At 39.2% G+C, this 72,089-nt stretch overlaps 1 protein-coding gene across 1 annotated transcript; it reads right to left on the bottom strand.

Moving 5' to 3' along the window:
• Positions 1-30,785: 30,785 nt before the first annotated feature.
• Positions 30,786-64,002, bottom strand: LOC106085962 (serine-rich adhesin for platelets). The gene is made up of 14 exons (XM_013250451.2): positions 63,602-64,002; positions 62,997-63,529; positions 49,226-49,298; positions 48,641-48,681; positions 47,957-48,172; positions 46,175-47,791; positions 45,998-46,102; positions 45,680-45,911; positions 44,612-44,806; positions 44,492-44,554; positions 44,306-44,418; positions 44,159-44,236; positions 42,906-43,315; positions 30,786-32,388 (listed from the first exon to the last, which is right to left on the bottom strand). The coding sequence occupies exons 1-14, from the start codon at positions 64,000-64,002 to the stop codon at positions 31,534-31,536; spliced, it is 4,932 nt and encodes a 1,643-aa protein (XP_013105905.2). The 3' UTR covers positions 30,786-31,533.
• Positions 64,003-72,089: the final 8,087 nt, after the last annotated feature.

The raw sequence follows: 72,089 nt of genomic DNA, 5'->3' as shown, positions 1-72,089 counted from the left end.
CAAGTAAAACAGGATTAAGTTAGGCCAGACCGAACTTTGCATACCCACCACCACGGATATATATATCAATCACCTTTCGTCCGATTTGCATCATACTCTGGAAGACTATAAAAGGGTCTTACACATTTCATTGTACCAAATTCATCGATTTGAAAATGCATATAATGGACCTATGAGCTAAAAAACGGGAGGTCCATATATGCATATGATAGCTATATCTGGTTTCGAACCCAGGCATTCAGTGCCATAGACGGACATGCTAACCTCTGCGCTACTGTGCCCTCCATATTGAACACGAACCATATTGAACACGAATATCGAAGAGCCTAACGCGGCCACTGGGTCAGCAAAATCGAGTAACGTGTTTGTTTTTGTACCAAGAACCGGTACATATGACAGCTATATCCAAATATAGCCCGATCTTAACCATACTCGGTACGAATGTAGAAGGGCCTAAGAGAACTCATTGTATTAAAGCGACTAATAAATTAACCTTTTATGGGCCTACAAATTTTGATCGGGTTATCGGTATATATGGCAACTACAACCAAATCTGATCCGGGCCGTTTTGAACAGGGATGTCGAGGAGCCTAGCACAACTCGCTAAATCAAATTTCTGCGAAATCGCACAATAAATCGCAATATAGACTGATCTTGTGATGAATGTCGAGGGTATGAGTGTCGAGAGTATGAGTGTTGAGGGCCTAACGCAACTCACTAGGCCTTTTCCAGCAAATTCTGTTAATAAATTTTACTTTTAACTTTAAATCGGGATATCGGTATATACGTGGCAGCTGTACCTAAATCTGGACCGAATGTCGAAGAAGCTAGCACAACCAACACTACACCAATTTTTTTGCTTTTGGTAGTTATAGTAAATTTTAATTATACCCTACACCACCACTGTGGTACAGGGTTATTTAGATTAGTGCAATTGTTTGTATCGCTAAGAAGGAGAAGAGCTAGACCCTTCGATAAGTATACCGATCGACTCAGAATCACATTCTGATTCGATGTAGCCGTGTCTGTCTATGAGTCCGTATATTCTCCTAATCAAAGTGCAGGTCGTATTTGTTATTGTCACAAAATTTTGCACATGTCACTTGATTGGCCCAAGGACAAACGCTATTGAGTTTGAAAAAAATCGGTTCACATTTAGATATAGGTCACATATATATCTTTCATCCGATATGGCTTCTTAAGGCTGTAGAAGCCACAGTTTTCGTCCGATCTTCACAAAATTTGGCATTGGGTATTTTATTTAAGGACTACAAATGTGTGCAAAATTTTATAAAAATCGGTTCAGATTTAGATACAGCTTCCATATATATCTTTCATCCGATATGGACTTTTAGGGCGGTAGAAGCCACAGTTTTAGTCCGATCTTAAAAATATTTACGCGAGGTGTTTTATTTGATGTCTTAATATGTGTAAAAAAAATTTCATGAAAATTGGTCCAGATTTAGATATGGCTCCCTTATATATCATTCATCCGATATGGACTTTTAAAGCGGTAGAAGTCACAATTTTCGTCCGATCTTTACAAAACTTGGCGCTATGTATTTTATTTAAAGTCTACATATGTGTGCAAAATTTCATAAAAATCGGTCCAGATTTAGATATAGCTCCCATATATATGTATAACCCGATTTGCACTTAAACGGCTACAATTTTCAACCGATCTGCACAAAATTTTGCACGGACTGATCTTTGTTACTGATCTTAAAATGTCTGGAAAATTTCATAAAAATCGGTTCAGATTTAGACATAGCTCGCATATGTATCTTTCATCCGATTTGATTCGATTTATTCAAAAAGAAACGGTTTTTTTCATTATTCTTCAGAAGAATTTGGAAGTAACATACCCCACAACTAACAATTTGCATAAAATCCATATTAAAATTCACGAATTCTTCATGCCTTTTATATCGTGTTTAGAACGTTATCACATGGCAATGAATATATTATTAATAAATTTCCAATATTCTCCTCGAATATGGTAAAATTTTGCGATATATAAGTTATGAAAACCTATTTAAACTCTTGAACACAAACAAGTAAAAAGGCGTTAAGTTCGGCCGGGCAGAACTTTGGATATGAAATATCGGTCTATATGGCAGTTACATCCAAATCTAGACCGATATAGGACAAATTGACGAAGAATCTCGAAGGACCCAACAAAACTCACTACACCAAAATTGTACCATCGGACACTAAATGCGCCTCTTATATGCCCAAAACTTTAAATATAGAGATCGGTCTATATGGCAGCTATATTCAGATCTGGACCGATCTGGGCCTAATTGAAGAAGGATGTCGAAGGTCTCAACACAAGTCACTCTCCCAAATTTCCACAAACTCGGACAATAAATGCGCCTTTTACGGGACCAAAACCTTAAATCGAGGGATCGGTCTATATGGCAGCTATATCGAAATCTGAACCGATCTAAGTCAAATTAAAGAAAGATGTCGAAGGGACTAACACAACTCACTGCCTTAAATTTCGGCGAAATCGGACAATAAATGGGCCTTTTATGGGCCCAAAACCTTAAATCGAGAGATCGGTCTTTAAGACAGCTATATCCAAATTTTAACCGATCTATGCCATATTGCAGAAGTATGTCGAGGGACTTAACTGAACTCACGATCCCAAATTTCGACGACATCGGACAATAAGTGCGCCTCTTATAGGCCGAAAACCTTAAATCGAGAGATCGGTCTATATGGCAGCTATATCCAAATCTGGAACGATCTGGGCCAAATTTAAAAAAGATGTCGAAGGATCTAACAGAACTCACTGTCGCAAATTTCAACAAAATCGGATAATAATTGTGGCTTTTATGGGCCTAAGACCCTAAATCGGCGGATCGGTTTATATGGCAACTATATCCAAATCTGGACCGATCTATGCCATATTCTAGAAGTATATCGAGGGGCTTAACTTCACTCATTGTCCCAAATTTCGGTGACATCGGACAATAAATGTGCCTTTTATGGACCCAAAACTTTAAATCGAGAGATTGGTCTATATGGCAGCTATATCCAAATCTGCACCGATCTGGGCCAAATGAAAGTAGGGTGTCAAAGGGCTTAACCCAACTCACTCTCCCAAATTTCAGCAAAATCGGACAATTAATGCTCCTTTTATGGGCGCAAGACCTTAAATCCGATGTAGCCCATCTTCGAACTTAACCTGCTTATGGACAAAAAAAGTTTTTGTGCAAAAGACTCTAGCATAATTTCAACAGACAGACGGGGACGTGGCTAGATCTTCCTAGATTTTTACGCTGATGGGAGCTATTGTGAGCTATTTCTAAATCTGAATCGATTTTAATAAAATTATGCACACATATTAAGACACCAAATGAAACATCTCGCCAAAATTGTTCTAAAGATCGTACCAAAATAGTGTCTACTTCAGCCTTAAAAGGCAATATCGGCTGAAAGATATGTATGGCAAGCTGAAAGATATGAATGTTCAAAATCCAAAGCGTTCGTACTTGGACTAAAAAAGTGACTTGTGAAAAAATTTTATGACAATCGGACATCAAATCAATCACAAGAACACATAGACAGACAGACGGACACAATTAAATCGAATCAGGAATTGATTATAAGCCGAGCGGTACACATATCGATGGGTCTAGCTCTTCTCATTCTTAGCGTTGTAAACAAACCCATAAAATATAATACCCTTTACCACAGTGGCGGTGTTTGGTATATCAAGTATTACGCAAACAAAAAATTTTTTTTCAGTGTACATGCGAATATTACTTCTACGATATCGACATATTTAACATATTTAAACATTTTATATACTATACATTTCTTGCAGATATATTAAAGACAGAAACCATCCTTTTGGGTTTTTGCACCCCCTGGTGATGATTTATTAAAATTCTCTATTTCAACCACCATGTTGTTGTTGTGTTTCTGTCTGGGAAAATATCTTCAAACGTCTGAGCTTTCGGATAAAATGTCTATAACCACATTCAGTACGTAGTACTCTCCTTAATCACTAGATGGAGCCGAACGTAGTTCAATGCTTAGCAAGCTTTGTTATAAGTATTGTTGGTTCGTGGCGAGGAAAGTAGCAAAGCTCTATGGCACAAAAGCTCATAAAGATGGAGCCGACATATTTTTGTTCGAATGATGGTGAATAAACACATGACTGAAATAAAAATATGTAATGTGCTGACACAGAACGTGTAGAAAGTATATTAACTGGTGTTTTTCATTTATTAACCTTTCCTTAGCTTTGTTTAAAACCATCGGTTAAGTGTTAGACGTCGTTAAATAGAAAATTAATGTCAATAATAACGAAGAAAATTTAAGATTAGTTTCAGATAATAATTTGAATTTGCACATTCCATCCTGCAGCAAACGATGAGGCGGGCAATTTTCGTAATTCCCCTATTACAAAAATATATGCCGAATTTTTGATTTTTGGGAGTATTCGATTTTCGATAGTTTTGTTGGGCTATGTTGGTACTAATTTGTATACCCTTCACCATAGGATGGGGGTATACTAATTTCGTCATTCTGTTTGTAACTACTCAAAATATTCGTCTGAGACCCCATAAAGTATATATATTCTTGATCGTCATGACATTTTAAGTCGAACTAGCCATGTCCGTCCATCTGTCCGTCCGTCTGTCTGTCGAAAGCACGCTAACATTTGAAGGAATACAGCTAGCCGATTGAAATTTTGCACAAATACTTCTTATTAGTGTAGGTCGGTTGGGATTATGAATGGGCCATATCGGTCCATGTTTTGATATAGCTTCCATATAAACCGATCTTGGGTCTTGACTTCTTGAGCCTCTAGGCGGCGCAATTCTTATCCGATTTGGCTGAAATTTTGTCCGAGGTGTTTTACTATGACTTCAATCAACTGTGTTGAGTGTGGTTCAAATCGGTCAATAACCTTATACAGCTGTCATATAAACCGATATTGGGTCTTGACTTCTTGAGCCTATGGAGGGCGCAATTCTCGTCCGGTTGGAATGAAATTTTGCACGACGTGTTTTGTTATGATATCCAACAACTGTGCCAAGTATGGTTCAAATCGGTTGGTAACCTAATATAGCTGCCATATAAATCGATCTGGGATCTTGACTTCGTGAGCCTCTAGATGGCGCAATACTTATCCGATTGGAATGAAATTTTGCATGACGTATTTTATTACGACTTTCAACAAATGTGCCAAATAAGGTTCAAATCGGTTCATAACCTAATATAGCTGCCATATAAAACGATCTGGGAGCTTGACTTCTTGAGCCTCTAGAGGTCGCAATTATTATCCGATTTGCCTGAAATTTTGTACGACGGATCCTCTCATGACTATTAACATACGTGTTTATTATGGTCTGAATCAGTCTATAGCCTGATACAACTCACATATTAATCGATCTCTCTATTGGTTTGCCCAAAAAGTAATTGCGTATTTTTTAAAAGAAAGTAAATGCATTTTTCATAAAACTTAGAATGAACTTTAATCAAATATACTTTTTTTACACTTTTTATTTAAGCAAGCTAAAAGTAACAGCTGATAACTGATAGAAGAAAGAATGCAATTACAGAGTCATAAGCTGTAAAAAAATTTGTCAACGCCGACTATATGATAAATCCGCAATTACTTTTTGGGCAAGCCAATATTTTACTTCTTGAGCCCCCAAAGGGCTTAATTCTTATTCGAATTGGCTGATATTGTACACAGGTCTCCAACATATAATTTAAGATAATTCCGAACGGGACCATATCATGATATCTTGATATAGCTACATTAAAAAATGGACTGGGATGAGTATATTAGTTTAATTGGCCATTGTAGAAAATTTATTCCTCTGGGCGAACGTAGAATAGATGCCCAAGCACGTCGATCTTCTTCGCTTCTTCTCCAATTACTGACACCCAGTTTCGAGATGTCGCTCTCCACTTGATGACTTCGTTGGAGTTTTGATCTTTCCCTTTTGCATTGTCTATTGTGGTCGCCTTCAAAAGACTTCTTAAATCACACATTAAATATGCCTTTTAGGAGCTGAAGATTGAAATATGAAAATGAAATGATGAAAATATATAGTCCTATACAGCACATGCTCGAACATAATGCATAAAAAAGTAAATTTGTGCTTTCATAAACATGGCGTAATCCCAAAATTTCGATTGGCTATGCACAAACTTTGGCACGAGTTATTTATGGCAACAAGAGTAAATCAAAGAGCAATGAATCGTAAAATCGGAAACAGTTCTTACCAAGCAGCAACATTAGCAAAGCCAAATTTTTCGAATTTTCGACTTTTCGACCATCGACATCAAAATCGATTATTCGATAATCATTGAAAGTCGACACCGACTTTTCGACTTTTTACCCTTAAAGTCGATAAACCGATTAGCCGAAAGTCGACTTTGGGATCCCTAGTGGGGAAAGGCGCGAAAATTTTTGAGTCAAAATAGTTATTTTTTAGCAACATTCAACTTTAATAATGTGTCATCATTATTTTTCGACAACTAAATCTGTACCAATTTTTTCGATTTTCAATAGACTTCGTCTCTGGACTATAAGAATTTCCTGTGCCATATTTATAGATGATTGGATGTAAATTGCGCTGTACTAAATAACAAAATTGAATCAGAAAGTGATTCTGAGTCAATCGGTACACTTATCAATGGGTCTACCTCTCTTCCTTGTGGGTATTACAAACAAATGCACTTAGATACCCTGTACCACAGTACAGGTTAAGGGTATGGAAATATATACTTCTTATTTGCTATCCACAAACCCGAGGAATAATGTGGAGCATTATTTTAAATTATGAAATAATAACAGCCATCACTACAACTTTCAACAGATGCTCTAAATCATTTGCTACTTTGGTAGTAGTGTAAATGTTGCAGACAAAAAATATGTCATTACACGAAAACATGCATTGAGAAAAGTACAGCTAATTGACAGGGTTGTCGAGCGTGGTTAATGGGATATTTGTATCATAGATGTGTTTTCGCAATTAATACGTTACAAATGTAACATATCAATGTACGGCCCTTGAAGCCAACACACCTAATATGGTTGAAAATTCTTCTAGCCAAAGATGAAACGCTTCCCATACTGGTTGGTGTATGTTGCGATCTCTGGCTTTTCTTTTCCATTTGCAAAGAAAATCTCCAATCATTGAGCTCGTTGCGAAAGAGAAACAAACAAAAAATTATGTTGCCGGTTCGAGATTCAAACTCGGAACCTTTGTATTGAAAAGCAGAATCACATGCCCCGTGCCACAAAGCTTCTTTTAATTTTATGCAAAAATGTTATTTTAAGTTAATCACTACCACTGGTGAGATATTCTGTCTATAAATAGAACATGTCAAACGTAAACAAAAAGCATGAACATCTTTGATGGAAAAAGTTTGAAAATATTTTACTCTTGTGTTCTTCACACAATAGTGATGTAGAAGAATGCGTAGAACGTCTGCTTTGTAAACAGAAGATTCGTGGTTCAACTCTCGGCTGCGACAAAAGGCAAAGTGTTATTTTATTTATAACAAGCTGGACAGGGCCCGCTCCGCTGCGCCTTTTTTAACTCTCTAATATCTATTTAGGGTGGAGACACTTCACCCTGAATGTGGATATCGTGCTACTTTAGCCTATGTCCGCCTATGACGCTGAACGCCTGCGTTCGAATCCTGGCAGAACTTCAGAACTGGCGACATTTGCGAGGTACCATACTATGCATGGTCATGTAAGAAATTCTCCCCTGCTTGGTTCCTGGGCAAATTTTTACTCTACTCCCAAATGTCTTTCTTTTGAGCCCCATATTACTGTATTGGTAAATATTTCACTTGGATATCAAAGCAAATATTAAATTCGTGCTATGCTTTCAGATCCATTTCGTATGAGTCCGGGGAGGCCATCGGCACTTTGCCCTGAAAATAGATATCAAATTCATTCTTTACTCCCAAATACCGTTGATTTGAGCTCCATATTGCTATAGTCGGAAGTAAAGTTCAGTTTAAGGGGTGATTTAGGGCGTACCCCAAAAATTGGATATCAAATTCGTTTTCTTCTCTCCAATACCTTTCATTTGAGTCCCATATTGCCATAATGGGTCAATTAATCTATTCGACGTATTTTTATGAGAAAAAGAGCCACCTTGACCTGAACGCAAATGTTAATGTCATATTTTTAATCTACTCCCAAATATCTTTCATTTGAATCCTATATAGCCATGGTCGGCTGATATGCCCATTTGGGGGTATTTGTGGGTGAGGCGACCTCCCATTACTTGGACCAAATTTTTAATGCCATATTTTTAATCTACTGCCGGATACTTTTCATTCGAGTCCCATATTGAAAGGAACGTCGAATATTTCTGTGTAGAGGAGTTTTTGGGTTGGGGCGGTCCGCTGGGTGCTTTGACCAAAAATTTAATCATGTGATACCCATATTGTGCCCATCAGTCCTATTTTGGTTTTGGGTGGCGTTTTTGGTGTAAGGAGGAGGGTCAGCCACCATCCGATATCTAAAAATAATATAGCCTATGTATGTTTCCTTTTTTTGATTCTACGGAACAAACAAACAAACCCAGTCTCATATAGTCATGATGGGTCATATGCCCATTTTGGGGAGTTTTTAGGGGGTGGGGTGACCCCCTACACTTCGATATGACTTTGTATGCCAGATTCGAAATCTACTCCCAAATACCTTTCATTTAAGCCCAATATTGATATGGACGAATAATTTGCCTGTTTTTAGACATTTGAGGGCGATTTCCTGTGTACTTGGACCTAATTTTTAATTTCATATTCGTATTGGTTCAAAACCTAACATAGCTCCTATATGGAACGATCTACCGAATATACTTCATGAGCCACTAGAGGGCGCAAATCTTATCCAAGCATATACACAAGGATTTATTGTTATGACCTCCCATTATTCATTTTTAGTTTTTGTCTGTAAAGAGAAACCGTCCAAAGAACTTGACAAATGCGATCCTTGGTGGAGGGTATATAAGATTCGGCGCTGTCGAACTTAACTCACGTTTACTTAATACCGGCTATATATATTTTCACTTATTAGATAAAACCTTTAAATCTACGGTATTTGCTAGGCACAAGTAAATACTTCAACAACTTGGCGAGAGATGATTTCACCTTGTTTTTTGGCACTATGTCAGATGCATGACATCTGCAACACCACGCCAACGCAAAATAATTAATTGAGAATTTACGTCACAACATTGTGGGAAAAATAATTACTTCTGGTAAATGCCCATAAACACACCAAGAAGGACACTTCGATGATGACTCCACAAACACACGAAGCCAACTAGCAGAGTCATTGCTATTTACACACTCCATCGACCGGCTGACTAAGGCTGCGCAGCAGGGTAGTGAGGTGCCGTTTTCGAGACCAAAGTGATGGTGCAACTGACAAGCAAAAGTAATTAACGTCCCATAGCTGGTTAGATTATCCATAAATAATTGCTGTTTACAACACAGTCGACAGAGACCAGGCTGTAAACCATTGCCCGATGAAAGACATTCCGCAACATAGGGCATTGAATGTAGGATCCAAGGAGAATTCATACTCGGCCAGCTGTACCCCTTGCCGAATATGGCAACATGACCAACCAAACGACCACAAGTAGTGGGAGTGTCATCTTGGTGTGGTAATTGTTCTTGTGCTAGACGCCTTCTTGTAGAAACACTTGCAAAGGCAGCACCACTCTGTACTTGCGTTCAGTGCCTGATTCGTCGTATGAGTAGTTGTGCTAATTGCTTAAGCTGTCATTGATGTTGAACAAAAACATTCTTAAGTAGTGTCCTGTCGAGTCAGCAATTACACAATTCATTGGGAAGGCGGTAGCGTTTTTCTTTTCACCAGCCCCTTCTTTACCCAAGGAAATTCAAACATTTATTGCATATTTGCTTAAACTAATATCGGAGATTTCATGGACTGTTTTCAGGATCATTTAACAAAACAAAGTTAAAGTCACTACACCTTGGTGATGTCAAATTCACCAGCAAGTGTTTGATAGAGTTGAAAGACACCCTTTAAAGACTCAGAATAGAGTAAAATTTTTATGAAATTCCCTCGATAATTTTTGGAAAAACTTAAAAACCTGTGTAAAATGTCAGCCAATTCGAATAAAAATTGCGACCTCTAGAGGCTCAAGAAGTAAAATAGAGAGATCGATTTATATGGGAGCTGTATCGGGCTATAGACCAATTCAGTGCATAATAAACATGTATATTGATGGTCATGAGAGAATCCGTCGTACAAAATTTCAGGCAAATCGGATAATAATTGCGATAGCGGATAATAATAGAGGCTCAAGAAGTCAAGATCCCAGATCGGTATATATGGCAGATATAACAGATTATGAACCGATTTGAATCATACTTGGCACAGTTGTTGAATATCATAACAAAACACGTCGTGCAAACTTTCAAAAATTTCCAATCGGATAAGAATTGCGCCCGACCGTCGGTTGGTATTGTAAATGGGCCATATCGGTCCATGTTTTGATATTGCTGCCATATAAACCGATCTTGGGTCTTGACTTCTTGAGCCTCTAGAGTGCGCAATTCTTATCCGATTGGAATGAAATTTTGCACGACGTGTTTTGTTATGATATCCAACAACTGTGCAAAGTATGGTTCAAATCGGTTCACAACCTGATATAGCTGCCATATAAACCGATCTTGGGTCTTGACTTCTTGAGCCTCTAGAGTGCGCAATTCTTATCCGATTGGAATGAAATTTTGCACAACGTGTTTCGTTATTATATCCAACAACTGTATCAAGTATGGTTAAAATCGGTCCATAACCTGATATAGCTGCCATATAAATCGATCTGGGGTCTTGAATTCTTGAGTCTCTAGAGTGCGCAATTCTTATCCGATGTGACTGAATTTTGGCACGACGTGTTTTGTTATGATATCCAACAACTGTGCCAAGTATGGTTCAAATCGGTCCATAACCTCATATAGCTGTCATATAAACCGATCTTGGGACTTAACTTCTTGAGCCTCTAGAGGGCGCAATTCTTATCCAATTTGGCTGAAATTTCGCAAGATGTTTTTTATTGTTACTTTCAACAACTATGTCAAATAAAGTACAAGTCGGTTCATAACCTGATATAGCTGCCATATAAACCGATCTGGGATTTTGACTTCTTGAGCCTCTAGAGGTCGCAATTATTATCCGATTTGACTGAAATTTTGTACGACGGATGCTTTCATGACCATCAACATATGTGTTTATTATGGTCTGAATCGGTCCATAGCCCGATACAGCTCCCATATAAATCGATCCCTCTATTTTACTTTTTGAGCTCACGAAGAGCGCAATTCTTATTCGAATTGGCTGACATTTTACACAGGTCTCCAACATTTAATTTAATTGTGGTCCAAACTGAACCATATCTTGATATCGGTCTAATAGCAGAGCAAATCTTTTCTTATATCCTTTTTTTTGCCTAAGAAGAGATGCCGGGAAAAGAACTCGACAAATGCGATCCATGGTGGAGGGTATATAAGATTTGGCCCGGCCGAACTTAGCTCGCTTTTACTTGTTTGTTATCCGATTTCGCTGAAATTTGAAACACTAAGCAGTTTAAGGCTACCTGACATCTGGCCTTAATATAAGATGTCGGGAACTTAATAGCTCCCAAAATCAGGTATAACAAGTAAAAAGATGTTATATTCGGCCAGGCCGAACTTTGGATACCCACCACCTCTGGTATATATTGGTTTGCCTAAAAAGTAATTGCGGATTTTTTTAAAAGAAAGTAAATGCATTTTTAATAAAGCTTAGAATGAACTTTAATCAAATATATAATTGCCATTTTGTTCGATAACCTTTTGCCATCTTCCTGGCAAATTTCCATTCCACGCTCATAGAACTTCTGGCCTTTATCTGCAAAAAACTGAACCAAGTGCGATTTTATAGCCTCATCATTGCCGAAAGTTTTACCATTTAAGGAGTTCTGCAAAGATCGAAATAAATGGTAGTCTGATGGTGCGAAGTCAGGGCTATATGGTGGATGCATCAAAAATTCCCAGTCAAGCTCACTCAGTTTTTGGCGAGTGACCAAAGATGTGTTCGGTCTAGCGTTGTCCTGGTGGAATATGACACCTTTACGATTGACCAATTCTGGTCGCTTCTCCTAGATGGCTGTATTCAATTTGTCCAATTGTTGACAGTAAACATTCGAATTAATCGTTTGGTTCCTTGGAAGCAGCTCAAAATATACCACACCCTTCCAATCCCACCAAACAGACAGCATAACCTTCTTTTGGTGGATATCAGCCTTTAAAGTGGTTTGAGCTGGTTCACCATGCTTGGACCATGATCGTTTTCGACTAACGTTGTTGTAAACAATCCATTTTTCATCTCCAGTTATGATTCGTTTTAAAAACGGATCGAATTCATTGCTTTTAAGGTGCATATCACAAGCGTTGATTCGGTTTGTTAAATGAATTTCTTTCAATACATGTGGTACCCATATTAAAATTGACGCCAAACAAACAAATGTAAACAAAATTTCGCGCACTTTTTTTCTAAAGCAATCTAAAAGTAACAGCTGATAACTGACAGAAGAAAGAATGCAATTACAGAGTCACAAGCCGTTGAAAAAAATTTGTCAACGCCGACTATATTACTACTATATTACCGACAATTACTTTTTGGGCAACCCAATATGTAAACCATCTCTCATCAAAATCCGGCAAAAATTTTACTTATGCCCCGTAGCAGTTATATCGAAATATGATCCGATTTGGACCAAATACTAATAAGTAAAAGTCATTGTTCAATTGTGTACAAAAAATATTGGTCATTTTAGTAGTTATATCTAAAAATAAACCGATCTGAAACATATACAACATGAATGTTGAAAAGCCTAACATAAGCCAATGTGTCAAATTTAAGTTAAATCGGATTATAAATGAGCCTTTTTTTGGGCGTAGACTTTAAATCGAGATATTGGTCTATATGGCAGCTATATGCAAATCTTGATCGATCTAGACCAAATTGCAGCAATATGTGGAGGGATTTAACTTAACTCTCTGTCCCAAATTTCGGCAACATCGGACAATAAATGCGCCTTTTATGGACCCAAAACCTAAAACCTAGAGATCGGTCTATATGGCCTAACACAACTCACTGTCCATAATTTCAGCAAAATCGGATAATAAATGTGGCTTTTATGGGTCTGAGACCCAAAATCGGAGGTTTGGTCTATATGGCAGCTATACCCAAATCTGGACCGATCTGGACCAAATTAAAGAACAATGTCAAAGGGCCTAACACAACTTACTGCCCCAAATTTCAGCAAAATCGGATAATAAGCGTGGCTTTTATTGACCTAAGACCCTAAATCGGCGGATCGGTCTATATGGGGGCAATATCAAAATATAGTCCGATATAGCCCATCTTCGAACTTGACCTGCTTATGAACAAAAAAATGATCTTTGCAAAGTTTCAGCTCAATATCTCAATCTTGGAAGACAGTAGCGAGATATCAACAGACAGACGGACGGACATGTCTAGATGGTCTTAGATTTTTACGCTGATCAAGAATAAATATACTTTATAGGGTCGGAATTGGATATTTCGATGAATATACCCCCATCCTTCGGTGGAGGGTATAAAAATGTAGCTTTTGTGGGCTTCATACACTTAATCGGCACATCGGTCTATATGGCAACTATATCTAAATATAGTCCGATCAGAACCATATTTGGTGCGGATGTCGGAAGGCTTAAAACAACGCACTGTTTCAAATTTAAGCGAAATAGGGCCATAAATTCAGCTTTTTGTCCTCAGACCTGTAATCGGCAGATCGGTCTATATGGAGGCCAAATCTAAATATGGTCCGATTGGGCCCGTTCAAGAACTTAACCTGCTTGCAGCATAAAGACATAGCATCTTCGCTGCATGCCCTTCATATTCTATCACTTTCCCCACCGATTTTGCATAAGTGAGCTCGGGTGCCAAATAAAGTTAAAATCGGTCAATAACATGATAAATCTGCCATATAAACCGATCTGGGTTCTTGACTTCTTGAGCCTCTAGAGGTCGCAATTATTATGCGATTTGCCTAAAATTTTGTACGACGGATACTCTCATAACTATTAACATACGTGTTGTTATGGTTTGAATTGGTCTGTAGCCCGATATATCTCCCATATCAATCGAGATCTCTATTTTACTTCTTGAGTTCCCAAAGGGCGCAATTCTTATTCGAATTGGCTGAAATTTTACATAGGTCTCCAACATATAATTTAATTGTGATCCGAATCGGACCATAACTTGATATCTCTCTAATAGCAGAGCAAATCTGTTCTTTTATCCTTTTTTTATTCCTAAGAAGAGATGCCGGGAAAAGTACTTGACAAATGCGATCCATGGTGGAGGGTATATAAGATTCGGCCTGGCCGAACTTAGCACGCTTTTACTTGGTCTTTCTTTTTTCTCTCAGTAATAGCCACGTCTTCTCACGATCTGTATCTCCCTGTTTCACAGGGTTACAAGCCCATTCGTCACCCACGCCCTTAACTCGGACTGCTTCGGGTTAACCATGTTTATTGACTCTATTTCTCTGGCCTTCACTGTCAAACCGTCTGCTTTCTCATTCCAAGTTACTCCGCTATGGTCCGGCACCCAAACGATGCGGATCATGCCGTCCTCAGAGAAGGCGTTAATCTACTTCTTACACAGTAAGACTGTTTGTGATGTTACCATGCTGGTTGTTATTGCCCTTATGGCCTGTTTACTGTCCATAAAGACGTTCATACTAGACGTCCTCGCATTAACCGCCTTAGATCGGAAACCTTTTCCATTCCTTCCAGGTTTCCCATCGTCGTCTCGATTATACCGCGATGGTTTGAGCTGCTCCTATCCTCAATCCATTCTCTCATCGCTTTAAGTCTCATTACCGTAGTAGTTGCCCCCCACTTAATTTCTATGTCTTTGGTCTGATATCTAGAAGAGTTTTGAGTGCACTAGTGGGCGTGGTCCTCATCGCTCCGCCTATGCCAAGACAACATGTTACCTGAACCTGTTGTATCGTCCTTACTTTGTACTTTTTCTCCATCGCTGTCCACCAAACTACTGAGGTGTAAGTAAGTTGCAGTCTGATCACGCTCTTATATGGCCAGTTGACTATCCTCGAATTCAGGCCCAACTTCGAGCCTACGACCCGTCTACATAGTGCCCAACATTTGTGAGCCTTCTAAGTACGCTCCTGAATATGACACTTCCAATTCAGTTTCCTGTCTAAGATTACTCCTAAGTATTTGACCTTTTCAGATATCGAAATCGTTCAATTAAGTGAACGTGGTGCGTCAAATTTGCCCATCTTCGTCTGCCTTTTGAACAGGCAGATTTCAATCTTCACTGGGTTGACATTGAGACCGCTAGGTCTAGCCCAGACGTATGCCCACACTTTCGGCCCATCTGCATAGCTGGTTCGAATCCTTACCCCATAAAAGTATTATAATCCCTCCTCAGTCAGCATCCGTAATAGGTCATTTATATTGGTCACCCATAGGATGGCGAACAAAAACTCATATGCCAAATTATGTCCATACAATTGTTGGTTTTTTAGCAAATATGTTTAGGGATTATGGTCAATTTTTTTCCTTCAAATGGACAAGGTAAACCATCTGCCATTAAGAATTCCCCCAAAGCTGCTGGAAAGATGGTTGTCCGATTCAAAATGAATATGAGATAGCTAATGTCAGTAACTCCATCGCTCATTCTTCAACTCCCCACCAAGACCTCCTCCAATCAATTTGTTAAACTCAAATATTTCACGAAATGGAAACAAAAACATCTATCATAAGATTATGTAGGACACATCGAGCTTTCTGCTGTGACAAGTTGTGCATTCTTTTTTGCCCCCAAGGCAAATGTCATTTTTGTGGTCATTTGAATGAATAAACGAAATTAAATGTAAAGTTAAGTGAGAGCAAACCCACAAAAAGAAAAGGATCACTTTTTCTACATACATAACGAAATGTTCAATACCTAGATTGAATGAATAGATAAATTGAAGCAGAAAATCCATAAGGCAACGAATAAGAAGACTAACCACATGGGACTTCCTGTCACGAACACACATGCCAACCCACACATTCACTTGGTCATCATCAGCATCATCATCAATAGGTCACATAACCCCGGCCGAAGTAAGGAGCACACCCACATGCTGGCAAATTACAAATGATGCTCTCCTATGTTGATGGTGTCCTCACAGGACGACTGTCACCCGGCTGGTACTCACACTCATGTGTTTATGTATGCTCTGGCATTTTTCCTTCTTCGATACATATGCATTGATTAGGGTTCATGTGTGTGGGAGTGTGGGTGCTTAGGGTTGTGTTAGTGGAATTCACCATCAATGGTCAACAAATGGGAAGTGCACAATTAGAACACTGCTGCTTATGGCTTAGACTTTATCCGTTTCGCAAACAGGACAAAGGATGAAGAAAGCACGTTTACTTCACATGCCATGCAATGCCATTAAAGGTTATTGTCTTTCAAAAGTTCTTTTGCAATCTCAACTCCATCGTACAGTGGTTGCAATCATGGTACCCTCAACTCTTTGCGTGCAAAATCTTACCAGCAGCCACATGAAATGATGAAAAGAAACCTGGCCATACATAAAAATATTAAAAAAGATAAAATCCTTCCGCTTTTCAAGTTTTAACATTTCTTATCGGATAACATGAAAAGTGACCACTGTGCGGCTGCCCACATGCACGCATACACATCAATACATGTCCTTCGTTTGGACATGGCCACATAGTCACACAAGGATGGAGTGAAAGGCACACAATGCAAGATGTGATGAGTTTTATTAGTGAATAATGGCAAATCATTTGGCAGTTGACACTCTCTTCCTATGGCCTTTGTGCGGCTGCTAATGAGCAACATTAATGAGGGGCCATTTCTCAGTGGCCTCCAAGGAAAGTATTCGGCACGGCAGCACATGAAATTCTCCAAGGAATAAACGGCACAATTAGCTTATTAAATTCGATAAATGGCACATCATTTCTGAGATGAATAAGGCTTGGACTTGGCGTCTCCTTCAGCCTTAGACATTTTCTTTCCTTGGCTTAAATTTCAGTCACCAATTACCTAACGCTTTAATCATGAATGAGGATGTAACAAAACACAGAGCCACAATAAACAACGGCACACAGCCAGCCTGAATTCTCGTTTTTTTTTTTCCGCGGACCAACAACTTCCGGCTTCTTGTCAGTTGCCTTTTTATAATGCTAATAGGTGTACTCAGTTGGGTGGTGCTTCAAGGAAGGGGAGGATGTGGGCGCAACTGCAGCTTGTTTCCATGCCAAATGACGCCGGTTAATTTATGAGCTCATATGTAATTACATTTTTCATCTTTTCGCTGTGTGGTGTTTTGCTCCCAAGAATGTTACACTGCTAACCCCTTTGACATGTCATGTGTGTTTTTACATACTTTTCGAACCAAAGGATATTTTGTCCCTGGGTTTTGTTGCTGTTTTGGGTATTTTTCATAATTTATGACGCTGGTGGAGCGGAGCAATTATTCAAAAATTAACATTTTGTAATTAATAAATTTGCTGCAGGAAATATTTTCCTCAGTGCCTTTTATTGAGATTATAAAGAACTATCTGTGAGTGAAAGTATTCTCCTTTTTCTACTTTCACCACTACTGTGGTATAGGGTATTCCATTGTTGTGCCAGCTTTAGAGTGACTTTGTGATTAGATTAAGCCATGTTCATTTGTTTATCTTCCACTCCAAGTCACGGTCCCTCTGCCATACTACGAATTTTTCCATACAATGTACCGACTGCAGGCACTTTTAGTCGGATTTAAGCGTAATTTAAGACTGGTCGTTTGGAATAAATGCTTTGGGGTCAACCTAGCCGCAAAAATAGCCCAAAAGGGTCATGATGTCTTAAATAAACAACAATTAAAAGCGTGCAGAAAACGAGGAACAATTAGGTTGATCTAAGGCTTATTATAACAGACTTTATGGAAAAGCAAACCTTGAGGGTCTTCCAACCATTTAAGTCACCCGGACCTGATGGAATATTTCCACCGTTACGGCAGAAGGAGGCGTCCTGGTGTCCCATCTGGCCGCTATATTCACAGCGTGTCAACGAGTTACTTATACTCCGAAAGCCTGTCGGGAGTATTCAAGGGTGGTATTGATACCCGATCCCGTCAAGGCAAGTTATGGGACACCAAATGCCTATAGACCAAAAAGCCTTGTGTCTTTTCTACTTAAAGTTATGAAGCGTATAGTGGATACCGTGATAAAGGATAAGACATCCAGCTTATTTTTATACCCTCCACCATAGGATGCGTCTGAGACCCCATAAAGTATTGTATATATTCTTGATCGTTATGTCATTATACCCACCACCGAAGGATGGGGGTATATCCATTTTGTCATTCCGTTTGCAACACATCGAAATATCCATTTTCGACCCTATATTCTTGATCAGCGTAAAAATCTAAGACGATCTAGACATGTCCGTCCGTCTGTCTGTTGACATCATGCTACAGTCTATCAAAATAGATATATTGAGCTGAAACTTTGCACAGATTCTTTTTTTGTCCATAAGCAGGATAAGTTCGAAGATGGGCTATATCGGACTATATCTTGATTTAGCCCCATATAGACCGATCGGCCGATTTAGGGTCTTAGGCCCATAAAAGCCACATTTATTATCCGATTTTGCTGAAATTTGGGACAGTAAGTGTGTTAGGTCCTTCGACATCCCAGATCGGTCAAGATTTGGATATAGCTGCTATATTGACCGATTCTCCGGTTTAGGTTTTAGACCCATAAAAGCCACATTTATTATCCGATTTTGCTGAAATTTGGGACAGTAAGTTGTGTTAGGCCCTTCGATATCCTTCGTTAATTTGGCCCAAATCGGTCCAGATTTGGATATAGCTGCCATATAGACCGATCCTCCGATTTAATATCTTGGGCCCATAAAAGCCATATTTATTATCCGATTTTGAGATAGGCCCCTCAACATAGTTTTTAAATTTAGCCCTGATCGGTTCAGATTTGGATATAGCTGCCATATAGACCGATCTCTAGATTTAAGGCTTTGGGCAAATACATTTTTTTTTAATAAACAAATAAACAAAATAAACAAATAAACAAAAAAAAAAAAAAAAAAAAAAATAAGAGGCGCATTTATTGTCCGATTTTGCCAAAATTTGGGACAGTGCTTTGTGTTAGGCTCTTCGACATTTTTCTGCAATTTGGCCCAGATCAGTTCAGATTTGTATATAGCTGCCATGTAGACCGATATCTCGATTTAAAGTCGTGGCCCCATAAAAGGCGCATTTATAATCCGATTTCACTGAAATTTGACCCAGTGACTTATCTTAGGCTTTTCGATATCCGCGTCGTATTTAGTTCAGATCGGTTTTTTTTAGATATAGCTACTGTACTTAATAGTATTTGGTGTAAATCGGAAAATATTTTGATATAACTGCTATGGGACATAAGGTATGAAACTTTTACCGAATTTTGATGAAAGGTGGTTACAATATATACCCGAGGTGGTGGGTATCCAAAGTTCGGCCCCGCCGAGCTTAACGCCTTTTTACTTGTTAAGATAAAAGCAGTACGCCTATGTCAAGGCAAGGTCAGTGAAGACCGCCCTGCACAAGGTTATACATGAACCAGTAAGGCAAGGCAAAAGTCGGTCGGTGTCGACTTTATAATACCCTACAAAGTGGAAGCTATATCTAATTCCGAACCAATTTTGATGGACCTCGGCGGATGTTTCCAGATGAGCTATTAAATAATCTGTATCAAATTTCGATCAAATATGTTGAAACTGTAATAACTACGTTTGACAAATGACAACATAATTGCAAAATAAGAAAAAAATCATGAAGTTCGGCCGAGCCGAACTTTGGATACTCACCATCTCGGGTAACATAAATGACTGTGTCAACTTTCAGCGAAATCGGATAATAAATGCGCCTCTTATGGGGCCAAGACTTTAAATCGAGAGATCGGTCTATATGGCAGCTATATCCAAATCTGAACCGATCTGGGCCAAATTGAAGAGGGCTATCGAAGGGGCTAACACAATTTACTGTCCCAAATTTCGGCAAAATCGAATAATAAATGCGCCTTTTATGGGCCCAAAACCTTAAATCGAGCGAACGGTCTATATGGCAGCTATATCCAAATCTAGACCGATCTGGGCCAAATTGCAGATAGTTATCGATAGAGATAGTCCAAAATTTTAAATCGAGAGATCGGTCTGTATGGCAGCTATATCCAAATTTGGACCGATCTTGGTCTAATTGTAGAGGGCTGTCGAAGGGGCTAACACAACTCACTGTCCCAAATTTCGATGAAATCGGACAATAAATGCGCCTTTTATGGGCCCAAAACCTTTAATCGAGAGATCGGTCTATTGGCAGCTACATCCAAATCTGGACCAATCTGTACCATATTGCAGAAAAATGTCCGGGGGACATCAGACAATAAATGCGTCTTTCGTGGGCCCAAAACCTTAAATCGAGAGATCGGTCGATATGGCAGCTATATCCAAATTTGGACCGATCTGGAACAAATTGATGATGGATGTCGAAGGGCATCACACAACTCACTGTCACAAATTTCAACAAAACCGGATAAAAAATGTGGCTTTTATGGGCCTTAGACCCTAAATCGGCTGATCTGTCTATATGTCAACTATATCTAAATCTGGACCGATCTGGGCCAAATTAAAGAAAGATATTGAGTGATCTAACACAACTCACTGTCCAAAATTTCAGCAAAATAGGAAAATAAATGTGTCTTTTATGGGCCTTAATAGCCTGATCGGTCTATATGGGGGCCACATCAAGATATACTCCGATAAAGCCCATCTTCGAACTTAAGTTTCAGCTCAATATCTCAATTTTTGAAGACTGTAGCGTGATTTCAACAGTCAGACGGACGGACATGTTTAGATCGTCTTAGATTTTTACGCTGATAAAGAATATACATACTTTATAGGTTCGGAAATGGATATTTCGATGTGTGGCTAACGGAATGACAAAATTAATATACCATCCTTCCTTCGGTGGTGGGTATAATCAACCAAAACCTGACGAACATATATATGGGAGCTACATCTCAATCTGAACCGATTTTGACTACACTTCTTAGTTAATGTGGTAGTCATCGATCGATAAATGGGCTTGCAGTAGCTCTAGAAGTGGAAATCGGGCGATATACATGTATGGCAGATATATATAAATCTATACCGGTTTCTATCAAATTCACCAGTAATATTAAGAGTCATAAGAAAATTCGCACTGCTAAATTTCGTGAGAATCGGTTAGCAAATGAACACTTTATTGCAATATTTCTCAAAATCTGATGAACACATATATGGGAACTATATCTAAATCTGAACCGATTTCTATGAAATTCAATGTTGAGAGTCAAGACAAAGCCATTTGTTCCAAATTTCGAGAGACTCGGTTTACAAGTGACCATTTTATTGCATTACTACTGTAAATCGGACGAACACATATATTGGAGATATATCTAAATCTGAACCGATTTTTTCCAATTACAATAGGCTTTGTCTCTAGGCCGAAAAACATGCCTTTTACCAAATTTGAAGATGATCGGATGCATACTGCGAACTGTAGTTTGTACTCAAATTAACATGGACAGACGGACAGACAGACAACGGACATTACTAAATCGAATCAGAAAGTGATTCTGAGTCGATCGGTATACATTTCAATGGGTCTATCTCTCTTCTTTCTGGGTGTTACAAACAAATGCACTAAGTTATAATACCCTGTACTACAGTAATGGTGTAGGGTATAGATAGAAGAATCCTTCGACGCCAAAGGGGTATGAATTGACATCGAGAGGTATTTCAACATTGTGAGGACCAACAAACTGATCCAATCCTTACACCAGTACCGGGTGGTTCAGGTCCTTAGTGACTGGATAAATCATATGCTAAGGAACAGGTGGATAAATTGTGGGTCCAATGAGGAAAGATAAGAGAGAAATTGTCATAGCAACCGCCACAGGGGGACATTTTATCGCTTCTCCTATAAGTAACCACCATGAATAACCTATTTCGGATCTTGACTGAAGAGGAAGTAAAGATTTTTGTATAGCCCCGACCCATAAACACACAGATTAAGTGTGAGGTATTAAGTGCGGCTGTGACCGAAACCTTTTGAGGCGACGCAGTCCGATTTAAGAAAGTGAGCCACTAAGACGACGAAATTCCTATGGGCAGACTCGGCTCGTGAGTAGACAAGGTCATTACTAAAAGGACGTAAGAAGGTAATCAGTATAGCTTTCGGTATCATAACGGGAGACATAGGACTACTACTTCACTTAATCAAAACGGTGCGGCAAGTGATAGCATGTGTAGTACAGACAGTATTTGCTGATATCAGGAGACTAATTTCTTTGGGTGTACAATTTTTAAAAAAGCGAGATCTCCAGGTGTTTGAATCAATTAAAGCAATTATTTTGAAGCCTTGATATAACAATTTATGGTTGAAATTCGTTTAAGAAATCGATTAGCTCTTTAGTGCTGTTGTATTTTATATTTTTTCTCCGCCATCGAAATGAAAATTTTAAGAGAAAATATAAAGTATAAGACATTTGAAAAATTTGCTCTAACCTTCTTCTCAAAAAAATATATCAAAATATCAAGGCAGTCTGATTAAAATGGACGTAATTAACAAAAGACAAATGCAAAGTGTTGCCACAATGTCCCTTTCATGTCCGTTCCAATATGGCTAGAAAGGGGTTGGAGGCTCTTCTCATTTGCATAACACATCTCGTGTATAATAAATCTTGGCAGCATTGTTCTTTCGTATGTGTGAAATAGCAATGGGACCAATTTCCCATTTTTTGTATGGTTCCTGCAAAGGGGGTTGAGCAAGCCGGTTTTCATTAGACAACGGTATATCGTCACAACCTCTTTGGCATGGAAAAAGGAAAACTCGTTTTTGGTTTTTCGAAAAATTCAAATCAATGTTTGTTTGTGTCGTCCCCCGCCCCCCATCATCACAAACAACAATTTTAGAAATTTCAATAAAAATTTCAACATTTTAGTTTGCATTTTGGCAGTTGGTCAGCGCCCCTTCCGCTCCCAAAGTGCCCTGAGTATGTGCGGACCACTGCTGGAAAATGTCCCACCACATTAAAGGTAACTATACAAATATTTGTGGCAACAACACAAACATAAACGAACTGCCAGGGTCCACTTATCTTTGACCCGGAATCCACACACTGTGTAGTTGGTCAAGAGCAAGCTGCCATTGCTTCTAATGGTAACCACCAAACATGGAGGAGTGGAGTGCTGCAAAACCATGGTGACCATGTTATTGAAAGATGGCTTTCGTTTGCTCCACATTGAATGTTGCCATTTATGAAGTGAGAGCAAATGCCAACTATGACTGCTCCAAATAGTGGCTGCACCCATGGACCAATGGATTTGCACAGCCCGCATTTTTATTCCTAAGCAATTATCTTTTACTAAAACTCACACATTCACAATCATAAAGCCCACTCGTGGCTGCCCTGTTTAATGGTCAGTGGCAAAGTATTAAGTACTTCTGGCATTAGTAAAATGTTTGGAATGTTTAATGAAGCCACTATAAATCAAGTTAAGTACTTTGTTGGGTAGTTCAAATTGCCATATGAAAGCTCCGACTGAGCGATTTCGTTTAGTTCCAAAAATAACAATAACAGCTATCAGGACACTCTGGGATATGTTGTCATGGCATTTAATCACTGTCAGCTAAATCTGGTAGTAGTGAGTTTTATGCAATTCCCTTTGATTCTTTCAGATCGGAAAGCAGCATGTAGGCTAATGTGATACAAATTTCATTTAACTATTGCTCTAATGCATTTTACTTGGCTTGAGAATGCTTAGCTTTATTTTACATACTATCAAGACAAGCTGTCAGATGGATTTGGAGGCAAAGGCTCAAGAAGAGACACTGAAAATTTATATGTATTTTAGTGTTATACTCGTATCAATATATACCCCAAACAAGACTATCTTCGAACTTAACCAATCTTCATATCCAAAACCTTAAATCTAGAGATTGGTCTATATGGCAGCTACATTGAAATCAGTACCTATCTGGGCCAAATTGAAGAAGTATGTCTAGGGTCTTAACTTAACTCACGGTCCCAAACTTCGACGACATCAGTCAATAAATGCGCCTTTTATGGGCCCAAAACCTAAATCCGAGAGATCGGTCTATATGGCAGCTATATACAAATCTGAACCGATCAGGGCCGAATTGACGAAGGATGTCGAAGAGCCTAACACAACTGACTGTCCCAATTTTCAGCAAAATCGGATAATATATGTGGTTTTTATGGGCCTAAGACCTTAAATCGGAGGATCGGTCTATATGGCAGCTATATCCAAATCTGGACTGATCTGTGCCAAATTGAAGAAAGATGTCGAAGGGCCTAACACAACTCACTGGCCCAAATTTCAACACAATCGTAAAATAAATGTGGCTTTAATGGGCCTTTGACCCTAGATCGGAGGATCGGTCTATATGGCAGCTATATCCAAATCTGGACCGATCTGGATCAAATTGACGAATGACGCCGAAGGGCCTAACACAACTCACTGTCCCAAATTTCAGCAAAATCGGATAATAAATGTGGCCTTTATGGGCCTAAGACCCTAAATCGGCGGATCGGTCTATATGGCAGCTATATCCAAATCTGGACTGATCTGTGCCAAATTGAAGAAGGATGTCGAAGGGTCTAACACAACTCACTGTCCCAAATTTCAGCAAAATCGAGTAATAAATGTGGCCTAAGATCCTAAATCGGAGGATCGGTCTATATGGCAGCTATATCCAAATCTGAACCGATCAGTACCAAATTTAAAAAAGATGTCGATAGGCCTAAGACAACTCACTGTCCCAAATTTCAACACAATCGGAAAATAAATGTGGCTTTAATGGGCCTTTGACCCTGGATCGGAGGATCGGTCTATATGCCAGCTATATCCAAATCTAGACCGATCTGGATCAAATTGACGAATGACGCCGAAGGGCCTAACACAACTCACTGTCCCAAATTTCAGCAAAATCGGATAATAAATGTGGCCTTTATGGGCCTAAGACCCTAAATCGGAGGATCGGTCTATATGGCAGCTATATCCAAATCTGGACTGATCTGTGCCAAATTGAAGAAGGATGTCGAAGAGCCTAACACAACTCACTGTCCCAAATTTCAGCAAAATCGGGTAAAAAATGTGGCCTTAGATCCTAAATCGGAGTATCGGTCTATACAAATCTGAACCGATCAGTGCCAAATTTAAGAAAGGTGTCGATAGGCCTAAGACAACTCACTGTCCCAAATTTCAGCTAAATCGGAAAATAAATGTGGGTTTTATGGGCCTAAGACCCTAAAACCCACATTTATATTATTTTATTCTACACACCAAACTTCCGTCAAACCAGCAAATTTAAAGCTTCTATTAACCGAACAAGGATAATCGAGCGATCGGTTTATATGGGAACTAACCGGGACAGCTCCGCAGGGCCTTCTTTAACGCTCTTATGCCTTTTATTTGAGCCCTATATTGCAATTGTTGATATATAAGTCCTCTTTTGGTAGAGTTTTAACATGAGGACATTTCGCCCTAAATGTAAGCAAGTCCACCAATGATGCTAAACGCGTGGGTTCAAATACTGGCGAGAACATGGGGAAAAATTAAAGCGGTTGTTATATCCTCCAAATGTTGGCGACATTTGTGAGGTACTATGCCATGTATAAAAGTCATGTAAAAACTTCTCCTCATATAGGTGTCGCACTCCTCATATAGGTGTCGCACTTCATTGGGACTCGGCTATAAAAAGGAGGTCCTTTATCATTGAACTTAAAGTTGAATCGAACGGCACTCATTGATATGTGAGAAGTTTGTCCCTGTAGAGAGACAATTGTTTCTCCCCTAAAACTTTCTTTGGTCTCCTATATTGTAGTGGGTAAATATATTTGTTTTTGGGATATTGTGGGAATGAGGTGGGCACTCAGACACTTGGTCCTTAAAGTAAATATATGCTTGCTGCTATACTCTCAAATACTTTTTATATGAGCCTCATATTGCCATAGGCGGTAAATAAGTCCTGTTTCATTTGAGCCCTATATTGTCGCGATTGGTCTAGATATCCATTTGACGGGTAGTGCTTTTTGGGGGTGGGATGGTACCTCAGACATTTTTCTTAAATTCTTGCTTTACATTTGCGAGTAAAGCATAAATTTAACATCCGTATTTAGGTGAAATGTCTGAGCCCAAAATGTCATTTAAGCTCAAAATTGCCATGGTCGAGAAATATGTACGGGTTGGGGCTGCGACTGGCACTCCGTCGCTTTGCCCTAAAAATAGGTATCCAATTCGTTCCTTACTCACTAAAACCTTTCATTTGATCCCCATATTGATATGTTCGGAAAATAATTGCTGTTTAGGGGGTGCTTAAGGGCTTAACCACAAACACTTGGCCCCAGAACTGTTATACTTTTCTTCTCTCAAATACCTTTCATTTGGGTAGCATATTGTCATGATGGGTCAAATAACCTATCGGAGGCGATTTAAGGAGGTTAAGCGCCACCTAGATAACTCAACACAAATTTAAACGTAATTTTCTTAATCTACTCCCAAATTGCTTTTATTTGAGTCCCATATAGCCCCGCAAATGGTCTTTGAGTCCCATATAGCCATGGCCTGCTAATATGCCCATTTGGGGGATTTTCGGGGATAAGGACATCTCCGAATACATGGACTTTATTTTTGTTTGCCTTATTCGTAATCTACTCCCGAATACCTTTCATTTGAGTCCCATATTGATATGAACATGCAATATGTCTGCTTGGGGCAGTTTTTGGGTTGGGGCGGCCCGCTGGTTAATTAGACTGAAATTTAAGTACTATATTCGAGTTCTAATCTCCAATGCCTTTCATTTGATACCCATTATGGTCGGATCAGTCCACTTTTGATTTTGGGTGATATTTTGTGGTAAGGGGGAGGGTGCGCCCCTTTCGAATATCAAAAAATTATATAGCTTGTGTTTCCTTCCAGACTAACCTACACAATCGGTGAACATTTCAAGATATTCGTTTGAGCCGAATATCTTGTATACAGGGTGGCTGATGAAAGCCGCTACCAAAAAAAAATGTAATAACTTTTTTTCTATTTAATAATAATAATTTAATAATTAATTTAATTAATTAATTAATTAATTTAATTAATAATAATTTAATAATTAATTTAATAATTTAATTTAACATGAATAAAAGAAAAATGTATTCCATACACCGAAAAAAAAATGTAGCAATATTCATCATTGTAGCAATATTCATCAGCCACCCTGGATGGGAGAGTACTAATTTTGTCATTCTGTTTGTAACACCATAAAGTATATATATTCTTGATAGTCATGTCATTTTAAGTCCGTTCGTCTGTCCGTCCGTCTGTTCGTATGTCCATCCGTCTGTCTGTCAAAGCACGCTAACTTTCGAAGGAGTGCTTGAAATTTTGCACAAATACTTCTTATTAGTGCAGTTGGGAATGTAAATGGGCCATATCGGTCCATATTTTGATAAAGCTGTCATATAAACCGATCTTGGGTCTTGATATCTTGAGCCTCTAAGGGCGCAATTCTTACCCGATTGGAATGAAATTTTGCACGACATGTTTCGCTATGACATCCAACAACTATGCTAAGTTAGGTTCACATCGGTCAATCACCTGATATAGCTGCCATATAAACCGATCTTGAATCTTGACTTCTTGAGCCACTAGAGGGCGCAATTCTTATCCGATTTGAATGAAATTTTGCACGAAGTAGTTTGTTATGATATCCAATAACTTTACCATGTATGGTTCAAACCGGTCCATAGCCTGATATAGCTGTCACATAAACAATTCAGGGGACTTCTTGAGCTTCTAGAATGTGCAATTCCTATCCAATATGGTTGAAATTTTGGATGACGTATTTTATTATGACTTTCAACAACTGTGCCAAATAAGGTTCAAATCGGTTCATAACCTGATATAGCTGCCATATAAACCGATCTGGGATCTTGACTTCTTGAGCCTCTAGAGGTCGCAATTATTATCCGATTTGCCTGAAATTTTGTACGACGGATCCTCTCATGACCATAAATATACATGTTTATTATGGTATGAATAGGTCTATTTTCGATACAGCTCCCATATAAATCGATCTCTCTATTTTACTTCTTGAGCCCCTAAAGGTCGCAATTCCTATTCGAATTGGCTGACATTTTACACAGGTCTCAAACAATTGTGGTCCGAAGGGGACCATATCTTGATACCGCTATAATAGTAGAGCAAATCTTTTCTTTTATCCTTTTTTTGCCTAAGAAAAGATGGCGGAAAAAGAACTCGACAATGCGATCCATGGTGGAGGGTATATAAGACTCGACCCGGCTGAACTTAGCACGCTTTTACTTGTTTGTCCATAAGCAGGTTAAGTTCAATGGATGGGCTATAGCGGACTATATGTTGATATAGCCCCCATATAGACCGATCCGCCGATTTACGGTCTTAGTACCATAAAAGTCACCTTTATTGTCCGATTTTGCCGAAATTAAGGAGAGTTAGTTGCGTTAGTCCCTTCGACATCTTTCTTTTATTTGACCTAGATCGGTAAAGATTTCGATTAAGGTCCATTTAAGGTCTTACTCCCATTAAAGGCGCACTTATTGTCCGATGTCGTCGAAATTTAAGCCCTTCGACATGCTTCTGCAATTTTGCACAGATCGGTCCAGATTTGGATATAGCTGCCATATAGACCGATCCACCGATTTAGGGTCTTAGGCCCATAAAAACCACGTTTATTATCCGATTTTGCTGAAATTTGGGACAGTGAGTTGTATTAGGACCTTCGAGATCCTTCTTCAATTTGGCCCAGATCGGTCCAGATTTGAATATAGCTGCCATATAGACCGATCTCCCGATTTAAGTTTTGGACCCATAAAAGGCGCATTTGTTGTAAGACTTCGCCGAAAATTGGGACAGTGAATGTCATCGACATTTTTCTGCAACTTGGTCCAAAACAGTACAGATTTGAATATACAATAGCTGCCAGACCGATATCTAGATTTTAAGTCTTAGCACCAGAAAAGGCATATAATCCGATTTCACTGAAATTTGACACAGTGACTTATGTTAGGCTTTTCGACATCCATGTCGTATTTATTTTTAAATATAGCTACTAAAAATACCAATATTTTGTCATACACAATTGAACAATGACTTGTTCTTATTAGTATTTGGTCCAAGTCGGAACATATATGGGGAATAAGGTATGCATTTTTCACCGGATTTTGACCAAAGGTGGTGAATATCCAAAATTCGGCCCGGCCTAACTTAACGCCTTTTTACTTGTTTTAATGATTTTCAATACCGACATAAAAGTGCAATGAAGAAATGTTTATAAAAGATATAGCCGCCATAAGTATGAACAGATTTGACTAATTGAGACCTTTAAGTTCTTAAGTTTTGTCCCATTTAACTGAAACGTGATATATTGGGTTGCCCAAAAAGTAATTGCGGATTTTTTTAAAAGGAAGTAAATGCATTTTTAATAAAACTTAGAATGAACTTTAATCAAATATGCTTTTTTTACACTTTTTTTCTAAAGCAAGCTAAAAGTAACAGCTGATAACTGACAGAAGAAAGAATGCAATTACAGAGTCACAAGTGTGAAAAAATTTTTCAACGCCGACTAAATGAAAAAACCGCAATTACTTTTTGGGCAGCCCAATATTATATGAGGTAGCTCAGGTAAGCACTCATACATGTGACTTTTGAAGTTCCTAGAAGTCCATTTCTCTGCTCTAAAATTTTCTGGTATATTTCTATACTGGGGCAGCCGGAACAAATCGAGTTCTTAACAGCCAAACCATATTGTTGGAAAATCTGCGAAAGAGGATTTGGAATTCGGAATAAAGTTTGCCAAGGTAAAATTGAAAACTTCTCACATATCAATGCGTGGTTCAAGTTTAAGCTCAATGATAACGGGCCTCCTTTTTATAGCCGAGTCCGAACGGCGTTCCGCAGTGCGACACCTCTTTGGAGAGAAGTTTTACATGGCACAGTACCTCACAAATGTTGCCAGCATTAGGAGGGGAAAGCCACCGCTGAAAATTTTTTCTGATGGTCTCGCCGAACCAAAGCGTTTAGCGTCATAGGCGGACATGCTATCCTCTGCGCTAGTTAGCCAAGGTCTCATCTAGAAATATGTTTATGACTACCCACAACATTTGGAAAACAAATAAACTCTTTTATTGTAATTTTTATTTACTAATATCTTTTATTGTTAATTGTTGTTATTGTAATTTGTTTTGTTTTTTCGCTTTATTCATATATAACATTTAATTTTTTACTTGAAATACTTTCGGTTTTGTTGATGTATGTTTTTTCGTTTTTTTTACTCTTTTTTATTTCAATAGCAATATATTTTAAGAGCCCACATACTGTTGGGCTCTGATACTTACATCGAATATTTACTCGTATATGTAGGCTTGCAAGTCCTAAAACCTAAATATGATTCTATACCAATGTGTGAGTGTGTGTGTGTGTGTGTGGGTGTTTTATGTACATTTACAATTATGAACCTAATAAATTATGTATGTATGTTGCTATCAATTAAATAATTAATTAATTCATAGTATTGCACTTAATTGTAGGGTTGCACTTAAAAGTTGGGCTTCGCTTACACAGCTACGAAAATCATAATGTAATGTATGATCAGTGTGATTAAATTGCATTCATTCTTGTCATTCGTATAGTTTTAATTCATTTGGTAAAGGGGGGTAGGGGGGGAGGGGAAGGGGTATCAGTTACCTTTTTTGATTTAAAATACTTGTGACGCAAGTATAAGTAGGTATGTTGGTATATCTAAGGTCCTAATATGAATATCAATCACCATAGCCTACAAAATGTTACGTTTATAAAAGGACATTGCTAAGGACCTCTGACAGTCCTCTTCTTTGAGACAGACAATTGTCGTACATAACTACCGAATACTAAAAATCACATTTGTTTTTTAATTCATAATACCAGCAACCCAACCATTGCAGTTGGACTGGGTATGCTTATCCTATGCATAAAGAAGTCATTAAAATTTACAAAATTTGTTGGCTATTTTACATGGTATTTTGCTTAGTCTGCAGTAGGCCTAGACACTTTAAAAGTTTTTTGTTCATATTTTCAAAAACTAAATTAAATAAATAATAATAAGAATAATTATATTTGCTATATATTCTCCTATATTTCAGGTATATACAAAACTCGAGCTGTGTGCAAATTTGCTCACAGATTTCGTCAGAATCCATTGGACTCCATGGGGAACTATACAAGACTGTAATGGGGCGGTTTGATAGGTAAAATACTATGAGGAATTAGCCTTATTTACAACATTGCATCGAACACTGTGTCACTGTTGGCGATGAACTTTAGATGGGGGTGGGCATAACTGTATAGTCCTGGTGCAAACTGGACTTTACGGAATCGTATACGGGTCTGCCGCTATCCTCAGGCAGGGCATAGACATCGGGTGGCACGCACAATGACTGCAACTTGGAAATGTATGAGTCAAAGGGTTCCGGATGAGGATAACCAGCAGGATGATGTACGGTGTAAGGATGATGGGCCGCCGAGGAGTGTGTTGGAGGCGGTGGAGGTGGCGGTGGTGGATGCATTCCACCTGCATGGGACGACGATAGGGGATGCATAGAGCTGCCGTACATGGACACAGCACTGCTGGCCGCTATTGAAGTGCTGGGCAAAGGACCAGGCGGTATCAACGATGGATGTGAGGCATAGGCCGAATGTTGATTGGCCACACTGGACATGCCGGTGGCTGTTGGCAGGTTGTTAGCGCCGGTGGCGCCCCCATTATGGCCGGCTGGTGGTATGCGCACATGCTCCAAGAGCGTTATGACATTGTTGCGCAGGCTTTCGTAATAGTTGTTGATGTTGGAGGATGTGGGGCCAGTGGTTGAACTTGTCAGGGAGCTGTCATAGTTGGAGCTGATCGCTGAGGAGCCGGTGTCGCCTCCTGAACTTCCTGTTCCACCTGCTCCTACCGCTATATCTCCTCCTCCTCCTCCTAAGTGGTGGTTGATGCTGGTGAAGGAGTTCGTGAGGCCGTTGGTGGTGCCGTTAGCGTTGCTGCCGCTGTTGGTGGAGTCCGCGTTTGAACTGGCCGAGCCACTGGAGGAGACTGCAGCAAGAGCTGTTGTTCCTCCAGCAGTGCTAGTCACCGAAGCGAGAGAACGCTGTTGATGAGCACTCAGCGGAGAAGTCTCCTGCAATGGAAACAAAAAAATACAAAATAAATTCAAATTTAAAAAAACTGTCACGTGTTAAAGAAAATATATTTTTAGAAGCTTTAGAAAATTAAAAAAAAAAAAAAATTAAAAAAAAAAAAAAATTAAAAAAAAAATATAAAACACAATTTAAGTCTACTTGAAATGTCTAAAAATGTGACTAAGGTTGCCATGCTATAAAACTAAAGGCACTATGAACAGTATTTAATGTTAAAGAGTTCTAAGGACATGCTCTTCAAAGGATTTGTTATGATGATGTATGACGATTGATATTTTAAGTGCATGTTTATGCTAACTGTTATAGGAAAAATGATATAATTTAAATTGAATTTGTTAAAACCCTTTTTATTTTGACAACAAAAAAAAATTAAAGAATTTTCCGAAAAAAATTTGTTTGGTCCGGGCGAGTTTAATGGATACCTACCACCTGGTAGATCGGACAATGCGGCAGTTGTATACAAATAAGGTTTGATCTGGACCATAATCAGTCCGAATATCGTTCGGCCTAGTGCAACTCACTGCTATTTTTATGTGCTTAAGACCCTAACTCGTCAGATCGGTCTTTATGGCAGCTATATCTAAATAATCTCTGTTGATGACTTTACTCGGTTCGGATATCGAGTGATCCAATCCAACTCACTGTTCCAAGTTTCCGCCAAATCGGATAATAAATGCGCCTCTTACGCGCTTAAAACCCTTAGTCGGCAGATATGGCTGCTAAATCCAAACGTGGTCGCGTATCCAGCCCGAAGTGCTGCAACGCACTGTTCCACATTTCAGTGATTTCGGGTAGTAAATGCGATTTTTTATGTGACTGAGACCCTAATTCGTTCGATCGGCCTATATGGCAGCTATATCTCAATATGGCCTTATATAGACCATATTCCATTCGGATGTCTTTGTAAAACTTGTTGCCCTAGGATCAGCCTTTTTTGGGCTCAGGACACATATGGGAACATCGGTCTATATAAGAAAGCTATATCAACACATTTTCCGATTTGACCCTGCGCATTAAAAAAATACTGGTCTGTGCAAAATTTCAGCCCAATATTTCAATTCTTGAAGGCTGTAGCGTGATAACAACATATCGACGGACAGATTCACGGACACCGTTAAATCGTCTTAGAATTTTACAAGGAACAAGAATATATTGACTTTGTACGCTTGGGAATATTTCGATGTGTTGCAAACGGAATGACTAAATGACCCCCTATCCTATGGTGGTGGGTATAAAACAAGCAAGTCTTTTATTTTAGATATAATCGCAGTTCCTTTACTAAAAAAAACCTTCTTAACTGATTTTATACCTTTGACCAAGTCTCGATCAGTGTGTGGTGCCTATTTGCACTTGCCCATAAACGGCTGGTTTGTAACAAGACGTTCATGTAGTCTTTCATAGATCTCATTAGGACCAAATAGATTTGTTTTGGTCCTAGACCTAAGGGCTATGTATGACAGCCTTACCGAGCACACCATATATCATCTCCCTCTATTAACCTTTTTCAGTCATTTCAGCAATATTGCCTCCATAATTAGATACAAATCTTCTTCGAAACTACCATCGTTCGATAATTCTATGCAGAATTGTCTAACGTTAACAATAACTGCAATAGGGGCCCACTACAGAAAGATGGGGAATGGTGTCACAGAGACTCTCTTCTTCAGCCATGCAAACCTTCTTTACAGCGAAGTATACCACAAGTCGGACCCGACCATTAGTAGAGTGTCCACAGTCATGGGGCCATATTTAAACGTCAAGTCTTTGAAACAAGATAAGTTTCTCCAGATCCATGGGAAATTTTTAAATACAACAAGTAAAAGCGTGCTAAGTTCGGCCGGGCTGAACCTTACCCTCCACCATGGACCGCATTTGTCGAGTTCTTTCCCGGTATCTCTTTTTATGAACCGATTTTGACAATACTCAAGACAGTTAATGCAAGTCATAAGAAAACACCTTATAAAAAATTTCATCCAAATCGGATAATAATTAGGCCTTCTTGAGGCTCAGGAATCAAAATCCCAGATCGGTTTATATGGCAGCTATATAAGGGTATAGACCGAATTGAACCATATTTGGCACAGTGGTTGGAAGTCATAACAAAACAACTCATGCGAAATTTCAGCCAAAGCGGATAGGAATTGCGCCCTCTAGTGGGTAAATAAGTCCATATTCAAGATCGGTTTATATGGCAGCTATATCAGATTATAGACCGATTTGAGCCATACTCAACACAGTTATTGAAAATCATAAAAAAACACCTCATGCTAAATTTTAGACAAATCAGATAAGAATTGCGTCCTCTAGTGGCTCAAGAAGTCAAGATCCCAGATCGGTTTATATATCAGCTATAACAAAACATGGACCGATATGGCCCATTTAAATCTTAACCGACCTACCCTAACAGGAAGTATTTGTGAAATTTCGCATGAGGTGTTTTGTTATGACTTCCAACCACTGTGCCAAATTTGGTTCAAATCGATCCATAACCTAATATATCTGTCATATAAACCGATCTGGAGTCTTGACTTCTTGAGCCTCACCAAATCCTATCCGATTTGGCTGAAATTTTGCACGACGTGTTTTGTTACGACTTCCAACAACTGTATAAGAATGGTTTAAGTCGGTCCATAACCTGATATAGCTGCCTTATAAACCGATCTGGGGTCTTGACTTCTTGAGCCACTAGAGGGCGCAATTATTATCCGATTTAGATAAAATTTAGCATGAAGTGTTTTTTTATGACATTCAACAACTGTGCTAAGAAAATCGGTCCATAATCTGATGTAGCTGCCATATAAACTGATATAGAATCTTGACTTCTTGAGCCTCTAAAAGGCGCAAGTATTATCCGATTTGGCCGAACTTTTGTACAACGGATTCTCCCACGAGCTTTAACATACGTGTCAAATATGTCATGAATCGATCTATAGCCTAATACAGCTCTCCTATAAACCGATCTCCCTATTTACTTCTTCAGCCTCTTAAGAGCGCAATTCTTACTAGATTAGGCTGAAATTTTACACAATGACTTCTACTATGGTCTCCAATATTCAATATTCTTTTATCCTTTGTTTGCCTAAAAAGAGAGGGTATATAAGATTCGGCCTGGCCGAACTTAGCACGCTTTTACTTGTTCAAAACTATTTCATTTAGTTGATGCTTAATGATACTCACATAAATACAGTTTGATCTTTTCAGTTGCGATAGCGTGCCCATCACTGCTCTACGTCTACCTCTGCATTTTGTGGTCGCCCGTATTTCCAACTGAAAGATCGTGTAATGGTCAAGCAGCCATAACGAGAACTCAGACTATTTGTAGTAAATGAAGAAGCCCAAACTAACTCAGTTCCTCAACTTTGATCCATTCTTGCAGCATGACCTTGCAAATGACAATACCAGAGTTCCACTGTGCCGCTGAAGTGTTGTCTGAGGCATCCTATGAGAAACCTCTGTCTTCACAGCGCTAGTATTCTTGTTTCTCATCGTACCTCCTATGCTAAGGTAATATGTGCTCTCAACCCGTAGCAATATCCTTAGAAAGCATTTATTCTCCGTCGCCGACCATCAAACTAACGAGGCCTAAATTAGTGTTACTCTTACTACGCTTTAGAACCAGACACAACACTCGGGTTGAGGCCCCCTTTCGGGCCTACGGCCAGTCTATATAGTGCCTAACATCTGTGAGTCTTCTTGGTACGCACCTGGATGTGACACCTCCTTTTCGGATGTCGCAATCGTTGTGTTGAGGAAACCTGGCGCACCCTCTTCTGAGTTAAGGATCAAAAACCTAGCACAGTCCCTAGCACATCTTGTGGACTCGTTTGGCCTTCCGGAATAGCTGAGTCGGACTCTTAGCACTTAGAAGCATTCTAAAAATAGTATGCTAATTACGGTGGTTACCCATAGGAATGGCGGTAGAAGCCTCCTGTGGTGTGCCCTGCAGGGCAGTGGAGTCAAGCCCTCAAATCCGACCCCGGGTCGGAGTAGAATAGCGGTACGGAGTCGGCGCAAACGTGCTTAACTCTGAACTAAATTCTGACTCCTGCTCAATAGTCCGACTCCGACCTCGACTCCGGTCTCAAAAACTCGACTCCGGTCGACTCCGCAGCCTTGGTGCCCTGTTCAACCTTATCAATTTTTTTATGACATAGGACCCAAAATTTATACAACTATTCCAAAGCATATGGCTCATCCTGTGCCTAGGACTCGGTTCAACCGACACTGGTCTAATGATTGCATCAGTGAATCGGTTCACACATTGTTAAAACCCCTTAGATGTCAATGCTACCCGGTAACAATTACATTTTGGCATCGAAAGATTCTTCTATTTTATATAAAACCTCAAGGAGTCCGGTCTTCAAAGATCACCTTTGACATAGGCATCTTAATTGTATCGGAGGTGGGTGTTGTACTCTTTACCATGATACGTGTAGGTAGATTTTAAAACTTTGGATCAACAAATTGTTTTCTGGAAATATTTTCTCTTAGGAAAATTTAGATATGTAAACAATCAATTCAAATGGACAAATGCGTCTAAAAATACCACTTACAAGTATATAAGTATTCTTATTAACATAATGAAAATTGTTTTCCCCATTCATCACTTTACAAATGTATACACATACATGCATATGTATGTATCATATTGAGGAGTACCTAATTCTCATCATAATGCGTCACATACCAATTGAATTAGACTTAATTCAATTTTATTGGTTTTCCAAGGCAACAAAGAAAGCGAGGTGGAATGGTGATGAAAGAGAGCTACAAATTGAATAGGATCATTTGTAGTTCACTTGAATGCTGCCAAGGATGACAGTAATGATGCCTGAGTAAGTATGCATCCATTCCATGTAAGTGTAAATGTTTGCGATATACTATATAAATACATTTTGCCAATAAACAAACAACAAATTGCTCACACATACATTTACAGAGATGAGAAACTGTACATAAGATGAAGAAGAAAAGAGGATATGGGATAACGCAAAACGAGGAAGAAAAAGATGGATGTAAATACTAAGAATATATACACCTACAAACATGTGTACATACATTGAATTTCATACATATATATATATTTGGTGTACTCGCATGTGAAATAAGAAGAAAAAAAACAAAACGACCAAGGGAATAAACTGTGACGCCCTTTTTCATTGTGTGCCGTGGAAATGAAAAAAACTTGGGGCTATAGATGTGTTTCGGTGTACACATACAAGCAAACATGCACACAACAGTACCCAAACCCCCTTGAATATATCCATGAACTGGGTGATGTGAGTTTTGGGGGTGGCTATGGTCTAGAGGGATGTTGCTGTCAGCCTTTTCACAACGTTTTTCATTGGTATTTGTCGAACAACGGGAGCCTCCTGTGATGTGACTATACACACACACACGCACACATCGCTGAGGCTGGCTCTCAAGTTCATGTGATGCCTGCCCTCTTGGGAGGCCAAAGGTTAAATGATGATAAAACAGTCTCGAGTGATTCAACGCAAGCCAAACACGAATGCGAATGCCAGAGAGCGAGAGACCCACCCGAGTGTGTGAGTTGGGGAGTCGTGCTTTATGTTTGTGTTGTACAACGAGGCTCTTTCGTTGCTGAGTGTAGGTGGGTCGTTGGGTGGCTGTCAGTGCAGAGTGTGAGTTTGCCTAACAAAGGTGTGGTATTGGTGTTCAGCTCACACACACACAGCAGTTGTAGTGTGATGGCATTGGTGGTGCAGAGAGTGGGGGAGCATTGGTGGGGACCCAAACTTCCAGTGCATCTTGCGCGCATGGACATTTTAATGTGTATTCTTTACCTTTAGGGATTTTAACACAATTTTAGGGGTTGTTGGCTGTTGTGGTCTCTTTTATTTTCTTGTTGTTGTTGTTATTATTATTATTGTATGTGACTGGAAGCAACGGCCACAGGTGCACAGCACAAATGCATTCGAACCGAATTTTCATTGGTAGCCCTCGAAAACAGCCAGCCAGCAGGCCAACGCCATTTTGAAAATAATGCTTTTGGACCAAAGACAAAAAAATTACATAGAATTAATAAGACTAAACGTCCAATGCATTTGTGCTGAGCAAGGATCTTCTATTTTAATAAACATATCGAAATATTTCTTAAAGAATTTCATTAAAAATTGAGCTAAAATTACAAATTTAGATTTTTCTTATGAAAGTTTTGGATGACTACAAACATTTTCATTACTATTAATATCCTTTTATTTTGTACATAATATAGTGTTTTACTATATGCAAACCAAATTACCAAAAATAACCTTGCTTACGTGCATATTTAACACGTTTTGATAAAAATATAATGGAAAATAAATTTGGCCCGGCTGAAACCTTTAAGGCCATCATCATCGATGCCGTTTAACAGCTTTTCTTAATTAAATCCAATTAAACGTCATTTAAGGTGATGGAGTTAGAAGGGTTTGGATAATTAACTGCTAGCTTTCAATAGTCATTTAACGACTCTCAAAGTAGTTTAAATTTAAGACAACTGCATCTGCAAATTCTGCCTATCGATCTAAAAGTTTGTGAGTCTGTTGCTATTACTCCAGAGACATACCAAGCTATATTTGTAGCTCTGAAATTTGGTACATTTACGTTTTTTATTGACAGGAAAGTTATGTTACAAGATGGGACTAGGATGGAGGTCAAAGAAGGAATTTTGGTTAATGATATAGCCTCCGAAGATAATAATTATTTTTATACCCACCACCAAAGTACGGTGGTATATTAATTTTGTTATCCCATAACCATTTCCGAATACATATTCTTCATCGCCATCAAAATTTAAGATGTTTAAGACACCCTCGTCCATTTCGACAACATTTTACGTCGTGTTGACCTTTTTGGTAGAGCAAGAATTACTTCTAGGGCACTTTTGAGATACATTCTTTTTTTTTCTAAAACTTGCAAAAGTTCCTTGTTCTTCATATCGGACCATATTTAGATATACCTGGCCGGTTCGAATCACCACATCGAATAAAAATATTAACCACTTTTCGAATTTTGAAGCCACATTTTGTTTTGAACTATATTCGGTATGAACGTGAAGGGGTCGAACACATATCACTGTGCCATATTTCGGGGTAATCGGGTAATACATGCACCTTTTATAGGCGGATGACCATAAATCGGTAGATTGGAATATATGACAGCTATATCCAAATAGACCGTAGACCGTACTTAGTACTAATGTCGAGGGGTGTAACATAACATATTGTGCCCGATTTCATCGAAATCGGTAAATAAATTCACCTTCAATGGGCTTGGAACCTTAATTCGAGAGATTGGTATGTATGCCAGTGATGTCCAAATCTAGAATGAATTGAGCCACATTGAACAGGCATGTATAGGGATCTAATACAACTCACTGTAACAAATTTCAGCGAAATCGGACAATAAATGCGCCTATTATAAGCAAATGCAAATTTACTCATTGACATTCCACTAAGGAACAGTGGCGCAAATGTCAACAAAATTGAATAATAAACTTGGTTGTAATGGACCTAAGACCTTAAATCAGCAGATCGGTCTATTTGGAGTCTAAATACATATATAATCCGACATAGCCTATTTTTGAAATTAAACTGCCTATGTACAAAAAAAAACTGTGCAAAACCTCCGCATAGTGTTTTTATACCCTCCACCATAGGATGGGGGTATACTAATTTCGTCATTCTGTTTTATACTCCTCGAAAAATTCAACTAAGACCCCATAAAGTACATATATTCTTGTTCGTCATGACATTTTAAGTCGATTTAGCCATGTCCGTGCGTCTGTCCGTCCCTCCGTCCGTTCGCCCGTCCGTTTGTCTGACGATAGCACGCTAACTTTCGAAGAAGTTAAGCTATCCGCTTGAAATTTTGCACAAATACTTCTTATTTGTGTAGGTCGGTTGGGATTGTAAATGGGCTATATCGGTATAGTTGCCATATAAACCGATCTCGGGTCTTGACTTCTTGAGCCACTAGAGGGCGCAGTTCTTATCCGATTTGGTTGAAATTTTGTATGTGGTATTTTATTATGACATTCAAAATGTGTGCTGAGTACGGTTGAAATCGGTTCATGTTTTGGTATAGCTGCCATATAAACCGATCTCGGGTCTTGACTTCTTAAGCCACTAGAGGCCGCAGTTCTTATCCGACTTGAAATTTTGCATGAAGTGTTTTGTTTTGACTTCCAACAACTGTGCCGAGTATGGTTGAAATCGGTCCATAACCTGATATAGCTGCCATATAAACCGATCTGGGATATTGACTTATTGAGCCTCCAGAGAGCGTAATTATTATCCGATTTAGTACAATGACTTCTCCCATGACCTTCAACATGCGTGTTAAATGTGGTTCGAATCGTTCCATAGCCTGATATAGCTCCCATATAATCCGATCTCTCTATATTACTTCTTGAGACCCGAAAGGGCACAATACTTACTCGAATTGAATGAAATTTTAAACAATGATTTCTACTATGGTCTCAAACATTCAGTTCAGACCGGACCTACGCCCTTCTCTACACATGTCTAGATTATTTTGTGCTGCTCAGAAAAATAGATACAAATTTGTGCACCTATTTCCACTATTTTCGCTGTTTGGACCACTGTGCGATGCCAGTCATGGCCGTTAATCCAAAACAACAAAAGGTATTTAAAATATTTTCAAAACTATTATTCGCAGCAAATGGGTATGCAAACAATTGAAGACGCAGATGTTATGTCGGGCCTTGACTCTGAAAGTCTGGGTTCGAAGACCCTCGAAAACATACGAAACTTTCTTAGTTTGTAGTTAGTTTGCTATATAAAACTTCTGTACTTAGTGAGACGCCTCACGAAGTCGGCTTTTAAATAGAGGCCCAATATCATTGAGCTACGATTTGAATCGGCACGCGTTATTTATTTATGGAAGAATAACAAGGAATTTGCCAATTGTTCGTTAGTGGAAGCCTAGACTACAATATGCTAGGATTTGATCCTCCTAGGGCTCTTTAATTATACCCTACACCACAACTGTGGTACAGGGTATTATAACTTGGTGAATTAGTTTGTAACACCCAAAAGGAAGAGAGATATACCCATTGATAAGAATCACTTTCTGATTCGATTTAGCTATGTCCGTCTGTCTCTCTGTCCGTCCGTCTGTCTGTCCGTCTGTCCAAGTTAATTTGTGTTCAAAGTACAGGTCGCAGTTTTCATCCGATCATCTTCAAATTTGGTACAGGCATGTTTTTTGGCCTAGAGACGAAACCTATTGAAATTGGAAAAAATCGGTTCCGATCTGGATATAGCTTCCATATATATGTTCGTCTGATTTCCAGTAATAATTCAATAAGATAGTCATTTGTAAACCCATTCTCTCGAAATTTGGCAAGAAGGATTTTCTTTTGGCTCTCGACATTACTGGTGGATTTCATGGAGAAGAATTTTCTTTGAATTTTATATAGTTTACAGCTTTGCTATTCGATTGAAAAAAAAAGATCAATCCGCCCTAATGTATATATATTTTTATAAAAATAGTCCATATTTACTTTAATATACAAAACCTTTGAAGCGGCTCGCACTGCCAAAAAAAAATCGCCAAGTCAAAAAGTCGACGACACATTTACGAACTAGAACACCAAAAATAAAAAGTTTCTACTTTTCATCAAAACAAGAAAAAATTAATTGATAAACTTTGATATAAAAAAATGCCAAAAGGAAGTACATACACACAGGGAAGCAAAGTAAGTCATAGCAAGGGGTGTTAAAGCGGGAGGGGGGGCTTTTGCTCATTTGCTTTTGGCTTAAAACTCACAAAGTCAAGTTAGTAATAATTTAAATAACAACAGCGTCTCGAAGCCCTCAAACCAACGCAGGGTTGAGGGCCGGCAGCAGAGCGATACGATGTGGTGTGGTGTGGTGCGGTGCAATTTGGTGTGGCAGAAATTAGAACTTTATGTTTGGGTTTCCGAGTTTAGCTACAGCCACAGCGAGTTTGGCACAGAAAAAAGTTACGGCGGCGCGTTAAAACAAACTTTGTTTTATTGTTAGAAAACTCCAACTTTTGTGAGTGTGCGTGTGTGTGTGTTCTCACCCTGGCGAACAGGGGTGCATAAAAGTTTGGTTTCAACACAAACGAAATCAAGACTTTTGAGACGTCCTTGAAAACTAATTTAAAAGAAAGTTTAGACAAACGCACACAAAGAGACTTTCTCTTGCACTCACACACACACACGCGCGCAGACATACAGGAAAAGAAAACAGAAAAACCCGGAAGTAAATGATGAAAGTGCATGAAAAGGAATAGATGCCATAAAACAAACACAAAAAAATGGCTGGATTACTTTTAATTAACTGAAATCTTAAAAAAAAAACCAATCAGGCAAGCAAGCAGGCGGGCGGGCGATACAAAGAAAGAAAAAAATCATAAATCTTAGGTTTTGAGATAATTCAAAGGCAAACGGAATTAAACTAGGAAATACTTATGTTGCCTCAACGAACCTGAGCCTACGTACCCTATCGCTGGTGTTCAATTGTGACTCCATGGCATTGATGTCCGACTTGAGACGCATCATCTGCGATTCGACACGGGCGTTTTCACGCTGCAGTTCTGTGATTTCAGCCTCTAAAGTATTAAGATCCTCATTTGTTTCATTACCAGTAGTACTTGAATGTATACCTGCTGTGGCGGACGACGACGACGCCGACGAAGACGCACTGACCGACTGGGACAGGCTATCGGGCAGCATGCCCGCAGCCACACTGGATAGGCTGGACGAGCTGCTGGTGCCCCCCAGCGGAATGTTGGACGAAGTGGACGAGGCTGAGACGGCAGCAGCAGCAGCGGCGGCGGCGGCGGCGGAAGCTGACACTGCCGCGGACACCGACGAACCACTTCCCACGGCATTCATCATCATGTCCATACCTTGAAGGGAACAAAACAAAGACAAGCAAACAAACACGAATTTTAAACTCTGTACATTGACCATGGGCTTAAGAAAAAGTGGCAGTGAGCGTGTGCTAAACAATTTTCATTGTCATTCTCTCTTAGAGGTCCTTAAGGAGAGTGTGGTGAGAGAGTGTGTGTGTGTGTGTGTGTGTTGGCATATTGGTGTTTATGAAATGTTGTTGCAACTCAAAAGAAATGAAGGCAGAATCTTTGCTCATCTGTGGCTCGCTTACCTCGCTTCTCACACTTCTCAACGTCAACCCTTGAGGCACTTTAGACTTGATTTCAACAATTTGGGCTCTTTTGACTTATGTGGATATGATTTTGGTCTTATTTGGTCTACATAAGTTCTGAAGTTCTGATAGTTTTTTGGTATTTGTTATTTGGTTGTATTATTTACATGTCTGTTTGTCTGTTTACAGAAGATATTCCGCACCGATACAAAATGTCGCATAATCTAAAATAAAAAAACAAAACAGAAATCATCAACAACGGAAGGAACTTCGAAACGCAAACAAGGAATATGTTGGCCACTACAGTGGTCACAAAACGTTTGTAGTAAAAAAACAAAAAATAGATGTTAGCAGTGTTAGTGGCAGTGACAGTGGTAGTGAGGTGGTCATTGATTATCAACTTCACCTGGGAAATTTTTTGAAATTTAAACAAAAAAGAGTTGTTAATACCAAAGAAAATTGTTAGCACACGCACACAACTGAAGACAAAACAACTGTGGTGGTGGTTGTGGTGGTAGTGGTGTTTGATGTTAATACTGTCTCTAGTCTACGCTACTTAGCTGCTCCAAGCTCGTATGCAACTCACCTGTATAGCCCTTGGGATACACCATGGTGACCTCATCGAATTTGGGCTTTTTGATGGCCTGCGAGGCTGAGCCACATCCTGTGGAGAAAGAGTGAAGGTAGGCTGGTGATTGGCGTTCGTCAGGGGGGCTGTAACAGGAATACGTACCATCAAACTTCATGGCAGTGGCAGCAGCGACAGCCGCTTTATGTTGTTCCACGGTGCCGCCAGCCTCAAGGACGCGCATTTTATTGCGATTAGCAATAGGGCAGCCGGAAGCACTGAAACGATACAAATACACATGCCAATGCACAACATGTCGCTTTCCAAAAAGTCCTAGGCGATGAGACTTACCTTCTGTGTGACAGAAATTTACCCGTGGAATGACCAGAGCCATCACAGCCAGGTATGGGACACCTAGAGCCGAAATAACACTTCAATAGTGGGCAAAGTTCATATTCAACGCACACCTACCTCAAGGGCTCCGAGTCTTGGCCATCCCTGGGTTTACTCTTGGGCTTATTGGCTCTGGGGCAACCGGACAAACTGCGATGCGATGAATAGTTGCCCGTCACATGGCCAGAGCCATCACAGCCCGGCGTAGGACACTTCAGCTCCTGCGAGTGGGGCTGCAAGTGATTGCGATCCGTTCGAGGACAGCCGGTCAAACTGGATAAAGAAAATTTGTTTGATTAATTTCTTATCTGCAGGGCAGCAGTCTCCTGCATCCCCTATTCCTCCTCCCCCCACCCCACGAAAAACAAATCAAATTTGAAAACTTGGACTTTAATCCCTTCAATCAATTGCCAATTGGCGATTGCGAGCAAAAGAAGAATTTGAAATTGTGAAAATAGTTTTGCCTTTGTTTTCGAAAACTTTATCTTTGCTGCATTTGTTATCGCAAAGTAAAGGCAAAGGCCATTGATTCACGGCTGAGTGAGTTTTAGACCCAGCAAATCTAGCCCCCCTCCCCCTCCCAAAAAACCAAAGGCTTTTTAAAGTTGTATTGCATTAAAGGGACACAGCAGCAGCAGTATGAAAGGACTGATGATTTTCTACTCGGGCTTCATTTTAACATTCAAATTAGATTTTTAGTTTTTCGGCCAGTATGTGAGTGTGCGTGTGTGAGTGTGTGTGCGTCTTGCTAGTTTTCTAGATTAACCTTTATTCTCGAAGGATGGCAAATTTTATGGCCGCCCTGTTACACTGCCAGAGCACTACTCACACACATCTTAATAAATATTAAAAGTGGCAACAACAATAGACCAACAAAAGGACATTAGCCCATGCAGGACACTCAAGGACCTCAGCTATGGTGCATGGCAGTTAGACACTCACACACTCACCCCCAAATACCTCATCATCATTTTTCATTATCACAATAATGATTTTTTTTTTTTTTTTTGGTTATTTTGCATAAAGAAAAGGTCCTTTGCACTCACACACACGCACAAGGACAGTAAAGAAACATAGATTTTATGCTAGCAAAGATTATTCTATGTTAGTGTTAAGTATTGGATGGAAACTTGCCATTCAACTAACCTATCCTTTGTCTTGTCATGTTGCGGTATATGCTGGGGCGGTGGCATGGAGTAACAGGATGCTGGACTAGTGGAGTAACCACCCGATACTGGGGTCGGATATCCGCCGGGACCGACAGCAGTGGCATAAGGATTGCTACATTGATAGGCGGCGGCTGCACCATAACCATGATAGCCGGCTGGGGGATAATCAGACTGTACAACCATGCCATAGCCAGGATGGGGAGAGTAGCCTGCAAAGATAACAAGAATACGAAGCCGAACGCAACGCATTTTAATGCCACTCCTGACAAAGCAGCCAAGACATCGCTCTACTTACCACTGGGATCCCGGTAACTGTCTATGTAATGCGAGCCACCACTGTCCGGTGTAGATTCACGACTATAGGGCCGGGGACCACCAATATGACCAACGAGACCAAAGCCTAAAGGAGGAGGACGAGGAGGACCACTAAAATCAACAGGTTCCATGTGAGGAGGAGGAGATCGAGGCGTACCGTTTGCTGCCGATGTCGGCAATCCTGGACCAAATCCTTGCGGATGGGCACCTACCACCACACCATCGGGATGCGCACCATACTGGGGACTGGTAATGATGCTGTGCGGCAGTCGACTCACTGTCAGATCCAACGTTTGACCCTGTGGACTTGGCACTTGGGGGCTGGCTACATTCGGACTAGCTCCAGGCTGGGGACTTCCTGCACCGATTCTCTGGCTGTATTGGTTGTGCGAAGCTGGTGAATTGAAACCCTGAGGACTGGACGAGGTCACCGATGTCGACCCCGAAAGATCGACCACCGGTGCCGTTGAGGGGGAAGGAGATCCACTTTGCTTGGGCTGTTGCTGCTGCTGCTGCTGGGACTGTTGCTGCTGCTGTTGCTGATGTGATTGCGATTGCTGGGCTGATGTCTGAGAAGGCTGTTGCGTTTGTTGATTTTGATATGCGGCCGCAGCTGCTGCAGCCTGGGCGGCAGCCATTTTCACCGATAGATTTATGGCCGAGAAACCCGGTGGCAAGGGGCCCATGCTAGGGTCATAATGATACATGGGCCTAGGATATATGGGGCCTCCGTTCGCCATCTCATCATGCTCCACCTTGGCCATTAGCAGTTGTTGATCCTGCAAATACTTTTGCTGCTGGGAGTGGATATCATCGGCGGATTGCGACAGATAGGGGTACATATTCGCTGGTCTTTGGCCGCCACAGTTGGGGTCGTAGCGTTCGAAGGCTGTACTCAGCCCACTCACACCGCCACCGGAAGGCGTCGACGAGTCCACATAGGAAGAAGACACACTGGACGATATCGATGTGGGGGGATGGGGATCGTAGCTGCGAGCACCGGGGGAAATGCTGCCATTGTTGCCATTGCCGTTGCTGGTTAACATATCACTGCCGCCATAGGCCGAGGGAGGTTTACTCAGACTCTCGCCTCCATTGGCAAGGGAGTGGTGGCTGTAGCGCATGTGTTCGTATTGCTGTTGATGTTGCTGTTGCTGCTGTTGCTGGTCAGCCTGTTGTGAGTTTGCTTGCTGGGAGTGATGGTCATTGTGGTACGACTCACTGCCATCACCAGCGGAAGTTGAGTTTTGGCCCGCAGTCATCATTAGACCGGAAGATCCTTCAATGAATGGACCCCGTTGCTGATGCAAAGTTTGGCCATTGTGAGGACTCTGTTGGTCGCTGATGGCATGTGACTGCATTCCCACAAAACGGTTCATGTCGTTATGGGACTGTTGCTGCTGCTGCTGCTGAAGTGTTCCGGTCGTTGTGTTGCCTGGACCACTCTGGCCACTACTACTGGCATTGGCCGCCGCCGTTACCGAGGAACTAGTGCCATTGGAATTTGCCCGTCCCGGGGCATTTGTATTGTCAGCGGAGAGATACGAATGCATTGGACTTTTATTGTATTCGGATTTAATGTTTGGCACTGGACTGAATTCCGACTTGATGATGGGCATATTGCCGCCGCTGCTGCTTATACTGCTGCCGTTGCTGCTTTCCTGGCAGGGACTGGAGCTCAACTTGTTGCCGCCGCTTCCGTTGTTATTCAAGTAATGGCTGGCTGATATCTTATATTTATCCAAATGATGCAAATCCTTAGCCTCACCAGGAGCTGAAAAAGAGACATTGAATGGTGGCATTGTTGTAGTGAGCCTCACTTCATCGACTTTTCTTTGTAAGAGAGCAAAAAAATATATAAACTTATGTAAAAAAATTTCACAAGTTATCTGAGCATATCCTCCTCAAGGGTAAGGAAATTAAGGCAAAATCAACCAACCTTTGGGTTCGAAATTCGTTTCGATGCCTCGACTACTCTCATCAGCTAAGCCATCAGTAGTGTTAAGCAACAATTTCAAATGCTTTTTGGCCACCCCTTTGGCCGCCTGGGGGCAACCAGATAAACTGCGATGAACACTACGATGTGGCTGGACATGGCCTCGGCCATTGCAGCCGGGAGTGGGACACTTTATAATTTGCTCATGCAAAGCCAACACTGTATACGAGGGAAGATCAAAAATTTTGTTGGGGAAGTCCCAAATCAATGAAAAGCTTAATAAAAGCTAGAGCAAAAACTAACAACAACAACAACAATAACAATGCAAAAGAGAAGATACACAAAGGGAGCAAGAAAGAGATAGCAAAGAGGACACCACAAACAAGCGCTGAAGCAAAAAGTGCTTCACAAAGAAAATTCAAAGATTGTAGCTCTTAAAGGACTTAAATTCGCATCTAAGGGAGAAAGGCTAAGATGACCACTACAGGAGGCCTGATTACCAGTATGATCATGCATTACACACATATATTGAAAATTTTAGAAGTTACACACACACATGCGTTCTTAAGGTACATGAGACAGATTGAGAGAGAGAGAGAGAGAGAGGCAGAGGTAGAGACAGTGAGGAGTGAGTGAGAAAGAACTAAATAATTTGGATTTTGTAGCATAAAATTTGGTATCACTTACATTCGGATGTGACCTTATCACGTTTGGGACAACCTGACAAACTGAAATGATTGCAAAGAAGGTTGTGGTTTTTACATTTTACACTAGAAGGTGATACTGGAGGAAGACCAAAGGGTTATCAAAAGAGCCATATAGATTCCGGTGATTTGTTTAAAATAGCTCGCAAAAGCTTTTCCGCCTTCTTGAAGTCTTTCAAATGCTTGCCATTAGTTTGAAGACATTTGGAAACACAATATTATTACCCTACTATGAACTATTCGGTAAAGAAATGTGACGTCAACCTGAAGTCGTCGCCTATTAACATATTGAAGCTATAAATGGTCTCGGATTTAGAAATATTGTTTGTTGGTATTGGTTTTTTGTACCCCCAGTTATTGGTATGTGATGCCCGACATTACAGCACAAAAATATATTCATAACCGCGGTAAGCTGTTGAAACGATTAAGTGATCTATTTGAGCGACCCTCCGTTCGCAAGACAACATTTCTCCATGATCGAATACAATAACACACCTTCACAATACAAAATCTATGTGGTCTCCGTGGTCTTGATAATCCTTAAAAACTGTGTGCGAACAATATATACCTTCTATGGTGGGAATACAATCCGGTTATATGACCCTGGCCAAAACAATTCGGTGTGGGACATTTATTACCATCTAAAAATTGAATACAAAAATAAATATCAGTAAGAATTCGAGTAACCAACGTAGATAAAAAAAGGCAAAACAAAATTTCTTTGATAGAAAAAAACGTACATTTTGAGTTTAAAACAATTTTTAATACATTATAACAGAAAATGTTGGATTTTCCAGAGAAACCGCCTCAACAACAAGGGCGACAATGACTACAGCGACGAAGACAAGAAAAATGGGGAACAAAACTCTTGTACAAACAAATTTTTTGGTAAATAATTAATTAAAATTTGATGGAAAACTGTTTCTAAATTATTTACTCATGACATGGCATACACATACTCGTACACAAACACACACACACGCAAAACATCCTTCCTTTCAATCGAAATTTCGTTAAAACCTGTCTGCTTAGGTTTTTTACACAGTTTTTGGGGGGTTAAAAATACCTTTGACTTATATGTATGTGCATAGGTGTGGGAATCTCTGTGTGTGTGTGTGTGTCTAATGATGTCGCATCCTTATTACAAAATTCGAACAATGTTACAGAACAAATACAACAAGAATAATGCCAGAGGAGAGGCCGCTACTGTCTTATTACCTCGCCCTTGGAAAAGGGAGATGTTTGGAAAAAGTATTTTTTGCTTGCCACTCAATGTTTGTGTCATGAGGCAGGAGTGTGGTTGTCTTCCATTTTTTTTTTGTGAAAAACTTATCTTTTAAATTGAATTTAATTAAAACCATAATAAACCCCTACACACAAGCACATAGGTAGTTGACAAACGAAGACTTGGCTTTTTTGTGATTAAAATGAAAAGTTCATCGGTAATTCAGATAACCTCAGCCACTAATTTTACTTAAATACTCTTGAGGCAAAATTTTATTTCCTACTTAAACCCTTACACTTCTCGAGAGAGGTAAATTATATTTTTGTTTACATGCAGTATGAAGCGTACATCAAAGTTATTTTAGAAAAAGCATCTATGTGTCGAACACTATACGCAAAAAAATTAAACGTTTGGGACTTTCTTAAGACAAACAAAATACTATTAACACAAAGTTTTTCTTTTATTGTAACCGTGTAACGTTTCGATTCAAATGTTTGCATTATTCAAAGTAACTAACTGTTTTTATTGTAAACCCTGTAGCTGCTTGGCCTACGGTAAAAGGACCTATATTCTGTTGATAAACCAAGAACTCTTTAAATGCAAAATTGCTGCGAAACCCGCAAACGATTAATCGTGTAATAATAATTATACTCTTGTGTCTCTCCCACAAGAGAAAAAGGGTGAGTATTTGCGGAGGCGAACGTTGCGCAGAGGTTATCCGCCTATGACGCTGAACGCCTGGGTTCGAATCCTGGCGAGACCATCAGAAAACATTTTCGAGGGTGGCTTTTCCCTCCTAATGCTGGCAACATTTGTGAGGTACTATGCCATGTAAAACTTCTCTCCAAAGAGGTGTCGCAGTGCGACACGCAGTTCGAACTCGGCTATAAAAAGGAGGCCCGTATCATTGAGCTTAAACTTGAATCGGACTGAACTTATTGATAGGTAAGAAATTTGCCCCTGTTTCTTAGTGGAATATTCATGGGCAAAATTTGCAATTTGCAATTTGAGCGTATAGGCCAGTGGTTGGCAAATATACTCACACTATTGCACAATACTTTGAATGTACACAAGAAAATAATACCAAGCAAGCCCATGACCTTGCACATAATTGCAATTGTGTGCTTGTCACACAAAATGCTTTTCCTGTTTTTAAATGAGCAAAGATCAGTCAGAATATTGAGCAGCTTGGTCAAGTGCGGATAGTAACCTCGGAAAGTGAAACCTTTAAAGTTTCGCCCTAAGCACAAATAAGTAAAAAGGCATTAAGTTCGGCCGGACCGAATTTTGGATACCTACCACCTTGGGTATATATGTAAACCACCTTTCGTCAAAATCAGGTGAAAAATGCATACCCTATGCCCCATAGCAGCTATATCGAAATATGTTCCGATTTGGACCAAATACTAATCGGTACAAGTCATTGTTCAATTGTGTATAACAAAATATTGGTCTTTTTAGTAGCTATATCTAAAACCAAACCAATCAAAACCATATACGACACGGATGTCGAAGAGCCTAACATAAGTCACTGTATCTAATTTCATTAAAATCGGATTATAAATGCGCCTTTTATGGGGCCAAAACTTCAAATCGAGATATCAGTCTATATGGCAGCTATATAAAAATCTGGACTCAACTCAATATTCCAAATTTCGGTGAAATCGGACAATAAATGGGCCTTTTATGGGCCCAAAACATTAAATCGAGAGATCGGTCTATATGGCAGCTATATCCAAATCTGCAACGATCTATGCCATATTGAAGAAGGATGTCGAAGGGCCTAGCATAACTAACTGTCCCAAATTTCGGCAACATCGGATAATAAATGCGCCTTTTATGGGCCAAAACTTTAAATCGAGAGATCAGTCTATATGGCAGCTATATTCAAATCTGGATCGAACTGTGCCAAATTGAAGAACGATGGCCCTTCTACCTAAAACATCTCCTCGTCCCAAATTTTGGCAAAATCAGACAATAAATGCGTCTTTTATGGGCCCAAAACCTTAAATCTAAATAGAGATCGGTCTACATGGCAGCTGTATCGAAATCTGGATCGATCTGGTCCAAATTGAAGAAGGATGTCGAAGGCCATAACACAACTCACTGTCCCAAAATTCAGCAAAATCAGATAATAAATGTGGCTTTTATGGGCCTAAGACCTTAAACCGGCGGATCGGTCTATATGGGGACTATATTACGATATGGTCCGTTGCAGCCCATCTTTGAACTTAACCTGCTTATGGACAAAAAAAGAATCTGTGCAAAGTTTCAGCTCAATATCTGTATTTTTAAAGATTGTAGCGTGATTTCAAACGACAAACGGACGGACAACGTCTTAGAGTTTTACGCTGATCAAGAATATATATACTTTATCGGGTCGAAAATGGATGTTTCTATTTGTTACAAAGGGAATGACAACATGAATATACCACAATCCTTCGGTGGTGGGTGTAAAAATGGTGGTATGTCCAATGTTTGGTAATATTTACGAGATAAAGAAACATCCGTCCCAAAGTAGGTATTTAAATGTGCGAAAACAACAACTCCCATAAGCAATTTTTTGTTTTATTCAAAAATACAGATTCAAATACAAAAACCATAAAGGAGTTGTGCGAAAATGGAAGGCCTTTAATATAATTTTGTATCGTAACATCGAAGTAAATCCAAATAACTCGGAAAGAATTTGGATTACAAACTGAAATCTGCTTATGACTAGTTGAAACCTCGAATAACATTTTCTAATATGAATAATGAAAGCTATTGCCAAGGTAAAATACTTTATATTTACTCGCAAAAAGGGAATTCTATTATTACGCCAAGATTGGCCCACTGCTTCTGAGCTGGCAGATGAAGATATTAGGCTGCTCAAGGTACTTCATTTGGATCGTCTTGATGATAGGTGGAAACTAGATGGACGAACATTGACAATGATCGGATGACTTATGAGTTTATCGTGAATCGATATTCTCACGAGACCACCCAGACTTTGGTTTCGACCTTAGTCTAGGTTTCATGCTGACGGGACATGGCCCTTCAAAGCTTTTCTGCATCAGAGGAACTTGGCCGCTGCTGAATTGTGCGACAATGGAGACCAATGGAGATGCAGATAGTAAAGACTTAGGCGCGATGGGGATTTGAGAAGCGGTGTTAAAGACGAGACGACTGTTGCAAGGTCGACCACATTTTCCCGGGAGCTATTTAATAGACGGATGCGTCTTAGTGGAGGCATGAATACACGTTAAGTATTCATGACTAGGTGTTGCTGTACTGGGGTGACCGAATGATTTTGGGCCGCGGATGACATGGCCTAGCACCTGCCTTGCTCATGTTGATGCTGCGGCTTTACTTTGTGGACGTGATCGGCCACAACCGTGGGGTTGGCCGCGTTTATTGTTGAGTCCCATGTTGGACCAGATCTATATTGCAAGGACTAATGTGTCCTGTTTGTGTATTGTTGTATATCGTCCACCTGTATGTTACCTAGGGCATACTCTATATGCTGCTTTCTCCCAGCTGACCAGTTTGGAACTGTTTTGATTTCTACTGATGGTAGTATTTTGTAGTGTATAGTAGTATATTCTGACCGGAGTCTTTAATCTGGTATCACGGGTGTTAGGAGCCTCTGGAACTTCGCTTCAAGCCTGCCAATGGTGAGACCCCAGTGAGGAGTAACATGATGGCTGTGGTTTGTACCCAAATCGTGGGTAGAGCGCAATTTCGGCGTGGAGTTACTTTCCAACCAGGACCCAACCAGTGGCTGCAACGGCAGTTGCGGACAATCAGCGGTATCGAGCGGAGAGTCTCAGTGAGAAGCCGGGCGGCACCGGCTCTTGCACAAATACTGAGTGCCTATAATGTGATCGATATGTGAAGGCAAGTTATTGGCGCCTTTGAATAATTAATGGCCACCCTGTTCCCGCGGCGGTCGGTCCTTTGCACCGGAACGATCTTATTCACCTACATGAAAATGTGGCTACAATAACAACAACTAATAACATTGTAAGTAAAATTTTCATATTTATACCCTACACCACCACTGTGGAACAGGGTATTATACATTTGTGCATTTATTTACAACGCTAAGAAGAAGAAGAGCTAGACCAAAAGTATACCGATCGACTCAGAGACACTTTCTGATTCGATTTAGCCATGTCCGTCTATCTGTCTGTCTGTCCGTCTGTCCATGTTAATTTGTGCACAAACTATAGGTCGCAATTTTTATCCGATCCTTTTCAAATTTGGTATGGGCGTGTTTTTCGGCCTAGAGACGAAGCCTATTGCAATTGGAATAAATCGGTTCAGATTTGGATATAGCTGTCATATATATGTTCGTCCGATTTGCAGTAATACTGCCATAAAATGGTCATTTGTTAACCGATTTTCTCGAAATTTGGCAGGAAGGTTTTCTAATGACTCTCGATATTACTGGTTATTCTCATGGAGATCGGTTCAGATTTAGATATAGCTCTAATATATATATATATATATATATATATATATCGCCCGATTTTCACTCCTAGAGTCACAGCAAGCGCATTTATTGACCCATCTCGCCAAAAATGTTGCAAAACGCTTTTTACGACCACCGTCACAGTATTTGAGAAGTTTGCTGAAATCGGTTCAGATTTAGATATAGCTCCCATATGCGTGTTCGTCCAAATTTCAGAAATATTGCAAGAAAGTGATCATTTTTCGATAACCGATTCTCTCGAAATTTTGCAGGAAGGATTTTCTTATGACTCTCGATATAACTGGTGAATTTCATAGAAATCGACCCAGTTTTAGATATAGCTGTCTACATATATCGGCAGATTTTCACCCCAAAAGCCACTGCAAGGGCATTGTTTGACCAAACTTGCCAAAACTTTGCACAACGCTTCCTCGACGACTACCACATTATCTGAGAAGTTTGCTCGAAATAGGTTCAGAATTAGATTTAGCTCCCATATATATATGTTCGTCAGATTTTGGGTAATTTGAATAATGTTGTCATTTGTCACCCGTAGTTATTACAGTTTGGACATATTTGCTCGCCGAGGTCCATCAAAATTGGTTCAGAATTGGATATAGCTCCCACATTGTGCTTATAGGGTAGGTGTAGGGTATAATACAGTCGGCACCGCCCGACTTTTGCCCATCCTTACTTGTTGTAAATAAAAAATTTTAACCAAATTTTTTGTAAATTAACTGCTAACAGAAACTTTTCTCAAATGCAACTGTACTGTTTAAAATCACCTCGCCCTGACAAACATTCTCACCGGGAATTTAAACTTACTCCGCATTAGGCACAACTATAAATCAATCCATTTAAGTTTCATACCAATACACTTTTCTCCATTTCCTAATTATTTCATTTCAATGGAATCAATCTTTCAAAGCGATGTTTATTCTTAGTAAAAGAATGTTTATTTTTATCATTTCAAAAGTTTTTGTTTGTACTTTTTTTGAAGTTATGACATATGTAGATGATCCTTTTTCTTTTGCATAGGCGCATGCTGGAATATTAATGGCAAATATTTTATGAAATGTCAATCATTTTAGACATGCTGCACGAACAACAGCAGCAACGACTCCACCACCTCAAACTTCACGAACTAATTATCCCATAAAACTCCTTTGTCAATGTCTAAGCTTAATAAGCTGCGTTAGCTCCAAGTTATGTAAAAGCGACAACAAAAACTTTCCGCGTCACACACTTGCCAAAATTCAGAAATTTTTTATGAAGAGTTATTAGTAAATCGCTGTTGTTGTTGTTGTTGTTGCCTTTGTTTGTCGCAGAAACTATTTAAAAAGTCATTGAAATTTCAGCCCCAAAATGGATAAGAAGACATGGGGAAAGTGTATACTTCAACTTGTTTTTTGTTGGTTGGTTGTTGCTTTGTTGTAAACCCTTCATTTGCATCCTTTCTAATCGAGCTGCCATAATGACAAAATAAATATGCATAAGTGGTTCATGAAACGTGTCTGCCACACAAACAGCATACCTTTTAACGGCGAGAGGCTACGTTTGTGGCCCAAGGAATTCATCTATTTCAGTGGCTGCATATATGTGTGTGCGTGCGTGTGTGTGTGTGTGTGTGAAAGCCTTTTCGCCGCTTTCATTGCCTTGCTTATGAATGTAATGCACGGAAATTAGTGTGACAAAATTGTTATTATTGGAGTTGTCTAAATCATTGTTATTCCTAATAGAGGCGCATAAACACACGCACACACACTAACACACACAACGTATGGTATTCATCGTCGCTACTTTGTGGCTTTTGTGCAATGTTTTATAAGGCATTGAAACAAGGACCGTCTATGTTTTAGCTGACTTAGCTACGGTTGACTGGTAAGAGGAGTACCTTCGCTTTCCACCATGACTCTTCGGTGCTCGTGCAGAAAGTAGCAAACATTAAAAGCTTTGACTTCAATGTCTTCATATTTCCCCATCTGTCTAGTCTAGGTCTTCGCAATTCCTTCTGTCTTACAGTGTCGTTAATATTTAGTTTTGATGCCATACGAGCATTGAACGCATTTTAAGTGCTGGCAAAATGTGCAAATAATAACAATACTTATAATTATAATGCGTGTGTAAATAGGTTTAACTGCCATCGAACACACACACACACACACATACACTGAGACGCACATACACACATACCTTAAGTCAAAGGTTTATTTGGGGTGAGGTTAAAGGGGAGAAGTGTGTGCTTATTGTTTTCCTGGTTTTTGGGATAAATATCTGAGTTTGCCTTTTTCGACGCTAATGGGGCCGGGTGGTCTTTTTGTCAAGGGAGCATCAGATAAATTGAAAACGACGCCAATCCCATTGTCTATTGCCTTAATTACAGCCTCTTTTTGGGGGAAGATTTTGGTGCTTAAGCATAAAGCCATTACTGGTGGCATTCACGTTTTTGTGATGGAGTGAAAAACAGATTTCGTTTCTACTTAAATGAAAATCGTAGAAGAATATCTTAGATAAGATAATTTGAAAATCAAAGCAGGAGTTTCAAAAAAAAAAAAAATCTAACATAAACAAAAGCTTCAACTAAAATTTTTTTGAAAAATATTGAAATTCTGCGACAAATGGTCCCAAAAAATGGCAAAGTTCGGCGGGGTCGAATCTTATATATATTGGGTTGCCTAAAAAGTAATTGCGGATTTTTCATATAGTCGGCGTTGACAAATTTTTTCAACGGCTTGTGACTCTGTAATTGCATTCTTTCTTCTGTCAGTTATCAGCTGTTACTTTTAGCTTGCTTTAGAAAAAAAGTGCGCCAAATTTTGTTTACATTTGTTTGTTTGGCGTCAATTTTAATATGGAGCCCACAAAGGAGCATTTTCGTCATATTTTACTTTATTATTTCCGTAAAGGAAAAAACGCGGAGCAGGTTGCTAAAAAGTTACGAGATGTGTATGGTGATAAAGCCTTAAAAGGAAGACAGTGTCAAAATTGGTTTTGCAAATCGGATGAGAATTACGCTCTCTATTGGCTCAAGAAGTCAAGATCCAAGATCGGTTTATATGACAGCTATACCAGATTATAAACCGATTTGGATCATACTTTACACAGTTGTTAGAAGTGATTCCAAAACACCACGTGCAAATTCAGTCAACTCGGACAAAAATTGCGCCCTCTAGAGGCTCAAGAAGTCAAGACCAAGATCGGTATATATGGCAGCTATAACAATCAATTATAATTGATTGTAATTACAATTACAATCAATTCATTTCAGTAATCAATTACTGAAATGAAATGAATTCATTTCAATAATCATTTAATTTCTTCAATTTTTGGTGATATTCAATCCCATGGTTATTAGCTCGACCTCCTCCCCTATGGGAGAAATAACGTTAATACATAATGAATTTGGCACCAATAAATTAATGGGTCAACTGAGAGCGACAGCCATGGCAAAAGGTGATCATATCGACCAATTCTGAAATTTTAACAACTTGAAATTTAAATAAAAATATGTGGTTTATTTATTTTGTCTCCTACATTCGGTCATGTGAATCTATTCCTATGATAACTCCTCAAGGGAGTCGAGGATATCTCTTTCTCCTTGGTGAGAACGGCAAGTCTTTGATCTTACAAGCCACAATTGATGGTATAACTTGGATAACTTCTAAATCATCCACAAACTCTCTTCTCATTAGAGCCGCCCTCCTATGTACTGGATGACTGCCACCATTTTTTTACCTTTCTTCAGAACTCATTTAAAACAGTCTCTCATTTCTAAGTAACATTCTCTCACTGGTTAAAACGGACTCCCTTGAGTGGTCGTTTGAATTGAAAACATTATGTGTCAGCTACACTGTAGATTATGTTAGAGTGTTCGCTGATAGCCTTTTCAATAGGCTCACTTAGATAATTTTAGTTCAATGTGCACCAGATTCAGGTTGGACTCACCGTTGACTGGAACTCCAACACCAATAAATAAAAAACATAATTTGAACAGCTCTTATTGTCATAAGGAAGTATTCACACTGTTCTTAATAGGATGTTCGTGGAAACATTTGTATACCCTACACCAATAGTTTGGTGTTTTTATTACTTTATGCATTTGTTTGTAACATCTTAAAGAAGAAAAATGCTAAGCATACCGATTCGACTTAAGCATGTTTGCCTGTCTGTCCGTTTGTTTTTTTTTTCGACACCAAAAGTGTGTAATCTTCGTACGATTTCTAAGTACTTAACCATAACCCATCTAATATCCCAGATCCTACAGAACTCCCATATGGTATTTCTTCGCGAGAGGTTCGGATTAATTATATACTAACTCCACATTCCCAGACACTATCAACACTTGGAGAGCTCTGTGTTGCCTGTAATGACTTTCAGGCGATCTTGCTTGTGAACTTAAGTTCCAACTCCCTTCCGATTCTCGCACGGTCTTACGGTTTAGAAAGAACTCCACCATGTTCGATATATGACGAATCTATGGCACATGTTTTTCGTCCTGATCCACTGTAGGATATTTTGGACAACGTGGAGAGTTGACGCGTCCAAAGCGTTACTGATAGCTCCTGCAGCAACCATAACCTGTAGGAAATTTGTTCTGGAAAATAATAAGCTTCCCATGATTTCGATTTTGATTTATAAGACTACTAAATTTTCCATGAACATTCCACTAAGGAACAGGGAATACTTCTCTCAATGATAAGTGGCCTCCAGAAATTGAAGCTGGCTAATATTTCGCTTTCGATTTATAAGACAACTACATTTCCCATGAACATTCCACTAAGGAACAGGGGATACTTTTCTCATGTCATTGAGCTCAAGAAATTGGAGCTAGCTAATATTTAGCTTCCCGCGATTTCGCTTTCGATTTACAAGACTACAAAATTTCCCATGAACATTCCACAAAGGAACAGGGGATACTTCTCTCATATAATTGACTGCAGTCCGATTTAACCTCAATTATAAGGGGCCTCCTTTTTAATGCCGAGTCCGAACGGTGTACTGCATAGCGATACCACTTGGAGGCAGGATACCTCATAAATGAAGTCAGCATTAGTAAGCGGATAAAAAAAATTGAAAATTGTTCTTATGTTCACCCCGGGATTTGAACCCAGGCGTTCCGCGTCAAAGATGGACATGCAATCACGGTGCCCTTTTTTATAGAACTAACTTTGGCAATTATATATACGAATATTTTGACAGTTTTTCGATGGTGAACTTTCTCTCAGATTTACAAATGGCTTTTTTGACATGCTTCCGCGTTAGAGTTGTTTCCTATATATATTGGAATTTTCCCTAGTCAGCATATCGAAGGAAATCATCCCTGCAACCATGTGTGCTGCGCCGTTTGACACACGGAGACAGCTATGTTATGCTGTAGATATTATATGTTGTCCACCTATCTGCCTTTCAAAGTTCAAATCGCATTTATGATTCTATTTACTTAATACCAAGTAACTTTTTCGGACCCAGACAAATCGTCTTGAAAATGTAAGACTTTGTCTCAGATTCAGATAAAATACCAACCCGAGTTTTGTTTCTAGAGCCATAGAAACCGCATTTATCAAACGATTTTCTCTATATTATATACAATACCATCTTCTTCTTAAAACTTAGTGTCTTTGAGTCGAGCTTAATGACCAAGCCATTGTTTTAAATGAGTTTTGAAGTACATAAATTGCAAGACATCCCAGGACACATATAACACACTACTAGTGGATGCGTTTTGATGAGTGGTTAGGTCATCTTCATCATGCACCATCATAATACATATCCTTCAGTCTGAGTAAGTGACAATTTCATTAAAACTTATTTAAAACAATCTCTCCTATGTGTATAGCATTCGTTTGCTCATTAAAACACTACTCAAAGACACTAAGATATGAGTTGAATCACATGCCCGACTGTAACAAAGTTGAAACCACATTAACAGACAATATTTTTTCTATATCCACTACCACGTTCACGTGATTGGATCGATATCGGATTTGATTTACAAGATATGATGTATAGATATATGTCGATTGTGTGTTTCGTCCGATTTACCTTAAAAAGACCGAAGTAGCTTAAAGTTGAAACTCAAACTTCACCAAAACTATTGAGGATATTTTTCTCATCTGCATATCTCTGGCAACTTTCAGATGTAATGCTCTCATATAAAGGAATTATATAAGCTGGCTAATAGAAAATGTAATGTCATATCTAAACTAAGATATAATATTCGTTTATCCATTACTCAGTACAACAGTTATCAGTGAATGTACAATCCGAGTCCATAGGTTTTAGACAATACCCTTATTCGTCACAAGTTTGGTAACTTCAGCCTCGGCCGAACAGAGACAAACGAAGTTCAACAATTTAATATCATTCCCCATTCAATAGTCTTGAATTTATCGTAGTTTCCAGTGTTACTTATGTAACCTATTGCCTAGATGTAATAAAATTGTGAGTGAATGTATAATTCGACTCCATAGGTTTATTAGTATGTGCCATTTAAGACAAGCACCTTTGTTCGTCACAAGTATGGTGACTTCTGACTTAGTCGAACAGAGACAATCGAAGTATAACAAGTTAATATCATTCCATACCCAATCGTCTTGAATTTTACCGTAGTTTGCAAAGTTACTTCAGTATCCAACCTATTGTAATAAAATTGCCGCCTGTGATATATTTCGGTAGGATGAAAATTAGCTTCTTCGTTCAGTAAATTAAAATGATATAGAAATGAATCCGAAATATTAGACGAAAACGGAGTTTAAAGTCCATATTTGAAATGACAATCCTTTGATGTATACTTAAGATCAACAAAATATATTTTGAAGATGACTGCCAGTTCAAAAGTATGTTTAACCATATCCTTCCTTGTTTTTTTCTTCTTACCTCCACCGAACAACATATTTTTCTTTAAACTGTAATGTATAGAATATTAGTACAATACGTCCACGATAGTGGACAGTGTTGTTATGTGTATTATTCACTGAAGAAATGGAATTTTCCATAGCTATCAAGAGTAAAGCATTGAGAAATTGATGTTGAGGACTGAGGACTTAAATAAATAAAGTGATCTTCTCTGATCAAAACAAGCATTTAATTGGTTGAGCTTTCGTAGGCATTATGTATATTATTTATTTCTACTGATCTCACTCACAACTGCTACTAATGAACAGAAGTTTATGAACCATCATAAGTGATGTTGTTAATTGCGTCGATATATTATGACATATCGGAGATTCATCTTCATATTCTTTTGATTTAAGAATATTTGTAACAAATAGTAGACTTCAAGGAACTCGCGATGGTTTGTTGCTGATGAGAACCAACCTATTTACTATCGCAAATTGCAATCAAATGGTTCTATTGTGGATCTAATACCCATAGCGTTCAAAGGTATGGGTTTAAGAAATTAATGTTGATGACATAAATAAACAAAGTGTTGTTCTTTGATCAAAACAAGTGTTCAAGGGGTTGAGCTTTCGTAGGCATTAGATATATTACAAATTTCTACTGATCTCACTCACAACTACTACTAATGGACAGAAACTTATGAACCATCGTAAGTGATGTTGTTAAATGCGACGATATATTATCTGACATTTTGGAGATTCATCTTCATTTTCTTTTGATCTAAGGATATTTGTAACAAATGGAAGACTTCAAGGAACTTGCGATGATTTGTTGCTAATGGGAACCAACCTATGCACTATCGCTAATTCCAATCATATGGTTCTATTGTGCATCTACCAACAAAACTTTGGTGACATTGTTACATATTCCCTACGTCATTTTACTGCTCGAAGATAAGCTCAAAACAAACATTTTGTTGTATTACGTAAAGGAATATAATTCAATCTCATCGCCGATTATCTCGAGAAGAAAAGAAGATAGTACCCTGTAATTTCAAACATTTAAGGAATAAAGAGCATGTTTAACCATTTCTTCAAGAATAAACTTTGAACTAAAAAGTATAGATGTGGGCAATATCTCCCAAGCCAACGAGAACAGTAAAACAGTAAAATGAATATAGCCGGAAAATTGTTTTTATTTCTGTTGCCTATGTGTTGATTATTTCCAAAACATTCTTGAAGATATAACATCACATTGAATGGCTATAGTTGAACACATTTTGAAAAGACATATCAAAAGAACACATCTATTCAGAACAATAGCTAGAATATCATAATACTGAATCAAATTGCGATTTTTCAAAACATTTTATTCATATTCCGTAATGATTTGAATAAGAAACTCATATTCATTAACTAGAACATTAAATTATTATTCACCAGCTTGTAACTCAAGAAGCATATTGAGCAACATTTAGTCGATCAAGTCCTAGGAATTCTAAACAATAGAACTTAGACACTTCGACATTAACATTTTTGCAAGACCTATAGAATTCAAACATTTCACAACCTCGTATATCACTACAATACAACTTAAACATTTTCTCCTTCTTCAGTGCACTATATAGATCAAATTATGCTATTCTTCAGCCTAATGGCTAATAGACACTCATATATCATCATCATTGTAAACTCAATGCAACAAGAAGTTAAGCACAAGTTTACGCCAATTCGTTTTTACCAAATTTAATTTAAACAAAAAGTTAAACCAAAGAAACAGAACTAAAAAAACAACAACGATAATATTTTTGGTTGAACTTACCGCGATTCAGACTGCCCGGCGAATATGTTGGTGGGCTCACCAAATTGGCCGTTGAAGAGATCTGAGCATCTGCCCCATCACCGTTGGCACTGCGATTGATATCCTGCATGACAGAAGCGGCACGACTTCCAATGCCGGCTGGCTGAAGAATGGTATAGTGTTTTGTGGCTTCATCCTGAGATTTGTTGCTTGCCTCTGACTCCATCTTTACGGTATCTGAGGTAATGCGATCCGCAGTATCATAGACCTGGGGACGGCTCGACAATAGAGAAGCGGTACTATGCGAATGGACGGTGGTGGGCGCAACGACAGGTGGATATCCCATATAGGATGTATTGGCGGCACTGGTGTCTATTCCACTTGCAGCTCCATATGCCGGATAGTGGGTCGGGTAACTCATAAGACCATTGCGTTTTATATCGTGAGGTGGCTTAAAGGCTGAGGCCTGTGTAAAAGCACTCTTCTTGCGATCCTCTTCGTTGTCCTGCTGACCATTCTGTATGTTCAGGCGCGCCTGGTCATTTTCTTTTTGTCTGTGAAAACGTAAGAAGTCATAGTGGGTATAAGTAGCATCCTTGGGCTGGGGGAAAACTTTGGAATCATACTTTTGCTTTTCCTCGAATAAATTCTGAAAGGCAGGCGGCTGTTCATCCTGTTCGGGTAGTCGATAGGGATTGTTGCGAGCTTCGGGCCAGCTGCCGGAAAGGCTTTTCAAGGCAGCCTGAGTCTCGCGTATCAGAGTTTCATCATCCTGATCCTCATTGGGTGATTTGCCCAATTGATCCATGGTGCCGGTATTCAGGGCACGTTTCTTTTGGGGCAAAGAAAGGCGTTCGTCGTATTTGGCGTTGATGTGATTGTTGTTATTGGCGTCATCGTCACGTGAGGAGCGTTTCTTGCGTTTAGCAGCTGTCTCATATTCTGTGTCAACTTTGCTACCGTTACAGTTGTTATTTTCCACAATTGTCGCCGTTTCCTTGGTTAAGGGTCGTTTTAATAGAGCCATGGTGTAGGGATGCGATAGTGCTGTTGTATTTTTTTTTGGGGTTGGGGGATTGCTAAGACTGTTTCGCTTGTCTGGGACTTTGTATGTGCTTGTATGTGTTTGTAAGTTTTTTGATTTGGTTAATTTTCTAGAGATTTTATTGAAATGGGGTGGGCGAAATGAAAAAAGTTAGCAAAAGGTATGGCAAATTAATCAAGACAACAAAAATAAAAGTTAAAGGAAATGGGGAGACAGAAACAAGAAAACAAAGCCTTCTGCTTTCCAACGCTTGGCACTAACTCAGTGGGTATGGAAATCAGCTGGACTCTGTTTGGTGATTTTGTGAAAAAGCAGGGAATTTAATTAAGGAAAATTTATTTTTTGAAAATTTAAAAACTTGTCAATAAAAATTAAAATTCTATCAACTTTTATTTTGCCTTTGTAAATAAACTAAAAATATATTCAAAATATAGTATCTAAAAATTTCGGTTATCTTTGAAGACAATTCTTGTTGCATTGAATTTTCTTTTTTTTTTTTTTTGTTCTTTTGGTTATTTTTTAAGTTATTTTAAAATATATTTGAAAAAAAATGTTTGGTATTTACCTATTTTGAGGCAGTTTCTATGCTGATATTCTACTCTGCTAAACAATTCGACATCATTGTTTTGGCCTTGAAATTCACTTTGGACTTTGGAAAAGTTCATTCACTTCCGGGATTGGTTTTTTTCTATTCTTGTGTTTTGAAACTTCACCAAAATTATTTCCAATTTTTTTTCTTTACTCAAATATTTTCATTCAATTTGTAAGACGTCTCGTTAAGTTTTATGAACTCGATAGTTTGTCTGTATGGCGGATTGCGATTTTATGTCTGAAACTTTTTCTTCACTTTTAGTTTTTTTTTTATTGGAGTTTTGAACTTTTTTGGAGGTGTTGTGTGTGTTTTTTTTTCAACTTTCTTTATGGAATGGTTGCACTTTGGAAAAGTTGAAGCGACTTTCCGAAACATTTACCACTCGATGCGTTTGCCAAGTTGGTCTTGGGTCGGCTGAAACTGAGTGGCTTGCATGGGGCCAAGCTTTGCTGACATAATAAACTTGTGCAGCCACCATACACGGCGATGGCCTTAAGTTTCCCGATTCTTGTCCACCGCGTTCACGTTCTCGTCGACGGTGTTTTGAATTTTCACATAAAAATTGGAGGCAACAAAAACTTTTTTATTTAGTTTTGGAATTGTTTTGTTGTAGCTTTGTTATTTTTATCTGTTTTTTTTTTTTTTTTGCTAAAGGATTTTTATGTATTGTTTGGCTGTGGACTAAGGAGCGACTAGCTGAATGGCTGGCAGTTTGGTCGGCTTGGCTAGTAACCAGAAGTGTAGTAGTAGAATTTTTGGGAAAGCACCGTGGCCAAGAGTATGTGTGTGTTCTATTTCGAGGAAAACTGTAAAGCGCGCGGCGTCTCTACCTGTTCTAAGTTCACAACTTACTGGCATCAAACTGCCCGAGCAGAGTTTTCCAAAGTTGTCGAACTTTGTTGTCGAATGCACGCAGGCAGCAGCAATGTGGCAGTGAATATGCTGCGCTCACATATGGCAATCCGCACTCAATCGAATGTTGGTCTTGGGGGCTGTGTATCCTGCTACGAGTCTTTGAACGTGTGTCCTGCGCTCCTCTCTGCCACCGTATTGACGTCGCCAACTTGTAACGTTCAACTAAACGGGAGTAAGCGAAAACAGTATCCTCTGAGCTGGCCACAGACACAAAGACGACAATATTCACATCGACAGCAGAGCAGCGGGCAGAGGCCCCAATGTTCATGGTGCTGTGGTGGTAGTTTTGGCAGCAGGATGTGTGGGTGGTGGGTTAATTTCGGAATATTTCCCCTTTGCTTACCTTACATATTGATTGTTGTATAACAGTCTCGCTCTCGGTCCCGCTCTTTGCTGAGAGTGTGTGTGTGATACGCATGCCTTGCTCGTCTCGTGAAAAGTGTACTACACTCCGAAAATTCCTTTGGAGCACGTGTTTGTCCTCTTTTGAGCTGAACAATAGAAATACTTGCACTGCTTTCATTACATTTCCCCTCTCGAATTGTTGTTGTTGTTGTTTTCTCGCCAAGTTCTACCCCATCCCTCTTCCGCAAGTCAGTAGCTTGAACTATAACAGCCTGCCACACTCGACTACCACCGAAACACACACCCAAAAAGCCTTGCACACAAGTCTATCTGCCTGCTGCACCGTTGAATGTTTAATTGAAGGAATTCCTTCATGGTTGTGGCGATTTTTGGGAAACTGTTTTAAATAATAATCTCAGGCCAGGAAAAAAGCGAAATTTTAAACGCTTTAGCCTTTCAATAGTGAATTTCAAATCATCTATTTGTTTCTTAGCGTTTAACTCAAAAACAACAGCACTTTGTTGCCGCCATCTTTGCTTCACAAAGATTTTACCAAGAAATAAAAGGAATAGAAGGATTTCGCTCACCGTCGGATTTTTCATAACAAGGATAATTAAAAGCTAACCAATAATGTAAAACGAGCTCATTTTCATTCATTCAACCGTTATTCAAAATCATTCGACTAAATAAAAAATCAACTCGGCTCGCCCAACATTGAAAAAATTACTCTCATCTGTGATTTGATAAAAAAAATTGGCTAGTGACAAGTGAATACTTAATGCACCATATGATTTGGTTTACTTTTATTGAAATTTCCTGAAAAGAAATAATGAAATTCAAATTTGAAAAGTGGTACAAAATTTCTAAATTGCAAACTAAAATCAACTAAATCGGATCTCCAAGATGATCAAAGCTGGGTTCAACTAAAGCAGACAGAAAGTGGTTATAATATCGCAGAACAAAGTTTCTTTTCTTCATATATTGATGTGACGTTGCTTAGCTAAAGTAGGGGCCCAGTAAAAGTCCACACAAGTCCAAGTCAAGTGGTACAATAAAAAAAATTGTCCTAATTGTTGAAGAAAAAGTTTACAAAATTATTGGGTATGGATGCAAGCCATAGCATTGTGAAAAGAGTTTTATTTATAGAAAAGAATAGAAATAAGTTCCGCCGGATATCCACCTCAATGGTTAAACATCTTGGCGAAAACATTTTCAGCTGCGACTTCCCCCCCACTGAAGAGCTCGCATAGCTGAGTTATTGTCCAACTCGGATTACCACTGTGGAGATCGTGGGTTGGATTTCCACCACATATCCTTGGTATTACAATGGACAAAAATAATCTGACTTTGATTTCCGACGGCATAATCCTGTGCAATGCTTGTGACATTTGTGATTGATTCAGCCATATCGAATAGACCAAACGTCGAGCCATTCGTACTTACTTTACTTTAATTGGCTGCGACAGAGTATTTGTTCCACTAGTCGAACGTAGAATAGTGTTCCAAGCGCCTCGATCTTCTGCACTCTTTCTAAAATCCCTGACATCAAGTTTCGAAGTGTCTCCCATCACTTGATCTTTCCATCCGGCTTTTGGTCTTTTCGGTTTGCGTGTACCACCGTCTTTGCCTTCAAAAGACTTCTATGCTGGGGCTTCTTCATCCATTCTGATAACATGAACTAGCCAAAGCAGCCGTTGTATTTTGATGACATCATCGTCATACAGCTCATGGTTCATACGTCGCCTATATTCTCCATTACGCAAACTGGTCCATATGTTTTACAAAGAATCTTTCTCTCAAATACTCCAAGCACTGCCTCATGTGCTTTCATAAGTATCCATGCTTCAGAACCATATAACAATACTGGTAGTATCAGTATCTTGTATAGTGAAATCTTCGTCTGTCGAGAAGTGGCCTTGTTTCAAAACTGCTTACTTAGTACAAAGTAGCATCTGTTTGCCAATATTATTTTTCGCGTAATCTCAAAACTGGTGTCATTCGTTTCGGTTACGGTGGTGCAGAGGTAGATAAAGTTACTGACTGTCTCAAAGTTGTGGTTCCCAACTTGCTTCACTTGGCGTTTTGGGGGTTGAAACCATCCATTTCGCTTTATCTCCATTTACTGCCAGACCCATATTTACTGACAACTCTTTCGATTCTTTCAAAGGCAGTAGTTACTACTTCCGGTGACCGAACTATGATGCAAATCGTACTGCAAATACAAATATGCCCATGAACATTCCATTAAGAAACAGGGGCAAACTTTTCACATATCATCGTGTGCAGTCTGGTTCATTTTTTAGCTCACTTCATACTAGGATAGTAGCGAAACGGGCCCAACTTTCGAAACCCACTAACAGAACATATCTTATCCTTTTTTTTGCTGAAAACATACAAAATTGGAGCCTTTTGTGAACCGGAGAAGCTTTTCGGGCTATTGGTTTGTAGATATCCACATCCCCACATTATGGTTTGATTAAGACTAGTTAGACCACACTAACGCATGTAATGGCGTGCTGATGGAAGCGTTTCAAGTCTCCCGAGCTGAAAGAAGAATTCCGTGAAGCCAGGAGGAAAGTTAACAGTTTTATTAATGCGGCTAAAATGGAGTATTATTCTTCAAGATATGATTGCGCAGTGCGCTCGAAGAGTAATTCGAAGATGATATATGACATCGGAGTGGGTAAACCCAAGTCAAACACTCGATACCATGGGGTTCTAGAGGAACTCAACAGGACCTTCGGAAGCAGACCCCATATACAAACGGACCCGCAATTTTACAGTGATGATGATGGGCCGGCTTTCGTTTTTGATGCCCGTAGTTCTTTTGAGTTTAGATGTGTGAGTTTAAGAGAGTTTTGTCCGTATTACGTCGAATGCAATTGGCTTGGACGGAGTTGATCCGAAATTTGTACGAATGTTACTTCCATATCTCCTACCGTACTTTATGTACCTGTTTAATTCAGTTTTGAGCTCCAGCGTGTATCCTATTGTTTGGAAGCATGCAAAGATTATCCCCATTCCCATATCCAACGTTGATTATCGGCCAATATCAATTCTAAGCTGTCTCTCTAAGATTTTCGAGAAAATTCTTCATGAACAGATGTCGGTATATCTTCACCAAGAGTCGCTGTTGTCAGAAATACAGTCCGACTTCCGTTCAGATCATAGTTGCATTACTGCATTGGTTGAATCGATCAGAAATGACATTGACGAGAACAAAGTTGGCTTTCTGGTTCTTTTGGATCACCCCAAAGCTTTCGGGGTTGATCACAGGAATTTTTTTAACTTCACATCAACGACAACGAGTCTGTTTATGTCGTATCTGAGCGATAGACGGCAGTCTGTATGCGCAGGGAATATATTATCTAAACCCTTCTTCGTACCTAAGGGGGTTCACCAAGGCTCTATTATAGGTCCACTTATTTTTTCATTATATGCGAACGACTTGCCTCGTCAACTAGCATACGGTCAGACTATGATATATGGTGATGACGTGCAGATTTTTCAAAGCTGCTTTGTGGACAATATAGACGACTACATAAGTAAACATAACGCGGACCTACATCGCGTTTATGACTGGGCGACTGCAAATGGTTTGTTGTTAAATCCAAGTAAGTCTAAATGTTTGGTTGTTCACAAAAACTATAGTTTCAGCATGCGACAACCGGATATTTACGTTAATGGTCGGAGAACTGTGATTCTTCGAGCCTCCGAAAATTTAATGTAGCTTTTAACAGCATAGTCCGTTATGTGTATGGTTTAAAAAGGAGTCAGCATGTTTCACAATATGTACAATCTCTATTTGGACTTAGTTTCAACAATCTTCTAAATATCAGATCATTAATATTTTCACATAAGATTATTTAGGAAAAGAATACCAGATATTTGTTTGAGAGACTGAGATTTGCTCAATCTGATAGAGGAAGAAAGTTAATACCTGTTAGAAGACGAAGTCTTATGTCTGAACGACCATTTTATATTAGCAAACATATGTCTTTGGAATATTCTACCACACGATATTCAATGCATCAGCAACAGATTACATTTAAAAAACGGTTTATTAAATTTTTCTCATAGTTGACTGATATTTAATTTCTTGAAATTTTGCTTTAAATTTTTTTTTTAATTATAAATTTATTGGTAATTTTTGTTAAATTCCCAATTACATACGGTTGTTTTTTTTTAACACTTTTTTATTTGTAAACACTGTTTTGTTCCACTTTTCATTTATTGTAACCTAGCTACTTTATTGAGAACCTACTTTAGTCGGATGTATTATTCAACAATAAATCCATAAATAAATTTCTTCAAAGCCCATGGGCTTATTTTCTCCCTACAAAAATTTTTCATAATTTTGGAAGAGTGAATAAACAATCTTCTGGAATATTTAAAAAATATTCCAAAACTCTTATTTGTTACTTGGTTAGGTTGGGTTTAAGTGGCAGTCTGTCATCAGACTCACTTAGACGTTTTCATCTATTGTGATACCACAGGAACAGCAGAAGGAAAATACCTTCTCGTTCCTTCCGTTGAACCATCCAGATCGCTTAAAAAAGCATAACAACTAGCGAATGATCGTATCCGCTAAATCAGACAAGTTCTCAAAGAAATGAGAACCTAAATTCCTTCTGACTGCCATCGCAGGACACACACTCGGCACACACTCGATGTTCTATAGTCTCTTCTTCTTCGATGTCCTCACAGCTTCTGCAAAAGTTGCTACTTGCAACCCTCAGTCTGTCTCAATGAGAGGCCGGGCGGCATCGACTCTTGCACAAATACTGAGTGCCTATGATGCTCAATTTGACAAGGCGGGTTATTGGCGCCTTTAAATAACCAATGGCCTTTCTGTTACCGCGGCGATCGGTCCTTTGGACCGGAAGGAGCTTGCTCACCTACAGGAGCTTGAGGAGTATCGCCAACTCCAGATGAAAATTTACCCACAACAACAACAATTAACGCGATTTTGTTGCCCATCAAAACGCATGTAAAATGTTGACTGTCAATATGTGACGAGGCTCACTTTCACATTTCCGGCTGCGTCAACAAGCAAAGCATGCTTTATTGGAGTGATGTAAATCCAACTACAGACCAAAGCACAGCTCTAGAACAACATTCGAGACGCCAACATACCGATTGATATGCTGCAAAGAGTGTACCCGAATTTCAAAAATTTACTTAATCAATGGAGGTCGCCATTAACCCGATGTCATTTTCAAAACTATATGAAAAACCGGGATATTGTATTCTCAAATAAAAAAAATAATTAAAACAATAACTGAAATACTTTCGTCTTAATTGATCTTTCATGTGAGTACGTTTCTCTGGCGCACCCTGTACTTTCTATCATATAAATGTTTGATAAGAAGGATACAACCGTGTTCGTTGCCGCTGCTTAGCCAAAGAGAAAGCTTCTTCAACCTTACAGTCTGGTTCGCAGCTATTGTATAGGCTTAATATCCAGAAATTGTTTAGAATCAGTAATATATCTTCTAATAAATTATTAATAAATTTTCTATCGGTAATATTAACGCCTATGGGTTTTCGGTTCCTTAGTGATTGACGTTTTTGTTTAAACCATAGCCTTAAGCTTTAAGCGTGCTAAGTTCGGACGGGCCGAATCTTATATACCCTCTAGCATGGATCGCATTTGTCGAGTTCTATGCGCGGTATCTCTTTTTAGGCAAACAGAGAATATTGAAAAAGAACTGTTATGCTATGGAGCTATATCAAGTTATAGTCCGATTTCGGACCATAAATTAATGCTGAACATTGTAGAAGTCATTGTATAATACTTCAGTTCATTCGAATTAGAATTGCGCCTCGTAGGAACTAAAGAAGCAAAATCGGGAGATAGGTTTATATGGGAGCTGTATCAAGCTATTGATCGATTCTGACCATTTTGGATACGTATATTGGAGGTCATGAGGGAAGCCGTTGTACAAAATGTCCGCCAAATCGGATGAGAATAGCGCTCTCTAGAGGTTCAAGAATCAATATCCCAGATCGGCTTATATGGCAGCTATATTAGGTTCTATACCGATTTACGCCATACTTAGCACAGTTATTGAAAGTCATAACAAAACTCCTCATGCAAAATTTCAGCAAAATCGGATGAGAATTGTGCGCTCAATTGGCTCAAGAAGTCAAGATCCAAGATGACGCCCTCTAGATGCTCAAGAAATCAAGACCCAAGATCGGTTTATATAGCAGC

The sequence above is a fragment of the Stomoxys calcitrans genome, chromosome 4 (genome assembly GCF_963082655.1).
Source record: "Stomoxys calcitrans chromosome 4, idStoCalc2.1, whole genome shotgun sequence".
NCBI lineage: Eukaryota > Metazoa > Arthropoda > Insecta > Diptera > Muscidae > Stomoxys > Stomoxys calcitrans.
The sequence above is the reverse complement of the archived record's forward strand: the minus strand, read 5'-3'. Positions and strand labels throughout refer to the sequence as shown.

Coding starts and splice junctions, on each gene's coding strand:
- LOC106085962 (XM_013250451.2), bottom strand. CDS start 64,002: ATGGCTCTATTAAAACGACCCTTAACCAAGGAAACGGCGACAATTGTG. Junction 44,237..44,305: donor CACTGCCATGAAGTTTGATG/GTACGTATTCCT, acceptor CTTTCTCCACAG/GATGTGGCTCAGCCTCGCAG. Junction 43,316..44,158: donor GTATCCCAAGGGCTATACAG/GTGAGTTGCATA, acceptor GTTCCCTTCAAG/GTATGGACATGATGATGAAT.